At 36.5% G+C, this 70512-nt stretch overlaps 1 protein-coding gene and 1 pseudogene across 2 annotated transcripts; one reads left to right on the top strand and one right to left on the bottom strand.

The window, feature by feature from the left end:
* Window positions 1-40666: 40666 nt before the first annotated feature.
* On the bottom strand, window positions 40667-68698 carry TC2N (tandem C2 domains, nuclear). 2 transcript variants are annotated; one of them, XM_060097937.1, is made up of 11 exons: window positions 68632-68698; window positions 67040-67273; window positions 60168-60335; window positions 58642-58736; window positions 57354-57429; window positions 56481-56581; window positions 55648-55764; window positions 51391-51582; window positions 45847-45961; window positions 43034-43233; window positions 40667-40777 (listed from the first exon to the last, which is right to left on the bottom strand). In XM_060097937.1, exons 1-11 carry the CDS (start codon window positions 68696-68698, stop codon window positions 40667-40669), a joined length of 1476 nt encoding a protein of 491 aa, XP_059953920.1. The 2 variants fall into 2 exon arrangements, with proteins under 2 accessions (XP_059953920.1, XP_059953921.1); XM_060097938.1 differs by lacking the exon at window positions 51391-51582.
* LOC132489018 (ribosomal biogenesis factor-like) lies at window positions 65155-65841 on the top strand (annotated as a pseudogene).
* Window positions 68699-70512: the final 1814 nt, after the last annotated feature.

Raw genomic sequence — 70512 nt, 5'->3', positions numbered from 1 at the left:
AATTCAGCCCATATATATAAATTCATATTTATAGCCTATATACATAATTATATATATGTTTTTTTAAATTTAGAGATGAAATGTACTTTACTTTAGAGTTGACATATGAGACATTAAGTAACATGTCCAAAGTCCGTTACTAGCTAGTTACAGAGTTGGGCTTAGAACCACGGTCTCCTGATTGAATTGATCTAGTCAGCATAAAAAGATGCCACAAAATGAAAATTTAAAAACTTATTCCACACTACATTCTTGAGTAGATTTGACCTATCACCAAAACTGCTAAATTTGTTCACCATAATTCTGCTTCATACATACATTAGTCTCATTCTTCTCCTTCTTCAATTTTATGATTTTCTCAATTTGGTACTACCTTCTTTCAACAATTATCTCATGGTTAAAGAAAAGGCACAGACTTTGGCCTAAGATCAGCTCTGCCCACTGAGATGTTTGATCTTTGAAAAGTTACTTAACTTCTTCAAGTTTACTTTCTATTCAGTAAAATAGGGATAACACTTCACAGGTCTGTTATGAGAATTAGACGAATATTATACTAAAACATCTAACAGCTAGCTACTTTACACAAACTAAGCACTTGATAAATATTAGCTCTGAATCCATATCTTTATACATGGAAGCAACTTCTTTATCTTCATCACACTCTCCTATGCATCCTTAACAGTCAAATTATCCCCACTATTATTCCCATTTAATGCTTATGAGTTTCATGTAACGGTCAGATATAGGTCATATATCTGGGTATTTTCTATTCTCTGGCATCAAATAAATATTGGGAATTGTCCCAAAGGAGGAACCTACCGGTTCATTTGTAGTTACTCTATTATCATGGAAGAGTGATTACACTGAAAATTCATACTATAGTAGGGCCCTTATTTCTTACTGTAATTCCTTCCTAGTGGGATGTCCAACCAGTTGCACTTTTCTTTTTTATATTTTCCCAAGCTTTCTTCCATACAGGCTGAGAAAGAAGACCCAAAACTGGGAGCTGAGTTTTCACAGTTTACTGGTTTAGTAGTCCACTTAACTTTGGTAACAGCCAATCAGCTGCTACCAAGTACGGAAGCATGCTTAGAAAAATCTAAAGGACAGGCAGTTGGAATTTCCAATTAACTGCCTCTTCAAAGAGCACCAAAGATCATTTTCTCTGTTCACATCAGTGTCCTGAAGGAAGAGTGGGACTTAAAAGAATAAAGACCTTATTGATAGGGTAAGCAAGAAAAGTAAATACACAAAGCAAAAAGATAGGAATGAGCTACTTGTGCATGGGAATCAGTAAGACCAAACGATATGCCAATCTGTTCTTCAGGTTCATTCTTGTGTAAATGTCCTTGGTGGGGTTGATTATATCCACTCAGGCTGCCGTTGACCAGTGGGCTGAGACTGAACCTTTCTTACTTAGCACCCTAACTAGTCATGAAGGTCACAGAGGCTAATAATTTTTTAAATGATGATAACAAAACCTGCTTTACATTCATGTTTTCCTTCAGAAGTCCCTTCACATGGCCATGTAGAATCTGCTTATATCCATATCATGAAAGATAGCTGGTATCTGGGTTATCTATTCCTAAAGAGCCCATGTAAGATAAACTTTCTCTCACCTTTTCTGGTGACTTTAACTGAAAGAAAAAAGTTACTCCTCAACCTGCAACAATGTGCAAAACTCAACAAAATATCTCTCCCAATAAAGACTCAGTTCCTCCCCTATTAAGGGTAAGGATCTGCTTTCAGTCAGTTATTGTTGAATTACACTTTGATTTGAAGGAAAGCTCCCATAGCAGAGCTTTTATCTGTAACAGTGGAATGAAAATGTTCTTCTCCCTGGAAAACAAGACAGGCACGGGGCATCTAGTTAGGAAATTTGGGGACAAGGAAAGGGGCTCATTGGAAGGATGACTTGGACTTTTTCTGTAATTTTTCTCTGACTATAAAAGTTCTCATTGTGCAAAACCTAAAAAATACAAACAGGTATAGAGAAATTAATTACCCATAAACCAACAATCAGATATAACCACTATTAACACTTTAATTTATTTCTACAATCTGTTCCCTACATATTTATGTGTTTCATGTAGGATCCTTCTGTATATAGCTTCAGTATATAGCTTTCAGTCATTGTTATTCTGACCATTTTTTCATGTAATTCAACTTTAAAAAATTTTTACAATTATATATCTAAAATAACTACAATTTATTTAAACATAAGTCATTCAGTTGTTTCCAGTGTTTTCCTGTTATGAATAGTATAACTGAATAATCCTGAACAAAAATCTTTCCCTGCATTTAAAAATATTCCTTTAGGATATAAATATATTTAAGATTCTTGATATATGTTAGGAAAATTGCTTTCCAGAAAATGCAGTGTTTGGGGCTTCCCTGGTGGAGAAGCAGTTAAGAATCCACCTGCCAATGCAGGGGACGTGGGTTCAAGCCCTGGTCTGGGAAGATCCCACATGCCTCAAAGCAACTAAGCCCATGCGCCACAACTACCGAGCCTGCACTCTAGAGCCTGCAAGCCACAACTACTGAGCCCGTGAGCTGCAACTACTGAAGCCCACGTGCCCTAGAGCCTGTGCTCCACAACAAGAGAAGCCACCACAATGAGAAGCCCTCACACCCCAACGAAGAGTAGCCCCCCACTCACTGCAACTACAGAAAGCCTTTGCACAGCAATGAAGACCCAACACAGCCAAAAATAAGTAAATTAATTAAAAGAAAAAAAAAAGAAATGCCTGTGGGACATACGGTTAAAAAAATGCAGTGTTGAGAATTAGATATAACCTGTAATAGTTTGATAGGCAAGAAAGTATCTCATTGTTTTACTTTTTAAAATATTGGTGCAATTTAATATTTAAGATATGCTTGTTAGCCATTTTGTCTTCTATAAATTATCTGGACATATTCTTGACCATTTTCTGTTGGAATTTTAGTGTTTTGCTTGTGAAATGGTAAAATAATTTCTTGCAATATTTACAATGAATATTAAACCCAGTTAGTCACTTAATTTTGTTTATAATGGGCTTTGATGCATAGTAATTCAAATCTGATGCAATCAAATTTATCAGTATTTTCCTTTGTTTCTGTTGCCTTATAGTTTCAAAGTCTACCCCCATCCAGAGACATACTTTTGTTATGCTTTTTGTGACCACCAAGATGGGTGGGATAGGGAGGGTGGGAGGGAGATGCAAGAGGGAGGGGATATGGGGATATATGTATACATATAGCTGATTCACTTTGTTGTACAGCAGAAACTATCACAACATTGTAAAGCAATTATACTCCAATAAAGATGTTAAAGAAAAAATTTAAAGACTCAAAAGGTTCAAAGAATAAAATAACAAGGACATTTTGATCATCCCAGATTAACATTACTACCAGTTTAAAAAAAATTATTATGGAATATTCCAACATTAGAAAAAGATTCCAAACAAAAGAAAAAGAAAGACTGTACAATCAGCCTCTTTGCATCCATCATCGAGCTTCAGTCTTGTTTCATCAATACACACACCCATTCATCATCCTTCAGGATAATCTTGAAGATATCCTAGACATTTATACATATTTCAGTATATACGTCTAAGAGAAAATGACATTTTTAATTTATTATTTATTTATTCATTCATTCATTTATGGCTGTGTCAGGTCTTAGCTGCGGCACACGGGATCTTCATTGATGCGTGTGGGATCTTTCGTTGCAGCATGAAGCCTTCTCTCTAGTTGTGGCGTGCTGATTTTCTCTTCTCTACTTGTGGCACACAGGCTCCAGGACATGTGGGTTCTGTAGTTGTGGCGCACGGGTTCCAGAGTGCGTGGGCTCTGTAGTTAGAGGCACAGAGGCTCTCCAGTTGAGGCGTGCAAGCTCAGTAGTTGTGGCACACGGGCTTAGTTGCCCCACGGCATGTGGGATCTTAGTTCCCTGACCAGGGATCAAACCGATGTCCCCAGAATTGTAAGGTGGATACTTTACCACTGGACCACCAGGGAAGTCCAAAAATGACATTATTAAAATAAAACAAAACCACAATACTGGACCTCCCTGGTGGCGCAATGGTTAAGAATCTGCCTGCCAGTGCAGGGGACATGGGTTCAAGCCCTGGTCTGGGAAGATCCCACATGCCGCGGAGCAACTAAGCCTGTGCGCCACAACTACTGAGCCTGCACTCTGGAGCCCATGAACCATAACTACTGAGCCCGTGTGCTACAACTACTGAAGCCCGTGTGCCTAGAGCCCATGCTCTGCAACAAGAGAGGCCATCGCAATGAAAAGGCCATGCACTGCAGTGAAGAGTAGCCCCTGCTCAATGCAACTAGAGAAAGCCTGTGCGCAGCAACGAAGACCCAGCACAGCCAAAAATAAATAAATTAATAAAAAATTAAAAAACCACAATACCATATCATGCCTTAAAATAATAATGATTCCTGGATATCCACCCAGTGACTGTTTTCATTTCTTCAGTATACCATTCTTAAATTTTTTAATAGTTTGTAAGAATCAAGATCCAAGGGTTAATCTCTGCAATTGGTTGGTATATTTTTGAAGTTTTTAAATCCACAGATAACTCACCTTTTTACCCCCATTTTCTCTCTCTTTTTCCTTGCAACTTATTAGTTGAAGAAGTAGTTTGTTTTACTGTTTTCCTCTGGATTTTGCTGATTGCATCATTGTGGTATCTTTTACACTGTAAGTTTATCTCATTTGTCCTATAAATTGTTAAGTAGATTTAAATGCTTGATCAGATTCAGGTTAATTTTTTTGGCAGGGACACTTCACAGGTGGTGTTGAGTACATCTAACAGGAGGTACATAATGACTGGTTTTCTTTTTCCATGATACACCAGCAATCATTTATTGCCTAGATCTGTTAAATTCATTGGAGGTTGCAAGATGGTGATATTTTATCATTCATTCTTTATTCTTTCACTGGAATACTTCTATAAAGATAAAATTTCCTTCACCAACTACTTGGTTACCCAGAGGTATATTTCCTAAGGAAAGACAAAATAAATGCTTCATTCTTTTCCTTCACTTACCAGTTTTGATTCCCTAGCATTGGTTCCCTAGAATTGATTTTCTAGCATCCTCAAAGAAGCAACCAATAAGATTTGTTTTTAAGTATCATTATGAACTCATAGTTTTCTGTTTAAATATATTTCAGTGTTTCTATCTGTTACAGTTACTATCCTTATTGATGCTCAAAGTGTCCAATTTTTGGCAGGTATGGTCTTCTTAAAGTTGGCTCCTGAGTCCTTTTGACATAGCTCTACTTGAGTCTTTGATTGCTTGTTTTCTTCCCTTCTTCTAGGACAAAATATTCCAGGCTCACTTTATACATTTCTGTCCCAAACATGGAATCAGTCATTTCTGTATGGAATTCTGATTCCTTTTACTGGGAAATGGTATTTAGAAACCATAATTTGGAAGCTAGGCCAGTCTTAAATATATATATATATATATATATATATATATATATATATATATATATATATGTAAATTTTATGGAAGATACATTGTGGCTACTCAAAACTGTATTTCTCCACATATTCACCAAAAAAAAATCACATAAATAAAGAGGAGAATTAATAAAACAACCCTAGAGCAACCATTGCATAGAGATTACTAAGAATTTCAATTTACATAAAAGTAGAAAAATAAACATCTAAACCCAGCAGGATCAAATCCAGAGTCCACACCAGAGCAAAGTATGGTAGAGATTGTGTGGAAAAGAACAGAGGTTCACAGGAGTATAGCAGTGGTAGGATACAGGTGAAATCCTCTCTAATAGAGTTCTACCTGAGAAAAGAAATATGGAGAAAAGGTTTGAGAACTGGTAGATTAGAACACTCGCTTGAAAATCTCCTTGCAGTTTTAGGAAGGCACCATTCAGAAGAAGAGGTAGCCTCTGAATGGGGAGGAATTTCTCAGTTGTTTGATGGTGAAGAGGAAAAAGAAAGCAAACAATGGAAATTAAAGATCTTACAGAGACAAAAGAGAACCACAAAATCAGGAAACACACTGACCCCGCCCCCAAAAGTTTCCATCTACTTAAAAATTCAACTTCCCTTTAGTAACAGAAGAGGATGCTTTTGAATTAAGAAACCTAGATAGAACCAATGGCATTTTCCACAGAATTAGAACAAATAATTCTAAAATTTGTATAGAAACACAAAAGACCTCAAATAGTCAAAACGATCTTGAGAAAGAAGAACAAAGCTGGAGATATCATGCTCCCTGATTTTAAACCACACTACAAAGCTATAGTAATCAAAATGGTGTGATACTCGCACAAAAACAGACAGATGGATCAATGGAACAGAACAGAGAGCCCAGAAATAAACCCACACTTATATGGTCAATTTAATCTACAACAAAGGAGGTAAGAATACATAATGGGGAAAAGACAGCTTCTTCATAATTGGTGTTGGAAAAACTGGACAGCTACATGCAAAAGAATGAAACTGGACTACACTCTCAAACCATAAAAAAAAAAAAACCCAAAAAACAAAAAACTCAAAATGGATTAAAGTCTTAAATGTAAGACCTGAAACCATCAATCTCCTAGAAGAAAACATAGGCAGTATGCTCTTTGATATTGGCCTTAGCAATATGTTTTTGGATCTCTCTCCTTATGCAAGGGAAACAAAAACAAAAATAAACAAATTGGACTACATCAAACTAAAAAGTTTTTGCACAACAAAGTAAACTATCAACAAAAGTAAAAGGCTGCCTACTGAATGGAGAAGATATTTGCAAACAATATACCTGATGAGGGGTTATATCAAAAGTATACAAAGAACTTACACAACTCAACATAAAAAAGCAAACAACCCAATTAAAAAATGGGCAGAAGACCTGATCAGACATTTTCCAAAAAAGACATACAGATGGCCAACAGGAATATCAAGAGATGCTCAACATCCCTACTCATCATGGAAATAAAAATCAAAACCACAGTGAGATATTACCTCACACCTGTCAGAATTGCTTATCAGGGACTTCCCTGGCATTCCAGTGGTTAAGACTCCACACTTCCAATGCAGGAGGTGTGGGTTTGATCCCTGGTCAGGGAACTAAGATCTCACATGCTGCATGGCACAGCCAAAAAAAAAAAGAAAGAAAGAATTGCTATTATCAAAACAACAAATAACAAATGTTGGCAAGGGTGTAGAGAAAGGGGGACCCTCGTGCATTGTTGGTGGGAATATATTAAACTGGTGCAACCACTATGGAAAACATTATGGTAGTTCCTTAAAAAATTGAAAATAAAACTATCATACAACCAAACAATTTCACTTCTGGATATTTATATGAAGAAAATGTAAACAACTAATTCAAAAAGATACTTGTACCCCTCTGTTTACTGCAGCACTATTTACAATAGCTAAGATATAGAAGCAACCTAAGTGTCCATCAACAGATGAATGAATAAAGAAGATGTGGTGTGTATATAAATACATACAATGGAATATTACTCAGCCATAAAAAGAATGAAATCTTTCCATGTGCAACAACACGAATGGACCTAGAGGGGATTTTGCTAAGTGAAGTAAGTCAGACAGAGAAAGACAAGTACCATATGACTTCACTTATATGTCAGTGTATATGGAATGTGGAAGCTAAAAAACAAAACAAATGAACAAACATAACAAAAGAGTCTTAGACACAGAGAACAAATCGGTGGTTGCCTGAGGGGAGGGGAGTGGTGGTATGAATAAAATAGGTAAGGGAGATTAAGAGGTACAAACTTCCAGTTACAAAATAAATGAGTCACAGGGATGAAATGTACAGCGCAGGGAAATAGTCAATTATATTGTAATATCTTTGTAGGGTGACAGATGGTAACTGGATATATCATGGTGATCATTTTGTAATGTATAGAAATATTAAACCACTGTGTTATATACCTGAAACTAACATAATATTGTGAGTCAATTACACTTCAATTAAAAAATATGTAGACACTGAAATAATGTATTAAAATGCTAATGATAGTTATCTCTGGGGGGTGGGTTATGGGTGATTGTTGATTTTTACTTTATGCTTTTATGTATTTCTAGTTGTCTGCAATGAATGTGTATTGCTTATAAAATTAGAAAGAAAACCAATAAATGTCACTACAAAAATGTTTTTAAAAATAAAAAAGAATTGAGAAACCAAATTTCATTAAAAGTAAAATTTTCTGCTATGTGAAAGGCACTGTCAAGAGAAAAAAAATCATGGAGTGGGAGAAAGAAAATACTGGGTTGGCTAAAAAGTTCATTTGGAGTTTTCCATAACATCTTACAGAAAAAACCAAATGAATTTTTTGGCCAACCCAATATTTGCAAAAGACACATCTGATAAAGGACTCTTATCTAAAACATACAAAGAACCCTTAAAGCTCAATAAGAAAACAGCCCGATTAAAAAACGGGCCACAAATCCTAACAGACACCTCATGAAAGAAGATATATAGATGGCATATAAGTATATGAAAACATGCTCCACATCAAATGTCATCAGAGAAATGCAAGTCAAAACAATGAGATACCATTTCACACCTATTAGAATGACCAAAATTTGGAGCACTGACAGCACCAATGCTGCGAGTATGCAAATTGGTACAGCCACTTGGAAGACAGTTTGGTGAGGTTTTTTTTTTTTATCTTTTTGTTTTTGGCTGTGTTGGGTCTTCATTGTTATGCACGGGCTTTCTCTAGTTGCAGTGAGTGGGGGTTACTCTTCGTTGCAGTGCGTGCACTTCTCATTGCGGTGGTCTCTCTTGTTGTGGAGCATGGGCTCTAGGTACACAGGTTTCAGTAGTTGTGGCTCGAGGGCTCTAGAGCACAGGCTCAGTAGTTGTGGCACACAGACTTAGTTGCTCTGCAGCATGTGGGATCTTCCCAGACCAGGGCTTGAAGCTGTGTCCCCTGCGCTGGCAGGCAGATTCTTGACAGTGGTGCCACCAGGTAAGTCCCTGGTGAGTTTTTAACAAAACTAAACATACTCTTACCATATGATCCAGCAATTGCACTCCTTGGTATTTACTCCAAGGAGCTGAAAACTTAAGTTCACACAAATACTTGCACACAGATGTTTATAGCAGCTTTATTCATAATTGCCAAAACTTGGAAGTAACCAAGATGTCCTTCAGTTGGTGAATGAATAACTAAACCGTGGTACATCCAGACAGTGAAATGTTATTCAGCACTAAAAAGAAATGAGCTTTTTACACGGAGGAAACTTAAATGCATATTGCTTAGTGAAAAAAGTCAATCTGCAAAGGCTACTTATTTTATGATTCCAACTATATGACATTCTGGAAAAGGCAAAACTATGGAGACAATAAAAATATCAGTAGTTGGGCTTCCCTGGTGGTGCAATGGTTAAGAATCTTCCTGCTCACATATATACAATGGAATATTACTCAGCCATAAAAAGAAACGAAATTGAGTTATTTGTAGTGAGGTGGCTGGACCTAGAGTCTGTCATACAGAGTGAAGTAAGTCAGAAAGAGAAAAACAAATACCATATGCTAACACATATATATGGAATGTAAAAAAAAAAAGATTCTGAAGAAGCTAGGGGCAGGACAGGAATAAAGACACAGGTGTAGAGAATGGAAGTGAGGACACAGGGAGGGGGAAGGGTAAGCTGGGACAAAGTGACAGAGTAGCACTGACATATACACTACCAAATGTAAAACAGACAGCTAGTGGGAAACAGCTGCATGACACAGGGAGATCAGCTCAGTGCTTTGCGACCACCTAGAGGGGTGGGATAAGGAGGGTGGGAGGGAGATGCACAGGGAGGGGATATGGGGATATAAGTATGCATATAGCTGATTCACTTTGTTCTACAGCAGAAACAAACACAAAACTGTAAATCAATTATACTCCAATAAAGATGTTTAAAAAAAAAAAGAATCCGCCTGCCAATGCAGGGGGCACGGGTTCAAGCCCTGGTCCAGGAAGATCCCACATGCCGTGGAGCAACTAAGCTTATGCACCACAACTACTGAGCCAGCACTCTAGAGCCTATGACCCACAACTACTGAGCCTGTGTGCCACAACTACTGAAGCCCACGCACCTAGAGCCTGTGCTCTGCAACAAGAAGCAACTGCAATGAGAAGCCTGTGCACCACCACAAGGAGTAGCCCCCACTAGCTGCAACTAGAGAAAGCCTGTGTGCAGCAACAAAGACCCAATGCAGCCAAAAAAAAAAAAAATCAGTAGTTGACAGGAGTTGGCAGTGGGGAGGAAGATGTCAATAGGCAGAGCACAGAGGATCTTGGCGATAGTGAAAAATACTCTGTATGATATGGTAATCATGGATACATGCCATTTTACATTTGTCCAAACCTACAGAATGTTCAACACCAAGAGTGGGCCCTAAGGTAAACTATGGACTTTGGGTGATTATGATATGTCGATGTAGGTTCATTAGTCGTAACACATGTACCACTCTGGTGGAGGATTTTGAAAATAAGGGAGGCTATGCATGTGTCAGGGCAGAAAGTATACAGGAAATTCCTGTACCTTCCTCTCAATTTTGCTGTAAAACCTAAAACTGCTCTAAAATTTTTTTCTAAAAATTTGAAAAAAAAAAAAAGAATCACATGGGGAAAAAAAGGGACATAGATACTCAAACCTTGCCCCCTACCTGCAGGCTTGTACAAAAAACATATGACATTTCAAAATGAACACAAAATAGCAGGAAATATCCATGCAAAGCTATAAGATAGAAATGTGAAGTGAAATATTTCAGCAGATAAGAATATTCTCTCTGCCCCAAACAAAAAACAAACAGAATAACTATAAAACAGAAAAAACTGTAACACAATACTCTAAACTGAATTAAAATGTTGAAACAAGGATTTGAACATTAAAACAAAAATTACCTTAAGTAATAAGTTCTAAATAAATCAGACTAGAAACAGAGAATATACAGGAAGATGTGAAATGAGAGTTGACCAAACTCAGGAAATAGAAGAAAAAGACAAAATAATCTCAGAAATTAAAGATTAAATTTCAAGGGGCCCAAAGGAAAATAGTTTTGACCAGAAATATAGTAAGGGTCATAGAGAAGAGGAATGAAAACTATGGAGAGCACATATGAAATAAAGAAAATAGTAAAAGTATTGGAGAAAAAGTAAAGAAAATCTAACATTTTCTCAGAGCAAAAGAAAGATGCAAGTATATAGACTGAAAGGAGACACAGAATGCCAACACAAAAGATGAAAACAGGCTCATATCTGGACACATCTCATGAAATTTCAGGACAGAGAAATTCTCACTAAAGAGACAAGAATCAGATTGGCATAAATCCTATCAGAAATACTGGATAATAGAAGAAAATGGAGCAATGCCTTCAAGGTCTTACAGGAAAAATAAATGAGTTTTTAACCTAAGTACCCATTAAACAATAAATGGATAGAACAAAAGCAAGAAAAACTACAGTCCTGCAGCCTGTGGGACAAAAACCATATTCACAGAAAGATAGACAAGATGAAAAGGCAGAGGGCTATGTACTAGATGAAGGAACAAGATAAACCCCCAGAAAAACAACTAAATGAAGTGGAGATAGGCAACCTTCTAGAAAAAGAATTCAGAATAATGATAGTGAAGATGGTCCAGGACCTCAGAAAAAGAATGGAGGTAAAGATCAAGAAGATGCAAGAAATGTTTAACAAAGACCTAGAAGAATTAAAGAACAAACAAACAGAGATGAACAATACAATAACTGACACGAAAAATACACTAGAGGGAATCAATAGCAGAATAACTGAGGCAGAAGAACAGAAGAGTGACCTGGAAGACAGAATGGTGGAATTCACTGCTGCAGAACAGAATAAAGAAAAAAGAATGAAAAGAAATGAAGACAGACTAAGAGACCTCTGGGACAACATTAAACGCAACAACATTCACATTATGGGGTCTCAGAAGGAGAAGAGAGAGAGAAAGGACCTGAGAAAATATTTGAAGAGATTATAGTCAAAAAATTCCCTAATATGGGAAAGGAAATAGCCACCCAAGTCCAGGAAGCGCAGAGTCCCATACAGGATAAACCCAAGGAGAAACACGCCGAGACACATAGTAATCAAATTGGCAAAAATTAAACACAAAGAAAAATTATTGAAAGCAGCAAAGGAAAAATGACAAATAATATACAAGGGAACTCCCATAAGGTTAACAGGTGATTTCTCAGCAGAAACTCTACAAGCCAGAAGGGAGTAGCATGATAGACTTAAAGTGATGAAAGCAAAGAAACTAAAACCAAGATTACTCTACTCGGCAAGGATCTCATTCAGATTCAATGGAGAAATCAAAAGCTTTACAGACAAGCAAAAGCTAAGAGAATTCAGCACCACCAAACCAGCTCTACAACAAATTTTAAAGGAACTTCTCTAAGTGGGAAACACAAGAGAAGAAAAGGACCTACAAAAAAAAAAAAAAAACCCAAAACAATTAAGAAAACAGTCATAGGAACATACATCTCAATAATTACCTTAAACATGCATGGATTAAATGCTCCAACCAAAAGACACAGGCTTGCTGAATGGATAGAAAAACTAGACCCATATACATGCTGTCTACAAGAGACTCACTTCAGACCTAGGGACGCATACAGACTGAAAGTGAGGGGATGGAAAAAGATATTTCATGCAAATGGAAATCAAAAGAAAGCTGGAGTAGCAATACTCATATCAGATAATACAGACTTTAAAATAAAGAACGTTATAAGAGACAAGGAAGGACACTACATAATGATCAAGGGATCAATCCAAGAAGAAGATATAACAATTATAAATATATATACACCCAACACAGGAGCACCTCAATATATAAGGCAACTGCTAACAGCTATAAAAGAGGAAATTGACAGTAACACAATAATTGTGGGGCACTTCAACACCTCACTTACACCAATGGACAGATCATCCAAACAGAAAATTACTAAGGAAACACAAGCTTTAAATGACACAATAGACCAGATAGATTTAATCGATATTTATAGGACATTCCACCCCAAACCAGCAGATTACACTTTCTTCTCAAGTGCACACGGGACATTCTCCAGGATAGATCACATCTTGGGTCACAAATCAAGCCTCAGTAAATTTAAGAAAATTGAAGTCATATCAAGCATCTTTTCTGACCACAACGCTATGAGATTAGAAATCAATTACAGGGAAAACAACGGAAAATAAACAACACATGGAGGCTAAACAATACGTTACTAAACAACCAAGAGATCACTGAAAAAATCAGAGGAAATAAAAAAATACCTAGAGACAAATGACAATGAAAACATGACATTCCTATGGGATGTGGGAACAGCAGTTCTAAGAGGGAAGTTTATAGCTCTACAAGCCTACCTCAAGAAACAAGAAAAATCTCAAATAAACAATCTAACCTTACAGCTAAAGGAACTAGAGAAAGAAGAACAAACAAAACCCAAAGTTAGCAGAAGAAATCATAAAGATCAGAGCAGAAATAAATGAAATAGAAACAAAGAAAAAAATAGCAAAGATCAGCAAAACTAAAGCTGCTTCTGTGAGAAGATAAACAAAATTGATAAACCATTAGCCAGACTCATCAACAAAAAGAGGGAGAGGACTCAAATCAATAAAATTAGAAATGAAAAAGGAGAAGTTACAATGGACACCAAAGAAATACAAAGCATCCTAAGAGACTACTACAAGCAACTCTATGCCAATATAATGGACAACCTGGAAGAAATGGACAAATTCTTAGAGAGGTATAACCTTCCAAGACTAAACCAGGAAGAAATAGAAAATATGAACAGACCAATCACAAGTAATGAAATTGAAACTGTGATTAAAAATCTTCCAACAAACAAAAGTCCAGGACCAGATGGCTTCACAGGTGAATTCTATCAAACATTTAGAGAAGAGCTAACACCCATCCTTCTCAAACTCTTCCAAAAGTTAGCAGAGGAAGGAACACTCCCAAACTCATTCTATGAGGCCACCATCACCCTGATACCAAAACCAGACAAAGATACTACAAAAAAAGAAAATTACAGACCAATATCACTGATGAATATAGATGCAAAAATCCTCAACAAAATACTATGAAACAGAATCCAACAACACACTGAAAGGATCATAAACCATGATCAAGTGGGATTTATTCCACGGATGCAAGGATTCTTCAATATATGCAAATCAATCAATGTGATAAACCATATTAACAAGAATAAAAACCATATAATCATCTCAATAGATGCAGAAGAAGCTTTTGACAAAATTTAGCACCAATTTATGATAAAAACTCTCCATAAAGTGGGCAGAGGGAACCTACTTCAACATAATCAAGGCCATATACGACAAACGCACAGCAAACATCATTCTCAGTGGTGAAAAACTTAAAGCATTTCCTCTAAGATCAGGAACAAGACAAGGATGTCCACTCTCACCACTGTTATTCAACATAGTTTTGGAAGTCCTAGCCATGGCAATCAGAGAAGAAAAAGAAATGAAAGGAATACAAATTGGAAAAGAAGAAGTAAAGCTGTCACTGTTTGCAGATGTACATAGAGAATCCTAAAGATGCCACCAGAAGACTACTAGAGCTAATCAATGAATTTGGTAAAGTTGAAGGATACAAAATTAATGCACAGAAATCTCTTGCACTCCTATACACTAATGATGAAAAATCTGAAAGAGAAATTAAGGAAACACTCCCATTTACCATTGCAACAAAAAGAATAAAATACCTAGGAATAAACCTACCTAGGGAGACAAAAGACCTGTATGCAGAAAACTATAAGACACTGTTGAAAGAAATTAAAGATGATACCAACAGATGGAGAGATATACCATGTTCTTGGATTGGAAGAATCAGTATTGTGAAAATGAGTATACTACCCAAAGCAATATACAGATTCAATGCAATCCCTATCAAATTACCAATGGCATTTTTTACAGAACTAAAAAAAAAAAAGTCTTAAAATTTGTATGGAGACACAAAAGACCCCGAATAGCCAAAGCAGTCTTGAGGGAACAAAACGGAGTTGGAGGAATCAGAGTCCCTGAATTCAGACTGTACTACAAAGCTACAGTAATCAAGACGATATGGTACTGGCACAAACACAGAAATACAGATCAATGGAACAGGATAGAAAGCCCAGAGATAAACCCACGCACCTATGGTCAACTAATCTATGACAAAAGAGACAAGGATATACAATGGAGAAAAGACAGTCTCTTCAATAAGTGGTGCTGGGAAAACTGGACAGCTACATGTAAAAGAATGAAATTAGAACACTCCCTAACACCATACACAAAAATAAACTCGAAATTGATTAGAGACCTAAATGTAAGACTGGACACTATAAAACTCTTAGAGGAAAACATAGGAAGAAAACTCTCTGACATAAATCACAGCAAGATCTTTTTTGACCCACCTCCTAGAGTAATGGAAATAAAACCAAAAATAAACAAATGGGATCTAATGAAACTTAAAAGCTTTTGCACAGCAAACTACAAACAAGATGAAAAGACAACCCTCAGAATGGGAGAAAATATTTGCAAAGGAATCAACAGACAAAGGATTAATCTCATGCAGCTCAATATTAAAAAAAAAAAAACAAAGAACCCAATCCAAAAATGGGCAGAAGACCTAAATAGACATTTCTCCAAAGAGGACAAACAGATGGCCAAGAAGCACATGAAAAGCTGCTCGACGTCACTATTAGAGAAATGCGAATCAAAACTACAATGAGGGGGCTTCCCTGGTGGTGCAGTGGTTGAGAGTCCGCATGCCAATGCAGGGGACACGGGTTCGTGCCCCGGTCTGGGAAGATCCCACATGCCGTGGAGCTGCTGGGCCCGTGAGCCATGGCCGTTAAGCCTGCGCGTCCGGAGCCTGTGCTCCACAATGGGAGAGGCCACAACAGTGAGAGGCCCGCGTACCACAAAAAAAAAAAAAAAAAAAAAAAAAATACTACAATGAGGTATCACTTCACACCAGTTAGAATGGGCATTATCAGAAAATCTACGAACAACTTATGCTGGAGAGGGTGTGGAGAAAAGGGAACCCTCTTGCACTGTTGGTGGGAATGTAAATTGATACAGCCACTATGGAGAACAGTATGGAGGTTCCTTAGAAAACTAAAAATAGAATTACCATATGACCCAGCAATCCCACTACTGGGCATATACCCTGAGAAAACCTTAATTCAAAAAGACACATGCACCCCAATGTTCATTGCAGCACTCTTTACAATATCCAGGTCATGGAAGCAACCTAAATTCCCGTCGTCAGACGAATGGATAAAGAAGATGTGGCACATATATACAATGGAATATTACTCAGACATAAAAAGAAACAAAATTGAGTTATTTGTAGTGAGGTGGATGGACCTGGAGTTTGTCATATAGAGTGAAGTAAGTCAGAAAGAGAAAAACAAATACCGTAGGCTAATGCATATATATGGAGTCTAAAATAGCTTTTTTACTTTGGGGAATTTACCCTATCTCTATAGTCTGGTGGGACTGCTAAGCAAGATTCCCTGCCTTGACATAGAAAACAAACTTACGGTTACCAAAGGGAAAAGGTCGGGGGAGGGATAAATTAGGAGTTTGGGATTAACATATACACACTACTAAATATTAAAGAGACAACCAACGGGACCTACTGTATAGCACAGGGAACTATACTCAATATTATGTAAAACCTAGAAGGGAAAAGAATCTGAAAAAGAAAAAAATTTATATATATATATATATATATATATATATATATATATATATATATAACCAAATTACTTTGCTGTACACCTGAAACTAACACAACATTGTAAAGCAACTATACTTTAATTTTCTAAAAAAATAAAAAAAAGAACCCCTGCGTTCGGCTGGAATAATTAAGATCTAGCCTCTTAGCAAACACGAGCACGTGCCTCAAGCCAGGACAAACAGGTGCTCCTTTCCTGGACCAGGACTCATGAGCAGATGACAGAAAGACTGGTGATGGTGGGAGTCCATTCTTGAAGCAGGTTCCAAACCAGATTGATAAGCACTTTTTGTATAATCCTCTCTGAAGCTGCCTAATCTTTATCTTTTCTAATCCTGGTTCATCAGCCTTTGAATCAGTGAGCACCCTCTTATCCTTCAAATAAATTCCTTTTTGATTAAGTTACAAGTCTTTTTATACTGTAGGATCTAATTGATACAACTAGGACTCAGAAAGAAAACTTGAAGATATTAAAGGCACATTATTTTCTTGTTAATAACAACAAAATGAAAGGGAATAAGAAAGTCTAGAAAAATCCAAATGCTCTACAATAAAGCAATGTTCCAAATCATAATAAAAGATGACACTTCTTAAAGCTAGGGTGCTTTTCTGTTTTTTAAAAATCAGTTATATATGCATATATACATACATATATATATATGTATATATGCACAAATAGTTCTACAAGGCTTATTGCAAAAATACAGTAGTTCCTTGTATCCTCCACTCCATTTTCTCCAGCGAGACAATCACTTTCAATCTTTTGTTGTTTTCCTTTGTTTTGTGTTCATTTTAGGCATTATCTACTGGCTTTCCACTCTGCAAGAGGACGATTTGGCTCTCTTCTCCTCCACTCTCCCAACACATATGAACTCTTTCCATTCCTCCATTATCCAACTATCTTTTGATCTGTTCATTTAATTTTCTTTCCACTCCTATTTCCTATCTTTTTGTTTAATTTTATGAGTTTTCTCAATTTTGTCTTCCAAAGCCTTTATATTATTTTTTTTACAATTCCTATAGTACTTTTATTTTCTAATAACTGTTTTACTCTCAGAATTTTCCTTTCCATAGATTCTATTCTTATTTCATTCATGTAACATTCTCTCTTTTCTGAGGCTATTAATGATAGGGTGTGTGTTTGTTGTATAATCTCTTTGCATAGCTAGATTCCTCCAAGTCATTTTTTTTTCTTTTTTCTGGTCTAAGTCTTTCAATTTTGAGACTTTCCCAGCATCCTTCATGATCGTTGGTTGTTTTCTCAGATTTAAAAGCCGGTACTAAGAAGTTTACTTGAAGTTCTGGATCCAAGAGAATGGCCTATCGACCGTGAAAATAGTTAAGAAAGAGTAGCATGTTCTGGAGAAGTTGTTTCATTTGGGAACAATCTCAATATTTTTAGCTCTTTTCTCTTTGGCTTCTCAAATTTTCCCTGGTCTTCCCATCTTCTTTCTAAAGAGTACAAGCCTGGCTGCTAGCACTCTGGGGTGTCAGTATTTAGTATTTAAGCATTCATCTCCCCCTTTCTCAAATTGATTTCGATCAGTCCAGCAACCCTCTGCTTTACCCTCTCCCAAGAATAAACCTCCAGCCACTGGCTGGGTGGGCAAGGGCAGCTGCTAGGGTACAGAATACTAAGGATCTAAAAACTCCTTCCATGGGTATTTAAACAATCCTACTTTTAGCCCCACTTTCATCTCCAGTTCAAGAGGTACTTGTTGCTACAAGTCCTGAGCCCTTTGGGGGTTCTGCAGTACAAACCCCATTGCTTCCAATCTTGCCTCCATGCCAGTTTAGGATTTAGCTTTCCTAGGTCTGCTAATTCAGTTACCATTTATTTATCTGCTTTGCAGCTTTCTAAATTTTGTTCCTACAGTCATTTCTCCAGTTCTCTCTGTTCCTATGGGTTTATGCCACTTTGGAAATCCCTTTAGTGTTCAGTTTGGTAGGAGTGAGAGTAAATATGTGTGTTCAAAACCAATAAACAGCAATCTAAATGTGCCATGAAGTTAAAAGAATTGAAGGGGGGCAGTAAAAAAGAAATCCACTTGATTTTGATGATAGGCACATTCTTTTTTAAAATTTAGTTTCAGGTGTACAACATGATAATTTGATTTGTGTATACTGTATTGTGAAATGATCACAATAAGTTTAGTTAACATCAATCTAGGAACATTCTCTTTGATGGGCTAGAGGTTATGACTTTGGACCCACTGGACCCAGGACTGGAAATGAACAGTATTTACACAGTCAGTGTGGCTGACATAACCTAAGGTGACCCACAAAGATTCATGTTTTTGTATAATCCCCTCTCCCTGAGTGTAGGCAGGACCCATCTCTTGCTTCTAACCCATAGGATATGGCAAAGATGATGTCACTCCTCTGATTAGGTTACATTATATGACAAAGGTGATGGTATGTCACTCCCAGGATGATGGCTCATTATATAAGAAGACTGAGCAGGCTGGAGGGATCTTCCTGCTGGCTTTGAAGAGGTGAATAGCCATGCTGGGAGTTGCTTATGGAGAGGGCCATGCAGCAGGGAACTGTAGGCAGCCATTAGGAACTGAGGGTGGCCCAAGGTAGTGAGAAGCAAGGGCCCTCAACTATACAACCACAAGGAAAGACATTCTGCCAACAGTCTGAGCTAAGATGAAAATTCTTCCCCAGTTGAGCCTCCAGATGAAAAATCAGCCCAGCCAATACCTTGATTGCAGCCCTATGATATTCTAAACAGAGAACCAGCTAACTTGTGTCTGGACTCCTCACCCATGGAAACTGTGAGGTAATAAATGTGTGTTGTTTTAGGCCACTAAGTCTGTGGTGCTTTGTTACACAGCAGTGGAGAATTAGTACAGGTCACAACAAGGATTTCATTGACCTGCAAGTAGAGACTGCTACCCAGCCACTCCAGTTTCTTCTGTCTCCAAATCAACAGATGAAGAAGGAGGTTAGTCTACTGGCTGGGGTGATTGATCTTGACTACCAAGCAGAAATCAGGTTGGTCCTACAAAAGGCGAGTAAGCAGGGGTATGTATGGCTTACAGGAGAATCCCCCAGAGCATCTTTTAGCACTTTCATGTCCTGTGATTAGAATCAGTGGAAAACTACAACAACCCAATTCAGGCAGGATGGCTAATAGGCCAGACCCTTCAGGAATGAAAGTAGGGTCACACCACCAGGCAAAAAAGTACAGTCAGCTGAGATGCTTGCTGAGGGCAAAGGAGATATGGAATGAGTGAAGAAGGTAGTTATACATACCAACAACGACCACATGACCAGTTATAGAAACAAAGATGATAATAGTCATAAGTATTTCCTCCTAATTTTAATATGAATGTTTGTATATATATGTGTAAATATATATTTACATATATAAATATATATCCAAGTATTATATATATATCCAAATATTTTTGTGCTTTCCCTCTCTCATCCCCTTATCATCTAGCATGTGTTAATCATAGTTAATTTTACATCTCAGTACTTAAGTTACAGGATAGCAAAGGAGAAGAGTGCAGTCACTGAAGGACTCTGTCCTCTTCTGGGGGAAAGATTAGCCTGTTTCAGTTGTGCTGGGCAGAACTGCATTATGTGAGGCAGAAATATGACTCTGTTATGTCTTTATTTGGACATTAGTATGATTTAAGCAAAAGTGTATGAGAGCCAAGTGGGCAAGGGGTAGACTGTGATGGCTTTGTGATGTGTCAGCTTGGCTACATTCCTTGGAATTCTCTATGACGTTTGTAGTTAGGCTGGGCTACAAGGGATATTTTCTCACGAGCTGGAGGACAAACAGAAAGCCACAGCCATTTTGTAGAGTCCATGTACCTTCTCCCAGTTATTCAACCACTAATCTAGGTACTGCTGTGAAGGGATTTTGCAGGTGCAAAGACCCTAACCGAAACGGGAGATTATCCTCGATTGACCTAACTTAATCAATTCAGAGGCTTCAAGCTTCAGCTCTTGCTCCTAGGCTCCAGGCTGCCTGCGATCTTCCCTTTCTGACTGCCTGCCCTACAGACACCAGGCTTGCTTGGCCAGCCCCCCACATTTGCATAAGCCACTTGCTCATAATAAACAAACTACTGTGTGTGTGCGCACATTCACATATATGTCTCTATTTATACAAAGACACATGGTAGATAGATGATAGACAGACAGACAGAGAGGTAATCTCCTGGTTCTGCTTCTCTGGCTGAACTCCAATACAATCATAATAAATGCTACTGACTGGTTTCTGACGTTTAAACTGAACTTTTTGAAAAAGCATGGTTGGCAAATCAAAAAATAGAGGAATCATATTTTATAAAGTTATAGGGGATAATCATTGGACGAACACAGGAACTATGAGAAAAGATGTCTCTGGAGAGGGGGACTAAGGCAAGAACTGACTGGAGCCTGAAACTATTGCTTTTCATCATTATTTCTTTGGTGCTACTTTGTTACCACATATTTGTATATCTTTAAATAAAAGAAAGCAACATTTGGACAGCTTTTTTAAAATATATGAAAAAAAAGAAAAAGTAGAAAAAAAAAAGAAAAAAGGACTCCTTTGGTGGTCCAGTGGTTAAGACTCTGTGCTTCCACTGCAGGGGCACGGGTTTGATCCCTGGTCAGGGAACTAAGATCCCACATGCTGTGCGGTATGGCAAAAAAAAAAAAAAAAATCTGTGTGTGTGTGTGTATAAAATTTTCCTCCCCAGTGGAGACAATATAGATTAGTAAAGAGAAGGGACTCTGCAGTTAGATTTCTTGGACTCTTATTCCTATGGTCTTTGCTAACTGTGCTACTTTGAAAAGGTTACTTACCCCTCTAACCCTCAGGTTCCATCTCTGAAAAACAGGGATAATACTACTACTTATCTCACATAGTATGTGAGTGTGTGTTCATATATACTTTTGCTTTTCCTTGTAAAGTAGCTTCCTATACACCGTTATGTTCTATACTTTTGAACCTAACGATGCATCTTGAAGCTCTTTCCTTATAGCTGCCCCATTCCTTGTTAATGGCTGTTTCTTATTTTGTCGTGTGGATGTACCATAATTTATATAACCAGCTACCTATGATAGACATTGCAGTTGTTTCCAATCTTTTTCTATTGTAAAGAATATTCTCATCCACATGTCATTTCACACATGTGTAAATATGGCTATAAGTTTCTGGGAATGAAATTGTTGGCTTAAAGAAAAGGTGCTTTTAAAATTATACTATTATCAAATCGTCCATCACTGCTGATGTGGAAATTAATATTCACTCTTACCAACAACACGTGAGGGCCAGTTCTCCACACCCTCACTGACCACAAGCTATTATGTCCCAGAAAATACCGTGTTGTCACGGTATTTGCATTTCTCATAGTACATACTTTCTTTTTTCTGAGGTTTTGCCCATTTATCTGGAATGTTGATCTCTTTCTTACTGATTTGTAAGCATTCTTATATGTTAAGCAAATTAGCCCTTTGTCTATGAGGTGAATTACAAAGAATTTCCTCCATCTGTCCTTTGTCTTTTGACTTTTTTATGGTGACATGATTTTTTTGTAGTTAAATAAATGGATTTTCTCTTTTATCTTGCGGTAATTTATGGTTTCATTTTTTAACATGGCTTCTTTGATTCATCTGGAAATCATTTTGGTATAATCTGTGAAGTAGAGATCCAACTTTTTTTTTTTTTCAGATGGCTACTCAGTTGTCCCAACACCATTTACTGAATAATCCTCTTTTCCTCCACCATTTTGAAATAAAACCTTCATATAATTGCTGTATATATTTTGGGTCTGTTTCTGGGTTTTCTAGTGTTTTTGAATTGTTGATTCACAAATGTACCAGTATCTCATTGTTTTTATTATTGCAGAATAAGTTTTTATATTTAGTACAGTTAGTGCCCTTTCATTAATCTTCTCTTTTCAGAACTTTCCTGGTACAGTAAGGCCCCTACATATGAACGAGTTCCATTCCGATAGCGCATCTGTAAGTCCAATTTGTTCGTAAGTCCAACAAAGTTAGCCTAGGTACCCAACTAACACAATCGGCTATACAGTACTGTACTGTAATAGGTTTACAGTACTTTTCATACAAATAATACACAAAAAACAAACACAAAAAATAAAGAAAACATTTTTAACCTTACAGTATAGTACCTTGAAAAGTACAGTAGTACAGTACAACAGCTGGCATACAGGGGCTGGCATTGAGTGGCAAGAAGAGTTACTGACTGGAGGAGGGAGAGGAGGTGGGAGATGGTAGAGCTGAAGGATCATCAGCAATAGGAGATGGAGGGCAAGCTGCAACTTCACTCACTCACATCCTGGGCTTGAAATAAAGATACTGTACTACTGTACTCTATACAGTACCATACAGTAAAGTACACAAAAGCACAACCACTTGTAGAGGATGCACACACATAACAATGTTTGCCAGACATGTGAACTAACTTACGAGACTGGACATGCGAACGCACGTTCGCATCTTTGAATGTTCACAACTTGAAGGTTTGTATGTAGGGGACTTACTGTGATTGTTACTTCTTAATTTTTCCACATGATTTTTAGAATAAGCTTGTCCAGTTCCAAATAAAACAACAACAACAAAAACACCCTCCTGGGGTTAGTCAGATTAACTTATGGAGAATCGATATGATGATGATATTGAATTTTCCTATCTAAATGTGGCGATACTTTTACATTTCCTGCACGCTGGCTCCTGGGGGGGCTTTCACTTTCCACAGCCAGCACCTGTGTCTCTGAGGGCTGCTCTCAGGCTGCCAAAGACCACTTTGCCTGATAGCCTGAGGTTCCTGGGAATTCATACCTCAGGGGCAACACTTAAACCAATGGTCCTCAGTTGGGGGCAATTCTGACCTCCAGGGGTCAAACTGTCTAGAGGCAGTTTTTGTTGTCACTACCGGGTAGGGAAGGGGGTGTCACTACTGGCACGTAGCAAGTAGAAGCCAGGGATGCTGCTGGACACCTACGCTGCATAGCACAGACCGTTGCAACAAAGAACAAAGAACTATCAGAAACTCCACCTTAAACAATGACTGATTGGCGGGGAAGTATAAACACTCCAGTTCACTTGGACCTGATTTGGATACTTCTGAGATATGACCTATGCTGTCTCCAGAGCACTCCTGTGAGACTGAACTAGAATTACCTCCTTGGACTTATTCATATCAAAAACAAACTTATGGTTACCAAAGGGGAAACGTGGACAGGACGGATAAATCAGGAGCTTGGGATGAACACACACACACTACTAAATATAAGATAGATAACCAACAAGGACCTACCATACAGCACAGGGAAATCTACCCAATATTCTGTGATAACCTATATGAGAAAAGAATTTTTAAAAAGAATGAATATATATATGTATAACTGAATTACTTTGCTGTAACCTGAAACTAACACAAGAATCAACTAAACTCCAATAAATCAACTATACTCCAATAAAATAAAAAAATATTTTAAAAATTACCTCCTTGGAAGTTTGCCTGCTATTGTATCCTTGTTTGGTTTCCTTCTCTTCCCTGACCACTCCCCCACTGCCCTACCGACCTTTCCACAGAATATTTCCTGATAAACCATTTACACAAGTCTTCATCTCAGGGTTACTTTGGGAAAACAACCCAAAACAATATGTACAAGTTGTAAGGATAACTACAGATTTTATGTACACACTATGGGGTAGGTTACTAAATGGTTGGCTCTGGCCTAACAGAACCCATGTAGTTGGACAGGCCCATAAGTAGAGAGTTAGAGTATGTTAAAGCCAAACCAGGAAAGCATGGTATGGGGTATGGTAGGAAAAGACACTGAGAAGTTAGGAAGCTTAAGGCATTCCTGATTGTTAAGACTTTATTAGACGAGGCAATATGTTACTGAAGGAAACTATAACATAGTCTCTAAATACATCCCTAAAAATAGCATAGACTATAGCTGCTCTTCTGTTTAAGATTTGGATGGGCTTATTCAAAACAGATCTTGAAATGTTATGTGGCAGAACTAAGCACCTATCCAAGAAGCTAGACAGAGGAGAGCTGGGGCCTGAATCTCAGAGAGCTGGACATTATTCTGAAGAATCAACTCTCGGTCACATATTGGGATTTAAATATTCTGTGATTATGCATCCCTCTCCCCTGAAACCATCAAAGAAACCTCCCTCAAGTGTCCATTAACCTGTGGATACAACCTTGGGGGCTGAATTTTCTCCTCTAAACATTTTCCTAGAGCGAAAAAGTTTCCCCAAATCATACATAGGTAAGAGTTAGAGAAAACTAATTATTCTATAGCTGGTTTATCTGAGTTGATAAAAATTTAAGTGTACAACATATTTGCTTACGAATCCGGGTCTATTCATGTGACAGGTGGTACGATGACTCCATACTTAACTTTAACTTGACATTCCTGTTGGCCCAAACCTCTCACGCCCTTTTTAAACAAAGAGCTGGCAGTAAAATCCAACATATTGTATAACTAGCCAATGTTACATATTGCTCAGAAAACTCTACACTCCCAACAGGAAGTTCCAGGAATGAAAGGGTTTCTCAGTTTCATTATTAGTTAGGTGCCCTATTCCAGTCACCACAATAGGTAGGCTACAATGAACACATTCATTTCTGGGTTGTTTATTTCTTTGAAAGTGATTTAAGGAATAAACTTAAAATTTTTGAAGTAGGTCTGACATAATGAATTCTTTCTCATATTTGAAATAATATACTGAAATATGCATCAGAAAAGCTTCTAAGGTGCTTAAATTTTTGAAAGACTAGCTGCTGTCAATTGCAAGGTAGGGTGACAGTTGAGAAGGAGCCCAAAGTTTTCACTTGGCTCCGAAGGTGGATGTCCTGCACCCTGCACTTCACCTAAGTCTTGCCCATCAGGAGTCAGGCAAGGAGAGGCATATTGATCCCATTAGAAGGGCCTAGATTCCATCTACCACAATAACACCACAAGGCACTTTGACCACCTGCTGTCAATGGCCGAACCAATACATGTTTAACAGAAAGGCAGAGTTTTGACTTTTCAGATCTAAGGTCTTAAAGCTGAGACTTTATTCTCAATAATACAACTGCCCATGTTTTAGCCAGAAGCAAAGCAAACATTTAAAGCTGTGATTTACACTGCTTACAGTTACTAAATGCAAAATTTTAAAAACGAAATAGCAATGATTTTTTAACCCAAATTACCATAACCTTTCATCTCATGGGGACACTATATATCATCAGAGAGAATGGAATGAACATCTGAGATTCGACTCTAAATTTTCCAATATGTTTTACAAAATGCACTTATTCTTAAAGGCAGGGAGGCAACTGAGGGTACTAATTCAAATGAAGGCTATTTTACTACCACTTGGGGTATTTAAGAAATAATAATAAACGTAAAAACTAGATTTCATTTCTTCACAGTTTGACTTGTCAATATTTGGTGTAAAAACAAGAAGGCAAAGGACAAGCTTATAGTAAGTTATGTTTCCTTTCCAGTCATGCCAAAATAATTCCATTTCATCACTCAAAAAGAAGAGACAGGGCCTCCCTGGTGGCGCAAGTGGTTGAGAGTCCGCCTGCCGATGCAGGGGATACGGGTTCGTGCCCCGGTCTGGGAGGATCCCATATGCCGCGGAGCGGCTGGGCCCGTGAGCCATGGCCGCTGAGCCTGCGCGTCCGGAGCCTGCGCGTCCGGAGCCTGTGCTCCGCAACGGGGGAGGCCACAACAGTGAGAGGCCCGCATACCGCAAAAAAAAAAAAAGAAGAGACAGAGCTTCCCTGGTGGTGCAGTGGTTAAGAATCCGCCTCCCAGTGCAGGGGACACGGGGTTCGAGCCCTGGTCCGGGAAGATGCCACATGCCACGGAGCAACTAAGCCCATGCACCACATCTACTGAGCCCACGTGCCACGACTACTGAAGCCCGTGAGCCTAGAGCCTGTACTCCACAACAAGAGAAGCCAGCGCAATGAAAAGCCCACGCAGGGCTTCCCTGGTGGCGCAGTGGTTGAGAGTCCGCCTGCCGATGCAGGGGACACAGGTTTGTGCCCCGGTCCGGGAAGATCCCACATGCCGCGGAGCGGCTTGGCCTGTGAGCCATGGCCGCTGAACCTGCGTGTCCAGAGCCTGTGCTCCGCAACGGGAGAGGCCACAACAGTGAGAGGCCCGCGTAACGCAAAAAAAAAAAAAAAAAAAAAAAAGCCCACGCACTGCAATGAAGAGTAGCCCCCGCTTGCCGCAACTAGAGAAAGCCTGTGCGCAGCAACAAAGACCCAACCCAGCCAAAAAATAAATAAAATTTTTAAAAAAAGAAGGGAATGAATGTAATTCAACTAGGTAGCTAATTGGTTAAATAATGGTTAAATCAGTGATATTTAAAACATGCACATTAGAGGAACAGCTCCTAGTGGCAAACATTCGAGCAACATCTCTACCTTGGCCACTTTAAAAACTTTATCAATAACTAAGGCACAAAGATATAACAAAATGATTATTAAATTTTGAATTATACAAAGACACAGGCTTATTACCTGGATACTATTTGATATCTCAATATTTCTTCTTCTACAACTAAAATGGGCAGTAACTTATGTTATAAAGTTATTAAATATTCTAAAATGATTTTAGCCAGAATATGGCATTTAACACATTACCTGGGGATGTAACAAGTACTTGATGTTTGTTGAGTCAAAGATCACTAGACTAGACATCAGGAAACATGAATACTTGATTCAGCTCTGTCACAAATTAGCTGATAAATCTGTGCAACATTTACTTTAGATCCCAGTCTTTTTTTAATAAAACGTTCACTTTGTCTCTAAGGTTCTATGATTCTAAGATCAATCAGATGGGCTAAGTAGCTATTAATATATTAAAATAGGAATAATAATTTGAAAATACATACCTCATGTTAAATGTCATCAATTAGTATAAAATAGGATTGGAAGAGGAGGAAGGAAATTGGCCTAAGACTTAGTGGTTTTATTGCAAATCCAAAGAGTGATAAAATTGGGTAAAATGAATGAAATCCTGGGTCACACTAATAGAAGTATAGCAGCTAGACCACAGAAGGGAATAATCTTTTTGCAAGTGCTATGAGCTGGTCAGATCATATCTAGAACATTTAGTATAACTGCAAACCAGAAATGCTGCAATTTCTTAATTTTATAAAATAAATTATTTCTAATGTTTCTTCAAAAGCAAAAGTTGCATAGCACTGATAATTATTAATTCAGGCATCCAGGGCCCTAAGGCCAAACTTGGGTTAGGGTGAGAAGAGGCAAGGTGTGATGGTGAATTTTATGTGTCAACTTGGAAGGTGTTTGTGGATTAGATTAACATTTAAATTGGTGCACTTTGGGTAAAGCAGATTGCCCTCCTTAATGTGGGTGGGCTTCACCAATCTGTTGAAGGCCTGAATAGAATGAAAAGACCAAGCTCTCTGAGCAAGAGGGAATTCTCCAGCAGAGTGACTTTCAGACCTCATCTGGGTCCTTGCCTACTGGCCTTTGGACTGGAACTGCACCATCTGCTCTCCTGGGGCTCGAGCCTGCCTGCCCACACTGCAGGTTTTGGATTTCTCAGCCTCCAAAATTGTGTGAGCCAATGCCTTACAATTTATGTTTGTGTGTGTGTATGTATGTGTGTGTACATATTTTAAAATTATTAAATATATTAATTACATTAAATATATTTTATTATAAATTATATTTATTTATAATGATAAATTATTATGAATATATATTTCTATATCTCCATATCCTACTGGTTCTTTTTCTCTAGAGAACCCTAAAGCAGAAGGTTTCCTGAGAAAATGATTCTGAGACACTCACAATATATAGAAATTAGGTAGGTGAAGTGGGAAAGAAAGCAGAAGGCACTGACTAAAGTGTTTTAGGCAAAGGAAAACAACATGAGCATAGCTCCAAAGGGCAAGAATGTATATGAGATACCGACACAGAAAGCCCTAGACCTAAGCTAACGATACCAGGTATTGAGATTTTATCAGAGTCTGTCTCTTATTCTGTATCCCGAGAAAAGGAGAAATAAGTATTCCCAAGGACCATAGATTTACATATCATCAAATTACTTCTCTTTTTCTCAGGACTATTTCAAGAGACTTCTGGCATGTAATTTATCTCTGTTAGTTAATATTAACGATTGCTATTTAACTTGAGTCAGATTCAATTTGGAAGACATCCAACCATTAATGGTCATTCAGTTACACAAAAATCAGTTGAGCACTTCTTCCCACCACTTTCTCATAGACATACATGTGAGGCAGTATATAAACACACACTGAAAAAATTAAAAGTTAAAAATTTAAAAGACTGGCACACACTTTTATTTATAAAAAAGAAAAAAATACAAAAATACAGTTTTCTCTGGAACCCACATATAATCGATACCCTGTACACATAGTTGATTTGAAAGCTACATTTACTTAGTTTTAAGTCATTTATCTGCATAAGATAAAGCATTTCTCATGTGCTTATAGTTTTCTTTGCATATGAATATGAACTTCTTCAAATGGACATGATTACACTTATGACCAATTGGCTTGGTGATGGTAAGTGATGTTTTATTCCTGTTTTTTCCTCCATGCTTGGAAACTAGAACTTTGTTTCTACGTATTTGTTTCTTCATTATCACTCCATCTCTATGACGAAATTATTTGGAATCAGCAGATAGAGTCTTTTCCATAAATGTAAGCTTCCAGATGTTTTTTATAAGTACGCTATAGTAACCCTCCTCCCTTCAAAAAATTTTATTGATGGTTTCTGTAACTGTGACCATATCCTAGAGACAGTAAGCAGAAAGGTTAATCTCAGATTAAGTAAATTCCTCAGTAGCTTAGCTCTAAGGACTTGTAATTTCTCTAGTAAATAATGCTGTGTATACTAAACTGGTGATGACTATTCTGCCATGTTGGTTAATGCTATGGATGATAAATTGCTTTCCAGTAACTTTCATCCCACAAAACGGGTAAAGACAGCACTGAGTGAAAGAATCTCTTTCCTTAAAATTCTACAATAGGTATAACAAATTCACCTAGAGGTTTTTTTTTCCCCTGCCAAGATTCACAACCTGGATGCAAATTATTGCCACTGTGACTCACTGTTACTGATGAAGTGTGTTAAACCCCTCAGGTATGCTGGGGAAGAAAAAAAGTGAAAAACTATTATCTTGTTTCATATATCCAGGTAATATCATTAGGAAAAAAAATTTTTAATTCTGTCAGCTTTCAAGAAAGTACCAGGAATAGGAACCCCCAGAGCATTTATTATCTCCACAGCAGAGACAGAATGCTAGACACACGGAGCAACTCATGCCTCTTAGAACTGTACACTCTGAGCCAAAAAACAATGACATCATTCTTAACATTTTCCTGTTTTGTTGTTTCTGCAACTTACTTTCTCCTGGACTAGGAAAAGGAAAACTTTTCCCCTTTGTTTTTTCTCAAGCTTAGTGTTTTCTGGACTGGGAAAAGAAACAAACCTGACTGTGATCAAATCTGTCATAATGTTTCCATCACTCTTCCAGCCCTGTTGTACTCATTTATTCCCCTCACTTTCAAGAAAACAGATGTCATTTTTCTAATTCTACAAGAGAAACGACATGTGTGTTGCGTGCATGGACACACACACACTTTAAGGCAAATCCTACCACTTAATGTTACTTTCTTGACTCTTGATAACACTATTTCCCTGAAAAAGCCCCCTGTCTTTAGCCCACTTTTCCTTTTGCCTTGTCCATATGTTTCAAAAAATTAAAAATATCTTTAAGAAAAAAAAAGAAATAAAATGTTTTTAGAAAAGACTACTTTTTCAATGTCCCAGAGAAGAAACTGTGCTTAATTAATAAACAATCTAGTTTTAACATTTTAAGAAAATGTTTCTGAGGCCTTTTGCCTCTCCTTCCTTTGTTTTCCAGTCTTAAAAGACAGAAAATAATTAACATATGTGACTACATTGGGGAGTATAAGTATGAATACACACACACATACACACACGGAGAAAGTAAATGCAGAAAACTGAGCATACTTTCTCTTTGGCTTTCCCAGATACTCTAAAAATAATCTCTTATAATACAAAGACGTCCATTGTCTTCTTTGGTTAAAGTCAATTAAAAAAAAATCACATTTAGAAAATCAACCTCAAGGCTTCCCTGGTGGTGCAGTGGTTAAGAATTCGCCTGCCAATGCAGGGGACATGGGTTTGAGCCCTGGTCTGGGAGGATCCCACATGCCACGGAGCAACTAAGCCCGTGCGCCACCACTACTGAGCCAGCGCTTTGGAGCCCGTGTGCCACAACTGCTGAAGCCCACGCACCTAGAGCCTATGCTCCGCAACAAGAGAAGCCACTGCAATGAGAAGCCCACGCACCGCAATGAAGAGTAGCCCCCGCTCGCCACAACTAGAGAAAGCCCGTGTGCAGCAACAAAGACCCAACACAGCCATAAATAAATAAATAAATAAATAAATTTATTTTAGAAAGAAAGAAAATCAACCTCATCTCTACTATCTTTTAAAGCCAGGAAAACCCAAATATACAAGTAACCCAGATAAAAATTGATTTGCAAGTGGTATTGTTCTTACAATAACCACAGTACTTCCCTAGGTTAAGAATTCTGAGGTAATTCTTTTCAAATGGCCACTTGATATATACGTACATCCTGTTTTAGCTCAGAGTAGCTCAAGGAAAATACCTCCGACTGTACTTCTTTTGAAAAAAAACCCCAGATAACTCATCAATATATTACGAACATGAGCATTTGAAGTAACCTAAGACAGAAGGAAATTAAATGATGACAATTAGTATATGAAAGAGTCATACGGAAGGAAGACCAGGAACAGATTTTCTGATCTTGTATTTGCTCATTCATTGACTGAAATCCATCAAATTTTACTCAGAAATATTCTGTGTGTTCTGATATATTCACTATAAGCTTTATGAGGGCAGTTTTTGTTTATTAGGTGTATTCCCAGCATCTAAAAATGAGTGACACAAGGTAGTTATCCAACAAATATTTGTTGAATAAACATCCCTATGTTCTAGGTAGGTGGGAATTTACACTAGAGGACCCTTCAGATCTTGTCCAGACACAAGAGTCAATGATTTTATTATCATTGACCAAATTAGTTTTCAGATTTTCTATGAAGAGAGCAAAAATTGAGCATGAGTTTTGGTAAACAGCGGAGATGGGGGAGAGAAGGAGGAAGGAGGGGAGTGAGGAAAGGAGGAAAGGGAAGGATAGTATAAGAATTTTGTATACATTTCTCTGAAGGAAATCTAAATTATGACAAGGTGTCTTATGTAAAAAGAAAAAGCGTACAGTATTAGGAAGTGTACAGTATTAGGCACCTTGCTGAGAGATCACTATACGACTACATCATTATGAGTAAGAAAATATTACCCACCTTCCTTATCCCCAGACTTACTATCTGTGAGGACATGTCCTTAATACTGAGCTGTATATAGGGTTAGGTTTACTTCTCTGAACAGCCTCTTCTCTGAATCCCTTTCTTAAATTCTATCAGAAAAGGTCTTCAAAATTCTCATTCTGTCCTTCGAGGATTAGAACTGTGACCTAACCAATCTTTTACTCAGGTTCTTTTCTACAGAAGACTTATGAATGCTGTTTAGGCTGGTAAATAACTTAAATAGGTTATTTACATCCTACAGGAAAATTTCAAAGCTGGACACAATCTAAGTATCCTTCCACTTTATACAGGAACCAAACTTAATTGGTTCCCTGCAAAAAAAAAAAAAAAAAAAGTTTAAAATAAACGAATACAATTTTTGTGCTTGGTAATGATACATAGTAAGCTGTTAACATGCAACAATAACATAAAATCTGATGAATACTCAGCAACTCATGAAATTTAGCATCAATTATGTTATAAATACTGCTCAGAATTTCAGAAATTATTTTCTTTCTAGGTCTATTTTTCCTAGGCTGTAACTCATAGTGTGAGGTTATCATATTTCTCTTTTCTATAATTAAGAAATACATCAATGAATTTTAAAAGTAAATGTACTAATAGTGTATAACCCAGCATTATCTCTCTCCACAGGAAGATACTGGCCTTTAGCTATCACTTCACTGAGCAATATAACATGACTCAGTATGCTCACTCATTTTTTTCTATTTATGCACTGCTATATCCCTAACACCCAAAATACTGCCTATCAGTTAAATGAATGAATGAACAAATATTTACTATGTATCCATTATGTGCCAGGAACTGTGCTAGCCTCAGGAATGCAACAGTAAACAGGACTCTGCTTTTGTGGAAACTGCAGTGTAGAAGAGACAATAAACAAAAATTATGCAATTATTTAATCACAACTATGATAAAAGCTATAAAGGAAAATTATATATGAAAATAGGACCTAACATTGCCTAAGATGTAAAAAAAGGCTTTTCTGAGGGACAGACATTTAAGTTAGCACCCAAAAAAACAATGGGATCTGGCAAAGGGAAGACCAAAGAAGAAAACTATGCCATATGGATGAAAAAACATGTGCAAAGATCCTGAAGAAACTAGGTGAATACTGCCTTCCAAGAACGTAAAATAGATCAGTGGGAATAGTTCAAGATGAGGCTGGAACGGAAGGCAGATCTCAGACTATGCAGGGCCTTATAAACTGTGTGAAGGATTTTGGACTTCACACCAAGAGCAATGGGAATGAAGGAGCGACAATCATATCTGCGTTTTAAAAATACCACTCTGGCTGCTGGGTGGAGAATATATTAGAGGGAAACAAGAGGGAGACCGATTATGGGGAAAGTACAATACTACAGGTGGAAGATGACTAGGTAAGTTACAGTAGAGATGGAGAAGTGGGTGCATTCAAGATCTACTTATGATGTACATTTCTGAATAGGGTGATTGACTGACTATGGAAGATGAGAGGGGAGTTCCAAGTTGATTTCTAGGTTTCTGGGATAACCAACCAGGTGGATGATAGTTCATTTTACTTAGATGGGGAGCAATGGAGGCCAGATTTGTGGTAGGAATGGGAAATCAAAAGCTGTGCTTGGGATAATGTTCAGGAAAAGATGTCCACATTAGTCAAATGATAGTGAAGCTTGTTAGCAAGATTTGTACACAAGCATAAATTTGGCAGCCTTCAGCAAGTAGACAGCATTTGCAGCCATGGGAATAGATAAGATTGCCCTGAGACATAATGTAGAAGGAGAAGAGAGGAGGGTCTAGGACTGAGTACTAAAGAATTCCCAATTTTTAAACTGCATGAAGATGAGCCAACAGAGAACAAAGAAAAGGATAGTCTAGAAAGGTAGTAAGACAACACACAAAGCTTGAAAGCTAAGGGAAGAAATGGTTTCAAGGAGGAAGAGCTCTACTGTTAAGAAAACTGAGTAATAAAAAATAGCTGAAAAGCACTTAAAGCTTCAGCATGAGGTTCAGTGGCATGGCAAGGATGGAAGAATGAAGAAAACAGGCTAAGAACAGAGCAGTTAGAAATTACCTATGAAGAGGAGACCAAATAAACCAGAATCTAGAATAGGGTGGGAGGTCTAGGAATTTCTTAAAAGAAGGAAGTAGGCCACAGAGAGGCCTGAAGTGTAGGTGACCTAACATACTATGCTGAGAAACTAATGCTCCTACTCATTAATTACACCTAAGTTCTTAATAATTACTCAGGAATTTGTTGGGATTGTTTTCTACCGGTTACAATACTTGTTATGCAAGCAGAAATGAAGGTTTTAGCTGGGAATGAATAGCCTGGTGAGAGAAGGAAAGTGAAGAAAGAATAAAATTTCCTGCGATAATGAAAACAGAACTTCTGGGAATCTCCACAGGCCACATGTAGACTCATTCATAGTAGTGTGGCCCAGGGGGATCCCAGGGGATCTGGGAAGACAGATCCACACCAGGAGCATGCCGCATTGTCCTTGCTTTATATAATGTTTCCATAGGTTCCTTCATCAGTACAGAAACTTGACCTCCACAATGATGTCTGTTGGGTTCTTTACACTGAACTTATCACCAACTTATTTTGAGATAGTCATGCATGCACCAAGGAGCTTTGAATGATGATAGGAAGACTCCAGTAGAGGAGAGGCTCAAGGAATGAGAGAATAGGCGTATTAAAAGGAATGAGATTACTGAAAAAGCAGAATATTGGATTCAGAATTGACAAGAAAGAACTGACTTTCTAATATAACAGAGGATAGATACAAGTAAAAATAAGTTTGTGGATATGACAATGGGATGGTGAAGGAATGCCTGACACTGTTTTTTTTGTGTGAAGCATGAAATAAGATATTCTATTACTAAGAGTAAAGACAGGAGTAGGTGGGTTGAAGACTAAAAGAGGGTGGAAGGAAGTACAAACTTTTTCACGGTAAGTCAGCTGATAAAAGAAATGAACTAAGATTGCTAGTTTGGCAGAGTCAGGATTACGAATTCACAGTGCTGCCAATCTGCCTGGTTTCATGTGTTTCAGATCAGAGATTTAAACCTTTCCTAATTCCTTTGGCTGTATTTAATTATTTCTTTAGTTGAGACTCTAAAGCATTCTGTCCATACCTCAAATCCTGCTTCTTATTGCAATCCTGCTTTATATTGTTTTATTTCCCTAAATTAAACCCCAGAGTAAAGAGCATCTTTGTGTCCCGGAAAGCACCTAGAACAGTTCTTTGCGTGAAGTACTATAGATATTTTTGTATTTATTAAATATATAAAAATGACTCATTTTAAAATTTGTTTTTAAGTTAGTCCATACATTGTATAATCAAGAAAGATTAACGATCTAGAATTAAACTAAAAGATAACTCGGAGCCACAGTCAACCAAATTTCTCTCTGTTAAAATATATCTAGTTCTACGATTAAGGAAAAATCTATTTTATTCTCCTGCCTCAGAAACTAAAGAATGGTGACCTAGAAAACAAATTCCACATCATGAGAAAACGAAAACCATCATATTCTAAAAGACATATCTCATTCAGTGATTTATCCCAGCATGGAATCAGATACCCTTTAGCCATTTGAGAATACATTCAGACCTTTCTTTCTAGACATCTACTGCTATTATCAGAGTCCTATGGTTTAATATAGTTATACAGTTGCTATAGTTATATGATTTAGTTATTGATTTTAATACTGTTATTTTAGAGATCAGACATTTTATACATGAAAAGGTTTAAAAATCTGTAACTACTAAGTTAAAAAATGTTTCCACGAGGAAATTACTAAAAATGTAGGCAGCATTCATCTTCCAAAAATTCATCACCCATAAATATAATCTAATTTTATAGAGCTACATTAATTCTTGTAAACAAATAAACAAAAACCTCAATAAAATAGAGTTGGAAGACCAGAAGGGGGAGCTCTCATGCCCTGCAATGCTAGCAGAGCCCAACAAGAAGAAGGAAGACTCCTCTTCTTTCCTGGAAAGGACACAGCCAATGAAAAGCCATGGACTCTTTGTTTATGGTAGCCCTCCCAACTTCCTTTTCCTCCCTGTAACAGTGTTCTCCTTTGCTGGCAGGCGGGGACTTGCACGTGACTCACCATGTAGCCAACCCCAAGTTACAATCTTCTGCTGATCCCAAATAAATCCATCTTTCCTAGAGAAATATCTGGCAGTTTTGAATAAAAAATGTTGTTTGTCGTATCAGTAAACAAAGGACACTGCCATCAAGCTGCCCCAGACAGTGAGCCCTGAGGAAACTCAGGACAGAGACAAACGGGCTGCACCTGCAATGGTGCACCCGGAGAGAACTCAGGATGGGAAAGCACAGGATACTGGACCCAGAGAGCTGAGGTGCACATCAGAGGAATGAATTCAATGAGCCTTGCGTCTTCCCACACACAGAAAAGTACTAAACTCCTTGAGATGCCTGGTTTTCTTTGGTTAACGGTAGACTTTTGATGTCCTGACTACCTGGTCTTCGCTGCAACAACCCCTATATACCCTGGCTCCTCCCTTACCTCTTCGGGGCAGTCCCTCAGAACTATCTGACAGGCTGTCTTCTGGGCTTGAAATCTTTAGAAAACCACTGAATAAAGCATAATCCTCAACTTTTATGTTGTGTATTTTTTTTTCAGTCAACACAGTCTATTTATTTCAGGTCAACACTCTTTAATACCTTTTTAAGTCTTAAATCTGTATTTCAAAATGGACAGGTACTTCATATATATCCACTTTTCATAACTCTCTTCTCAGTGTTTCGGCCAGAACGTCAAGCCTTTGAAATTTATTGTTGAACAAGAATTACAACTAACATACCAGAAGAACACTAGGAGGTATCTGCCACAGTTAATTTTATGTGTCAGCTTGATTGGCCAGGGTGCCCAGATTAAACATTATTTCCGGGTGTGTCTGTGAGGGTATTTCCGGATGAGATTAGCACTTGCATCAATGTGGGTGGGCATCTTTTAATCTGTTGAGGCCTGAAAAGAACAAAAGGCAGAGGAAAGAGGATTTGCCCTTTTTTTTTTTTTTTTCCTGCCTCACTGTTTGAGTTGGGACTTCTCATCTCATCTACTCCTGACCTCAGACTGGGATTTATACTATTGGTTCCTCTGGTTCTCAAGCCTGTGGACTTGGACTGAATTATACCACTGGCTTTCCTGGGTCTCCAGCTTGCATGGCAGATTGTGGGATTTCTCGGCTTCCACTAAACATAAGCCAATTCCTCATAATTAAAAGAAAACTTATTATCACCCTCCCTACCTATCTTCTATTGGTGCCATTTCTCTGGAAACCCTAATACAGTTGACCCCTGAACAGCACAGGTTTGAACTGCACAGGTCGACTTACGTGCAGATTTTTTTCAGTGAGTACATTCTCCAGTACCACATAATGCAAGGTTAGTTGAATCTGTGAATTCAGAACCACAGGGGGCCAAATGTAAAGTTATACTCAAGTTTCAACGGCGTGGGGGGTGGTATCCCTAAGCCCCGTGTTTTTCAAGGGTCATCTGTGAACATTCTCACAACTACTGTAGATACAGACGTTTTATCTGGAACTTCCTTCAATACACCCTACCAAACAACAAAAGTAAACATACAGCTTTGAAATATCCATTACTGCCATAACATAAAGAGTTGAAATTTATTGCAAATTTCTGAAATCCTTCATAAAGAAACAATTATTTGATTAAACAAACAGTGGAAATTTTTGTGGGGAAATATAGTTTCTGTACATTAGTATCAGAGAAATTCACATAACTGTATTCAAACAGAAGATCAGTTTAGGTTATTTTCAGACCACAATTATGTAACTTACGTCAAAATCCCACTGGTTCCCTCTGAACAGTCTGATAAGAGCTTACCTGATACACTTCAGTGGTAAGTTCTCTAGTTCTGCTAAAAAATCATACAAAACCAAACAAAAGCCAAACAGAGATATTATGTTTTGATATGGACTGCAGCTATTTAACTGTATTAATCTGAAGACTTATAAATAAATACACTGCTAGGGATCAGCACTGTGCAAACTATCAGCTATCAGTGTGAGCTCTCCATGGCTTTCTCTGGTTACCAAGTATCATTTTGGTTCTCTCTCATTGTTATAAGTGGGTAAAGGTCAAGAAATGCCAAGTAAGTACAAAGAGAAGTTATTTTCTTGCATAGTATCTCATTTTTTTATTACCAGTTTCTAACGTTTTTCTCACAACATGAGTAGCTATTAAGGAAACAATAAGAGTATCACCTGTATTCAGTACCTCTTCATCTGAAAAAGGCTTAAGTAAACATTAATTAAAATATCTGGGATCTTAGTTGTCAACACAACTGAAGTCTTTTAAATAAAAAGGTTTTCTTTTAATTTTTTTATTTACCTAGGATTCTAAGGCATACAAGAAACCAAGAAGTCATACCTTTCCTTCAAATTATACATTACACACATATTGTAAAAATACTGAAAATTAAATAATTAGAAATTGCATTAATACATGACTACTTATAATAAATTTAGGAATTGAAAGCATTACTAGAACACAAAAAACTGCTCAAATAAAATTCTAGATTTTTTAAAACAATAAAGTCTGTTACTTGTCTAAAAGCCAGTACACTTCCTTCTTTGGCAGCTATTAAAATGGTTGTGTTTGCAGAGGATTTGTAGGGCAGTGAAACTACTCTGTATGATATGAGTGGTGGATACAGGTCATTTATGTATTTTTCAAAACTCACAGAATGTACAACATAAAAAGTGAACCCTAATACAAACTATGGACTTTGGGTGACGATGTGTCAATGAAGTGATTTTAACAAATGCACTACTATGGTGCAAGGTGTTGATAGTGGGGGAGACTGTATAAATGCGGGGGTAGAGGGTATATGGGAACTCTCTGTACCTTCCTCTCAATTTTGCTGTGAACCTAAAACTGCTCGAAAAAACAAAGTCTATTTTTAAAAAATCTTTTAAAATAGTTGCCATTTGTCTCAAAGATTCAAAATACCACCACAAAAGGTGATTTTTCTCTTGAAAGTCCATGTGAGTATTCACTAATAAGCCATTTTTCACAAATCTAAAAAAAAATTATTTCAAAATGCAGTGTCAGAGAGTACCTGTCAACATCCCCGGTATACCATAAGCTCTAGGCACCAGAAGCAAAGGGCATGTAAAGTATGTACATTTTGTAGCTTGAGGAGGTGGTACCTAGGAAAAGGGGAATTAGTGTTTATTTGGGAAAATCTTAATGAGATACACAGAACAAGAAACGAAAAAGGCATGCTTAAGTTACAGCAAAGTATACTTGTGGCCTAAAATATCACTATCTATCTCTTGGCATGTGGGGTACAAAGTAAAAGAGAAAGAAAAATGGAAGATGAAGCACTTAGTCTACCCATTAGCAAAAATAAAGTCACTACTTTCCAAGATCAGGGATGGTGTTATTGGTTTCTCCAAACAACTGTGCTTTTTGGTCATAGCTTGTCTGACCAACTAAACTGAAATTATCCCTACATACTGAGTTGTAATGAGTACCCGAGAGAAACTGCAACAGAAAGTATTTATTTGCTACATAATGTTATCATGTATGGCAAGTTTTACAATACAGGAACATATTCTAATGTTGTGGATTACAGAACAAGCAATTTATATTTGAAAAACTAAAAACAAGGAAGTGATTATCATAAAATATTAAATTGGCTGTTTAAGCTCATTTAATTCTGCTAATTAGCATGGGCCATATGGATGATAACCTTATTTCAACTCCAATTAAAACAAAGAGGATGTGAAGGAGGAAACATAGCAAAATGTGTGTACACTGGGTTTCCAATTAAACTTCAACCTTCTGGTGTTTTCATTTATTCTTGCCAAAATGTAGTTTTCTATATCTGAAGTTTCTTAGAGATAAATAGCTTACTAAGTGGCAATGTGATGACTTAAGGGTAAGTAATGATAAACACAGGCCACAAACTTTCCCCAAATGAGAAGAGTTGAAGTGGTCCAATTCACTTGTGCTTTCTGAGGGAAAATATGTAGCGAGGGGATAAACAGTGGAGTTAAGATCTAATCAATCTTGACTAGCAATGAAATAGTGGTAAAGTCTAGTACTAACAGAGACTTGATATAGTGGATTTTGAATATCTATGTAAAGCTTTAAAAAGCCTATAAACATAATATAGCAGCAACTATCTATGACTGATATTCCCATTGACTATAATTTATTTAGTTGCCCTAGTAATACTACCCATTTATTTTATTGTCGATTTCGGCCAATTTTAAAGCATTTCCTTTACTTTGGATATCTGGTAAAATTCATCCCATTTTTTACCAAGTTTGATTTTCTATTAGATCCATTATATACTATAATTATGGCCTCCATAAATAAATTGATAAATGTACTGATCTGTCTCTTCAAATTGGTAGCAAATTGAAATCGTAAGTCTTCTAAAATAATGTCAAGTTTGTCACCAAATTAATGTGCAGGGTCTTCAAGACGGATTTAATTTGTGCCACTTGATAACAACCTTTTCTGGATTTGTAACTGTCTCTTTCCACTGGTTCGCTGCTTCAATGTTATTACTGTCTTCACTTATCCAAATCTGTAAAGGAACAGTACACTCATTTAACTTAACACAATAACGGTAACTGAGTTCAAACCATTAATTACTCTTACTAATGAAAGACAGCTGGACGTTTGGTTTACATATTTTCAACTAAACATCTTTCCATTTTTCCAAAAGTTTGATTTCTCTTTGAAACTTGATGTTAAAACACTTAACCTATTTAGTTATTGAAGACTATTTTATATGACCCAATTCAATTTGAAAATTCAATGTGAGATATTACAAAATCACTTCCTCCAACACAGTTATTAGTATCCTTTCTTTCTCAATAAATCTAGGAGCTCAACTTAAAATTGATCCCAACCACTCAAAAACATTTTTGTAAAGATTAATTGAGACTAATCATGATTTAAACTGATTGGTAAGGAATGTGCATTTTAAGTATCTTTTACATTAAATAAAACTGTAATTTTAATTGAAATCTAATAGTCATTCTTCATAGCAAACAATTTCATTGAACCTATCACTTATGTAACTTTAGATAACAGATGTGAATGAACTTGGGAAAACTGTAAAGCATTTTGCAAATATAAGATATCATATTGTATGTTATGTATCACGGAGACAAGGTGAACAAGGAAACAAAACAACCTGAATCCTCAACTTAGCTACAGCACTAACAAATGCTGTTACTTTGGAGTTAACTTCTTTGAGACTCAGTTTCTAATTCTTTTAAATAAAGAAATTGGAGCAGGGCACTCCAAAAAGGTTTGGTTTTCAAACTTTTTTCTCTAAATTTCTTGGTCTGAAGAACTTTTCCTTCAAATAAGATCTTACAAAACATCCCAACATATGAAACAGATAACATAAGAGTGCTTTGGCGGATAGAGGAGTGGGAGACCTTGATTCCGCATGTGCATGCCCCACCATGGTGGCTCCTGAGGCTACCAGAGGAGCCAGAGGGAACAGATGGCCAACAGGAACCTTCCAGAATTATTATTCTTAACTAAAATCCCAACCAAGAAAGTGGAATCACCAAAAAAGTTATCCTGAAAATCTCCTGTCAGGTAAATCTATTCCATTCATACATGGTAGTTGAGGCTTGACAATATGCGAAAACTTTAAGTGAATTCATTTCATAGGCCTCAAGACTTTGAAAAGTATGCTAGTTATACTAGGTCTTGAGTTCAAACTCTTTTCCAAATAAGAATAGATGAAGAACAACAAAACTATAGTATTTTTGACAAATATTTTAGGTAAAATATATGAAGTGAGTGAGAGTATCAATCTTTGAAAATTCACATATAATTTGAAGATTTCAGGTAGACTGCTAATAACATCTTGTTGTCAAGTAGAAGCCTTTAGACTAATAATACAGATTTTGGAATTTAAATGTGAGTCAAACAATTGTAATTAAGATAAAAGATACCGGGCCTCCCTGGTGGCGCAGTGGTTAAGAGTCCGCCTGCCGATGCAGGGGATACGGGTTCGTGCCCCGGTCTGGGAGGATCCCATATGCCGCGGAGCGGCTGGGCCCGTGAGCCATGGCCGCTGGGCCTGCGCATCCGGAGCCTGTGCTCCGCAATGGGAGAGGCCACAACAGTGAGAGGCCCGCATACCGCAAAAAGAAAAGAAAAAAAAAAAAAAAAAAGATAAAAGATACCGGACAGTTACCAGTAACTCATTTAGAGTAAAGAAAGAACTACAAAAGGGAACAAGTTCCTATAGGACTGGCAAGTAAGCAAGTGTTATGTTGTCCTATATAAATTACTATGAATTTTTCAGTAGATTAATCCAGATGACAATACTGACTAAATAATATCACAACCACTGTTAAAATCAATGTTTTCTAGGAATTCAAATCTAACACAATTCAGCTAATAGTATACAGAGTTAAACATTAAATTGAACATGACACAGAATAAAGTAAGTTGGATACCTTAAGTAAGCCTTAAGAAATTTGATTGAAATACTTAGTGTTCCCTCCTTCACAAGAAATGAGTCAGGAGTACTGAAAAACTGATCTTTCTTACTGATTTTAAAGTTGAAAAGCTCAGGAGAAAATTTATTTTAAGATAAGAAGCCTGACTGCTCAGAAGTTCCAACTATTTTTGTATTAAAGCAGAAAGTCTGACAAGATTTGATTTTTGTGGTGACACTGAATTTTAATTTATGATGAACAATTTTACTCTATTCAAACTCAAATTTATCCTGTATTCCCTTTGTTAACCAACTGTTTAAATGCATAGAAAAGTGCAAGGAAAGAACATGAGATAAAAACTCCCTACTAACCTGCCCCACAAAGTGTCTTCTTCCTACAGAGCTTCGACTATAAAGCTTAATGAGAAAAATAATTTCTTTTTCATTTTGTATAAGTGGAAAAATCATAGTCTCTCCCCACTTTACTCTTCCATTGGAGGCCTTCAATAAGCGTGTCTTCTTCTTATAAATCAACTCTCCCGAGCTAAACATTGCCACCTTCACAAAAAAACCTAAAGAATAAGAAATTTTGATAAATAAAAAATTTTAAATGTCATATAAAGAAATATATCCATATATTATCATAAAAATATCAATAAGCTACTTTTAAAGATCTGATGAGCTACTGCCATAACAGAAAATATCTCTAGTAAATTTTATTATTATTCTCGTAAGTTATAAGTAACTACTCTAACCTTAAATGAATTTAATCTTCCTCTAACCTGGATGCCCTTAAAGACTGGAACTGCAGACATAAATAACAATCAGCAGCAAAGGAGTACACATTGAAAAGGATTATACAAAAGAGAGGTGCCAACTCTTTGGAGAGTTGGAGGAATTTATTTCACAAATTTATATAGGTAAAATTCTTTGCTTGAGACTCCAGAAGTTAAACATATGCCCACTAGAGAAAACCTATTCTTTAAATAAATTTGAGATGTAGAGATTCCAGTAATGGTAGAATAGCTTTTACAGACTAACCTCTCATAGATGACAATTATAAACTCTGGGGAAAATATTAAAAACAACTGTTCAAGATGCTAAACATTGACCAAAGAAACTAGCAGAAAGAAACTAGAGGAGAGTCAACTCTTAAAAGATGAGAACTGCTGCACTAGAAAATTCAGGTTTATACAGTTTTTCACCTAAGCCCGCTCCCCAGTCTGATGTACAGTGCTTACAACTAGAGCAAAAAGTGCAGTCTGACTAATTTGAGAAGTGATGGTATAGAGCTGGGGCTGCCAGACAGCAAGAGTTTCCAGAAAGAAGGGAGCCACAAAGTAAGAACTGAGGCTGACCATTACTTATAAAATGGAGATCACTGGTAATCCTGAATAGCAGTTTTGATTAAAGGAAGATACCTGTTAATGTAATAAATTGCACTGTTTTGTCCTTGTTTCCTAGAATTAACCCTATATAGTCTTGGTAATTTAACTTATTCTTTTAATGCCAACTTGGACTTTACTTGCTTTTGATTTTATGATTTTTCCATCTATCTACATAAGTGACGGTAGTCTATAGCTATTTTTTGTGTATGTTGTCCTTTCTGTTTTGATAGCAAGAATATGCTAACCTCATAAAGTTACTTTTTCCATCTTTTTTTCATGCTGTGGAACAGCTTATATAGAATAGGAATTATATGTTCCTTAAAAGTTTGTTAGGATCTGCCAGTAAAATCATCTTGGCCTCTGCTTTTATTAGAGGCAGTTCTTTAACTACTTTTACATGGTTATTGTTCTATTGATTCCTCCCTCTTCTGGAGTGAATTTCAACAGTTTTTTTCCTTGGAAAATCATTTATTTTATATAGTTGTTCAAATGAATTGGCATAGTTATAATTGGTATTGTCTTATGTATTTATTTTTATAAATTTATTTATTTGTTTACTTTTGGCTGTGTTGGGTCTTCATTGCTGTGCGTGGGCTTTCTCTAGATGCGGCGAGCAGGGGCTACTCTTCGTTGCAGTGCGTGGGCTTCTCATTGTGGTGGCTTCTCTTGTTGCAGAGCATGTGCTCTAGGCGCGCAGGCTTCAGTAGTTGTGGCACATGAGCTCAGTAGTTGTGGCTTGCAGGCTCTAGAGAGCAGGCTCAGTAGTTGTGGTGCACGAGCTTAGCTGCTCCACGGCATGTGGGATCTTCCTGTACCAGGGCTCGAACCCGGGTCCCCTGCATTGGCAGGTGGATTCTTAACCACTGCGCCACCAGGGAAGCCCTCTTATTTATTTTTGAATATTTTCTGAGATTCAAAATTGAAATTATATCCTCTTCCTTGTCTATGTTTTCTTTATTTTTTGCTTGATCCAGGCTACTATAGGTTTGTCTATTTTAATATTATTTTCAAAGAAAAATCTTTTGGTTTTATTGATTTTGTGGGGGTTTATTTGTTGTCCCCATATTTATCAACTTCAACTTTAGCTTTAATTTCTACTTCTACTTTCCTTTGTGTTTGCTGTTGTTTTTCTAGCTTCTTGGACTGTGCTCAATTGTATTTATTTTCAGTCTTTGTAGTTACAGTGGACATCCATTGCTTCTACCTACCTCCTGATATTTTCTCTTCTTCTAGTAGGAAAGAGGAACACTCTTAGTCCTACTCTTAGCCCTTTAAGTAGGACTGACCTCAAACCTCCCACTCCAGTGGCAGCCATGTGAACCAGCCCTAGACAACCAAAATATCAAAATCCCTGGCTGTGCTCAAAGGCACAGGTGAGAAAGTATTTTGAGGTTTGTGTCTGATATTTTCAGTTTTTTAAAAAATTAAGTTTCTAGTTAGCAGAGTATCCAAAAAAGGGTACAGACCTAGAGAGAGGATAAATTATCTAGGCTGGTGAAATATAGCTGACAGTCTTCTGGACACTCAGCCTATATTAACTAATGAGCTAAATAAAGAATAGCATCAAATGCAAGAAGGTCACAATTGGGTAAGAATCAAGAGACCAGTGGATTAAGGTAGACACAGTGGCTAGTAATTTGAAATCCAATAAAGTAATTTTAAGTTAAAAAGTAAGAACGTAAGTTAACTAACAAAAGTAACTAAGAATTTAATCTTCACTGTAAGAAACACAGGAAAAAACTACCTTTTACAAATATTTTCTGAAGATTCCACTTTGAACCACTTTGACATACTTACTCCAAGTCAGGGGTGTTGATGAACTTGGAAGGTATTGAGCCTCAAGAATTTGTAACTGAATTCTGCTATTTACCGCTTGAAAACAAGTCCCCAGTTCAAGTTCTGCATGGCAAACCTGCATATTAAAAGAGTGTCATTTGCTAATCAAGAAAAAAGTTTTGGCATATTTCAAAAAATTCAATAATAAAGAGCTAAGGTTAGAAATTTTGAAAGCACTGCTTTTTACTGACACACAAAGCTAAGTGTTATAAGAGGTTAAGATAAATGTCATGGATTCTGTCAATATGAGGTACTTACTGACTTTCATAAATTCTGAAAATTTAAGTTTCACATACATACTGATCCTTCAAAATCAGGGAGACCAAAAGACAATTCAAATTAAAAAAAGAAAAAAAAAATTAGGGCTTCCCTGGTGGCGCAGTGGTTAAGAAAGAATCCACCTGCCAATGCAGGGGACACGGATTTGAGCCCTGGTCCAGGAAGACCCCACATGCCGCAGAGCAACTAAACCCATGCACCACAACTACTGAGCCTGCGCTCTAAAGCCCTCGTGCCACAACTACTGAAGCCCGTGTGCCTAGAGCGCATGCTGTGCAGCAAGAGAAGCCACCGCAATGAGAAGCCCACGCACCGCAATGAAGAGTAGCCCCCTCTCACCGCAACTAGAGAAAGCCCACGCGCAGCAACGAAGACCCAACACAGCCAAAAATAAATAAATTTATTAAAAAAAATTAAATTCCTAAACAGCTTTACTAGAGAAAATGTCAAACACCAAAAGAGCATATTTTCAAAAGACTTAAATGTAGTCATTTGAATTTTTTCAGAATGTATGAAATCTGATAAAAATGTTATATATGAAACGCATCATTATTTCTTCATTTGTAGAAATCAGAGGTAGTGTTACCAAAATCAGAAGACAAAGGATTACTACAATGAACAGATTTGTGGATTAAGAGCTGAATTACTATGCTAAATGAAAGCAAGCCAAAGATGAAAGTTGGCAAGAAGGAAGCTAGCGAGTGATGAGGCAGTAAATAATAAGGAAAAGGTCAAAGAAAACCTGAGGCAAACAATATAATGAAGGAGATTTAGCAAGGGGGAAAAGCTAAAATGTGCTCTTCAGTATTGCTAAGAAGAGAAGAAAGTAATTTGTCTTACACAAGCCAACCTATTTACATGGATTCCAGCGTCCTTGGAGTGAAAAATAAAAGAGAGAAACATAAAGTCGGCCAAATACAAAAACACTATTGTTCACATGATGAAAAGAGTAAGTATGGGATTAAAGAAAGAACATAATGTTAACAGATCTCACTAGGGCGCAGCACAGACTGACACAAAAGTCTTTACTAGTATTGATTCCAACAAAGCTATAAAACAGCTGACGGATACTTCATCAAGCGGTTTGTATTTGATAATCACGCAGTATTCCCCAGTAATTGACGCATGGATCATAAAAAAGAACCTTTTTATGTACATACCATTGACTGAATCTTGGATATTTTCTTAATACAATATTCTGTAATGGTCAAAATGGCCAAAATTGGGCATGCCATAAGAAATCAAAAGATACAAAGTGAAAAGTGAATCACTGAAAAGTATAAAATCATCTGTTGAGGTTACACTCCCTCTTGAAAAATCGAAAATGATGATAAAAATTGTCTATTTTAGCAATAAATGCTGAATTCTAATAAATAAGTGAATGTACTGCTTTTGCTTTTAATCAGAATAAGGATGGATTAATAAACCTTTTTACATGAACTAATTTTGGTATCCATATATAACACCTTTGCTGATAAAAAAACAAATGTTGCAGTCCTTGGCATTTAAAAAAATACATTTAAAAAATACAGTTACTTATTGTTTACAAAACACAAAGGAAACCATGGATAACGTTTTTTCATTAATTATTTTCATTATGGTTTTGTACCCACGATATAATAACACTTATGAAAACATCTAAAGGTGGCAAAACTTCTCTTAGTGTTACACACTTGTAAGAGTTCACTCATAAAACAGAGCAGCATTTGGCAGTGGATTTACCATTTCTTACTTGCCAAGGTTATTTCATAAATTCAATTTATATTCCAAGATGTTAATTCGGATCATGAAAAACTATTCAAAGTGGTTTTCAATCTCATAATAACCAAAAAAATTAAAATTCTAATCAATTAGTAGGTATACATGAAGAGCATTTTTAATGAGCACGAAACTGTGGAAGATAAAACATATGACCTCTGTTCCTGAATAATGTATCATTTTTGAAAGAAAAGAGAACTTTTTGAGCTTCCTGGATGAAATGTTAAGCATAATTAAAGAAATCCCTTATCTGGTGATTTTTGAGAATATCTTCTTAGGGGGACAATACATAGCTGATAAAAGATATTTTCACATATTAAGGTATGGGGAAGTCATTCTGGCTTATACATGAGTTAACTTGAATTTTATGCTAACTAAAACAGCCTGTTTGTGGCCTATCAAGCATACATTGTATATCTGTTTTAATTACTAAAGAAAAGAGCACGCTGACCAGAAGTAAAGAATGTCCATGTTAAAAATAAAGATTAAATGCCTCCCTTCCTGGGATGTCACTGCTGGTCCCCCATCCAGGATAAGACTCCCTTCCCACAGCCGCAGAGCACAGGGAGATCAGCTCGGTGCTTTGTGACCGCCTGGAGGGGTGGGATGGGGAGGGTGGGAGGGAGGGAGATGCATGAGGGAAGGGATGTGGGAAAAGATGTATATGTATGACTGATTCACTTTGTTATAAAGCAGAAACTAATAAAAAAAAATTTATCCAAAAAAAAAAAAAAGACTCCCTTCCCAGGTGCCAAGGCCATACTGACTTGCTGTGCACATGCTGATCTATTTTTTTTTTTTTTTTTGGAAACCTTGAAGGAATGTATCCCTGACTTGTTTGATGTTCTTTTTCTGACAAGATATAAAACTGTGCTGAAAACCATGCTTCTCCAGAGCAGTTCCTCAGTTATCCGAGAGGCTGTTTTCCAGGCTATAGTCCTCAGTTTGGCTCAAATAAAACTCTTTTCGATTCCTATTATAGACTGTTAATTGATCATTTTCTTCGACACGGTAAAGAGAGCTGGCTGTGGAATTAGAATGCCTCGGCTCAAATCCTGATTCCCCAACAACAGGCTGTATCAACTCAGGCAAGTGCTTCAAGTTCTTGGTCTCCACAATAGGGATGACAAGAGCAGCAAGCTCATAAGTTCGGTGTGAGCGTTAAATCACTTAGGACCAAGTCAGTCATATGCTAAGTTTCTTCAAATGTCAGCTATTTCTTCAGGGAAACCTTATGTCTTCTACATTATTCAACACAGAAATCTGAGTTGTCAGCTAGTTGTTAAGGTCAAAAACTCTGTACTCAGGAAATTATTAGCTCTATATGAAAATTCTGCTGTTCATGATAAAACAGTTGTCAGTGTGAAGGATGGGTATGTAAGTCTGGCTCTTTCAATGTCACAATTAGAATATCAATATTCCTCCTCAACACAGGAAACAAAGCATACTATTCTTGCTTTTAGCCAATAATAAGAAACATTCAGTAATATAAATTCACCGGTCCAATATAGCCTGGAAGCCCTTCTTTCAAGCCATCAATCTTTGTATCCCTAGCACGTGGCATACAACAGATAGACAAATGTTTATAAAACATCTGATATGCAAAATATAATTTTGTAGAAACTGTGCCATAATCATTCATTCAGATTCTCCAAGGCAGATTAAGATTATAATGTCTCAATTCCCCAGAAAATACATTTGCTGAGTTATCTTCTACTATACTCTACTAATTTTTAAAGATTTAATCTATTAAAAAAAACAAAAAACCCATGAGGCAGATTACTGCCCTAGAAAATCTCAAGGCTATTGGAGGAGTCAGATATGCAATCATAATAAAATGCTGTGTTATAATAATATTAAAAAAAGATTTAATCTATGAATTATCCATTTATATAGTAATATGTGCCTTTTGTAAAATATGGTTGCAGATTACTGTCTATAAGCTAGTAGTAGATGTAAATGATAAACAAAGATGTAAGTGATAAACTGTCACAGAAAACAAATTCACTATACTTTAACAGAAAATAACAATCTAATTTAGCATGCTTTCATTCATCATTTATTCTTTCATATCAACCTACATACAAATATTCAATGCCAAGAATATGACGGGCCCTTACTACGGGCACAATAAAATATGAAGAAAAAGATGGAGGCTCAAGCCTTGCTTTTTTTTTAAAACAAGTAACTTAAATAATTCTAAGTTATAATAAATGCTATAAAGAAAACACATTTGGTATGGAGACAGAAAATAAGAGACAAGAAATAACACGATTTTTCAATGCTTCTTGATTAATCTTTTGTTCTTTATTTTTTTAATCCCTAATTTCCCCTCACTTCAGTGGTTCTCAAGCCAGGCTACACATTAGAATCACCTGAGTAGCTTCTGAAAATTACAGATGCCTCTGGCTCACTCCTCCCCAAATTCTGATTTAATGGTTTAAGTGTGGGCTACTTTTTTTTAAAGCTCCCCAGGTGATTCTAATGCATAGCCAGGTTAAGAACCACTTCAAACACCTTAAATATCTTTGAAAGTAGGTAAAATATAAATCCTATGTAAATTTAAAATCACATATAAGTTCAACCTTATAAAGCGTTATGACTGATTTCTATATATATTATCCTGACACAGAAACTACATAATTAAATCATTAGGAATTTCTAAACAACTTAAACAGTGTTCAGCTGGCTAGTTGAAAGAAGCAACTACTGGGTCTCAAAAATCAATTAGCACTATAGATAATGAAGCTTTTTACAAAAAAACACCAGCTGGGGCTTCCCTAGTGGCGCAGTGGTTGAGAGTCCGCCTGCCGATGCAGGGGACACAGGTTCGTGCCCCATTCCGGGAAGATCCCCCACGCCGCGGAGCAGCTTGCACCCGTGAGCCATGGCTGATGAGCCCGCGCATCCGGAGCCTGTGCTCCACAACGGGAGAGGCCACACACAGTGAGAGGCCCGCGTACAGCAAAAAAAACCACCAGCTGTAAGATCCTCCATTCTACCCAATTTATGGACATGGTGCTTACTCATGATTAAAACTTTCCTAATCTATTTCAAGGCAATCTCTTATTGAGTTTGGAGTTTATTGATTCTGTCTTGCTTTTCCTAAGTTATCAGCTACTAAAAAAAAAAAAAAACCTAAAAAATTAAAAAATTATTCATACTTAGGGTTATTACATTGAAGTATGAAACATTAATTAAACATGTACTAGGAGAAAGTAACCCTAAGGCTATTTTCCAATGGAGAAAGAAAACGAGCTCTGTTAACATTTTATGAACTTTTAAAAAAATTATTAAATAATGACATAATTACAACTTTTTTACATTACATTTATGTTACTATTGCTTCTTGAGAGCCTTCCTGATCCTTTAATATATTCTAGTTTTCAAATTATACTCGAACAAACAAAAATTCATCCACTAAATAATTCTAAAAGTGTGAAATACTTTACATATTATATCACTTACAGAAATTTTTGAAGGTGGTGATATATCCAAAGAGTAATCCATTTCCTGTGTGCTAAGAGTTCTGAGTGATAGTGAGCATTCTCCAATAGTTTTCTTCCTAGGAGTTTGGGTTTGAATCTTAAATACAAGTCTTACAGTTTGTAGACTGTGGAGTTTAATAGCAAATACAAACGTTTCCATAAATTCAATAGTCTAAAATAAAAATCAAGAAAATATAAAATACGTTAATAGAATGACTGAAAAAAAGGGTCATAAACCAATACAAAATAAACAAAAATAACATTTATAATCTAGGAAAGGCAAATTTAATTTTTTTACAATGACAAAAAATATTTTTTAATGAAAATGAAAATGAGAATGGCCATGACTTGCTTTTCCAAAATTTATTCTGGATACTGCCCTTCTTAATTTCACAAATCCTTTTAATTACTTAGTCAGGAATTTAGTCAACATCAACACCAAGTTCACCAGAATACAGCTTTTTCCCTTTTTAAAAATTAGGTTGCTCTCCATCTTTGGTTCTGGAGTATCATTCCTGCTATTCACCACACTTCTTCAATAGTTAATGAGAGTACTTCAAGAATCTCATGCAAGCTCTCACAGTACGCAAAATCTAACTTGTTCACGTTAACAAGAGACTTGAATTATTTCTTTAAAGGAGCTATTCTTTGTCTAATGTTCTTCCCATCTAATTTGGGGTTCATTTTATCTTTTAGTGATGTTTGTTCCACTCTTTCCTATCTGAAAATCGATCTCCTTGATAAGAGAAGACAAAGGGAAATGTGAGTTCCAAGTTCTACCTTCTCTCATAATCTTCCACTCTAGGCAGCAAGTCAGTGTTTTCCATGCCCAGACTATTTTCAAATGTTCTTTTTATTACTTTTAATATTTTTAAAACCTTGGCTTACTGTGACCTAACATCTTTTTGACACTAGACTGTTTTTTGCTTATAAACTTCCTAATATCAATATTTTAGATACTGTGCCCAAATGTTCACTTTTACAGTAATCACTTATGTCTGTGTAGTCAGAATTGTGTTTCTGAGAGCCTCCCAACCACCTGAGCTTTCTTTTTCTTTCAATCTCAAGCCATAGATCACATCAATAACACAGTATGCATAAAATGCTAAATTTTTAAACTCAGATGCAGTGAGCTTACAAATGCAGTAAGTGTGCTGGTTTACTTTACACTTTGCCATAACAGGGGACTCCTAAACAACTTGATAAATAATAAATTTTAAAAGACTCCAAGCAAATTTTAATATGAGAACATTTTCCCCTAACTTTTCCTAAGTTAGCTTAGTTTTATTTGAAAATCAAAAAGTGAAAGTGTTTAATTCAGTAAGTATTCATCTGTGAGTATCAGGATTAAGACCAGAGTTAAGATTTATTTCCATCTAGACTTTCTACAATGCATATTTTTGTAAAGTGAGATCCTAATATTTACACATAAATTTTGATTACTGCTTTTTCACTTATTAAGAACATTTTCCCATGTCCTTAAAAACTCTTCCTAAACATTATTTTTCATGGCTGCCCAGTATTCTATCACATGGTGTATGGTTTGAATTGTGTCTCCCCCCAAAAAAGATGTATTGAAGTCCTAACCCCCAGTAACTCAGAATGTGGCCTTATTTGGAAATAGGGTCATTGAAGATGCAATTTGTGAAGTTAAGATAAGGTTATACTGGAGTAGGCAGACCCCTAATCCAATATAACTGGCGTCCTTACAAGAAGATAGCCATGTGAAGACACAGAGACACATGGAGATGAAAGACACGTGGCCATGTGAAGATGAAAGCCAATGATTAGAGTGAAGCCAAGGAATGACAGGGATTGCTGGCCATCACCAGAAGCTAGGACAGAGGCATGGAAGAGATGGAACAGATTCTCCTTCAGAGAAGGAACCAACACTGCTGACACCTTGATTTCAGACTTCCTCTGAAACAGTGACAGAAATATTTGTTGTTCTAAGCTACCCAGTTTGTGTTACTTTGTTAACAGCATCCATAGGAAACAAATACACAAATATATGGTATACCAAGAGTTTTCTCAACCATTCCCCTATGGGAAACATTTAGATAGTTTCCAACTTTTCCTCTATGAACAAAACTGCCAAGAATACTTTATATATATTTTGTTTGCATCTTAGATTATTGCCATGAAGTAGATTCCAAGTAGAAACACTATGTTAAAAAGTATAAATTTTTTTTTTTTTTTTGCAGTACGTGGGCCTCTCCTGTTGTGGAGCACAGGCTCCGGATGCACAGGCTCAGCGGCCATGGCTCACGGGCCTAGCCGCTCCGCGGCATGTGGGATCTTCCCGGACTGGGGCACGAACCCGCGTCCCCTGCATCGGCAGGCGGACTCTCAACCACTGCGCCACCAGGGAAGCCCAAAAAGTATAAATATTTTAAGGTTTTTTCTTTTTTAAAAAAAATCATTTATTTAAGTATAGTTGATTCACAATGTTGTATTAGTTTCTGATGTACAGCAAAGTGATTCAGTTATACATATATATATTCTTTTTCATATTCTTTTCCATTATGGTTTATTACAGGATATTGAATATAGTTCCCTGTGCTATACAACAGTACGAACTTGTTGTTCATCTATTTTATATATAGTGTTTGTATCTGCTAATCCCAAACTCCTAATTTATCCCTCCCACAACCCCTTTCCCCTTTGGTAACCATAAGTTTGTTTTCTGTGAGTCCATTTCTGTTCTGTAAATAATTTCATTTGTATCATATTTTAGATTCCACATATAAGTGATACCATATGATATTTGTCTTTCTCCTTCTGACTTACTTCACTTAGTATAATCTTATTTTAAGGTTTTAATGTATATTGTCAAAATAATTTCCAGGAAGTGTTATGGTCTAGAGTGCTTGTAAAATTTTCCTAATTTTAATAAGCAAAAGAAGAAAGAAAAGAGAAAGCAATATGTAATTTAAATTTGTATATCTATGAATACTAGTGAGAGTAAATTTTTTTCATGTTTATTAGTCATTTGAATTACCTTATTTTTAAATGATATGCTCTTGTAGAAGTTTCATTTGTATGGAAAAACACTAACCATTCAACCCATATCAGAAGACAAAAATGAAGATATATTAAAAGTGAAATCTAGAATCTATAAAACAAATTCAGGATCACAAAAGTCTTCCAGTTACGATCACTGAAAGTATTTAAAGGAAATTAATCACAATCATGCAATTATTTCTCAAAGCAAAAGTGGAGTGGGGGGAGAGAGGATGAAAATATAGACACATTTATTTATACAGGAAAAGTAAATACAAGAAAATTAAAGTTTCATTAGATATTACTCATCTTCTATATATTTTAGTGATTAAGGTTTTCTTTTTATATACAATGGAATATTACTCAGTCATAAAAAGAAATGAAATTGAGTTATTTGTAGTGAGGTGGATGGACCTAAAGTCTGTCATACAGAGTGAAGTAAGTCAGAAAGAGAAAAACAAATACCGTATGCTAACACATATATATGGAATCTGAGAAAAAAAAATGGTCATGAAGAACCTAGGGGCAAGACGGGAATAAACACACAGACCTACTAGAGAATGGACTTGAGGATAGGGGGAGGAGGAAGGGTAAGCTGTGACAAAGTGAGAGAGTGGCATGGACATATATACACTACCAAATGTAAAATAGATAGCTAGTGGGAAGCAGCCGCATAGCACAGGGAGATCAGCTCCGTGCTTTGTGACCACCTAGAGGGGTGGGATAGGGAGGGTGGGAGGGAGGGAGACGCAAGAGGGAAGAGATATGGGAACATATGTATAACTGATTCACTTTGTTATAAAGCAGAAACTAACACACCATTGTAAAGCAATTATACTCCAATAAAGATGTTAAAAAAATAAATAAAAAATAAATGCATCTTAATATTGGGCAATGAAATATCAAGTATTTCTGAGGCTCAAAACGGTCTTTAAAAAAGCAAAGGGTACATCGATGCTTCTCCGCCTTCTGTGAATATATGTGTGTTGTGTGTGTGTCTTTAGACATTCACAGAGGGGGAATACTGTAGAGTTTCTGAAACTTTGTCTTTGGGTGGGGGGGAACACAATAAAAGCAATGATGCTCAAGGAATAAAAAAAAAAAAAAAAAAAGCAAGGGGTACATAATTTGTAGTTTCCCAAAAATAAAACACTTTCTTATTCCAATTCTTTACACGGATTAAAGTGACAAATAGGAGAAAAACATAAAAAGATAGTCAAACACAAACACTTACATTAGAGCCTTCCTTGACTGAAGATTTGAAATGTACTGGTTTGGGCAATGTTAGTATTCCTTTTATAGAAATAGTAGGATTATCTCCATAACTAGAGGGCCAACTTAAATCTCTGCACTAGAAAGATAAAATAAAAATACAGTTTGAGTTTTACAAAGGACTCTGACAATACAAATATTTGATACATTTCTTGAGTTAATGACTTAAATAAAAACTATAGGGCTTCCCTGGTGGCACAGTGGTTGAGAATACGCCTGCCAATACAGGGGACATGGGTTCAAGCCCTGGTCAGGAAGATCCCACATGCCGCGGAGCAACTAAGCCCGTGAGCCACAACTACTGAGCCCGTGTGCTGCAACTACTGAAGTCAGCATGCTTAGAGCCCGTGCTCCGCAACAAGAGAAACCACCACAAAGAGAAGCCCACACACCACAATGAAGAGTGGCCCCCACTCGCTCCAACTAGAGAAAGCTTGTGCGTAGCAACGAAGACCCAACACAGCCAAAAATAATAAATAAATTTATAAAAAAACTATAAAAGTAAACTTTAGTTTACTGAGATCTTCTGTTTCATCGACATTAAAATAATCTGACAGTGTTTTAGACATCATAACAATTTCCTTCTTGAGGTTAAAAGCAAACAAATTTCCATCACACCTATATTTTTCTTTAGATTCTTTATTAAATACTATTTTCTGTAAAATACTATAGAACCTTAAATTCCAAAGAAGGTACTGACCCATTCCCTAGAAGAGAGCAACAGTAGATGCATATAATTTATAGTCTAAATATTCAATTATGTAAGAAAAGTTTGTATTAACTGTATTAACTTACCTGTAAAACTGTGATCCAGATCTGCTCTACTGAAGAATTATAAAACATTTTCACATTTAATCTCCCCAAATCTCTTTCATCTCCTGATAGAGTAATTGTATCTGCATTGTAAAAGAACAAAGATGGCTGAATTACTACGCAACCCTTCCAATCCAACTGAGCTTTGATACAACCCAATTTTAAGAGCACAACTGAAAACTGCTATAATTACTTTTTAAAGTTGTCAATTTATTAAGACAAAAATCATACTTCAATGCTTTTACTGAAGTGCTGGGGGAAGATATACTATAAAAAGTACCTGGCTTAAAAACTTAATCCAATTATAACCTGAAGAATTTAAGTTAAAACTAAGAAAAACTTTCCCAAATAACACTGATATGGCCTTAATATAGTATGCTTCTGGAAATTCCCTCACTAACATACTTTAAAACAAATGAAAGATATTTAATTTTAAAGATGCCTTTATGCCTGAACACTAAAAAATAGACCATCTGATCTGATGATCTGCATATTCATATGCAGATAACACTGACAACATACATATAATCATCTAGACTTTTTTTTAACCTTATCATAACTACATTCAAAATACTATTGGGTAGAAATAATTCCCTTAAGAATATAAAAGTAACTGGGCTTCCCTGGTGGTGCAGTGGTTGAGAGTCCGCCTGCTGATGCAGGGGACACGGGTTCGTGCCCCGGTCCAGGAAGATCCCACATGCCGCGGAGCGGCTGGGCCCGGGAGCCATGGCCGCTGAGCCTGTGCATCCGGAGCCTGTGCTCCGCAACAGGAGAAGCCACAACAGTGAGAGGCCCGCGTACAGCAAAAAAAAAAAAAAAAAGAATATAAAAGTAGAATACTTTATTCCTTACCCAGGCTTCTGTTACTCCCCTGAGAATTTTTCCTTGAAGAAGAACTACTGGGCATACTGGACAATGAATCATGTCTCTACAAATAAAATTCTTCTTTAGTCAGATGTTGCATATCAGACTTTAAGGATTCTGAAACTGATGCCCCAATACCCACCCTAGTATCAAACTGAGTGCTAATCATTCTGACAGTGTTACTGGTCAGAATTTTTCACTTTTAGATAGTAAAGGGGGAAAAGGTTTTCTGTGTGTGTGTTACCAGGAAAATAGTAAATATCTTACTAGGTAATATATGGGAAAGCCTTTGCTGTTTTTGGTTTGGTTTTGTAATAAGGAGGAAGAGATTACTGTTTATATGTCATACTTGCAAATACTAATGAAAATCAGAATATATTTGGAAGTGCCCTGTTACCTAAAAACCTATAAAACAGCAGTTATCAAAGCATAGTCCCCTGGGCCGGCAGTATCAGCATCACCTGGGAACTTGCTAGAAATACAAACTCAGGCCCTGATGCAGAGCTACTGAATCAAAAGTTCTGGGGGTGAGGCCTGGCAATCTGTATTTTAACAAGCTCTTCAAACAATTCTGATGCACAGTAAAAAAAAACTGGTGCTATAAAGAATTAATTCTGCAAAAAATTAACTCAACTGAGGATTATTAAGAATACATTTCCATTTAAATGTATGCATATACATTCACATGGAAAAATGTCCACAGGTACATATAACAATATTTTCATAGCACTTTTATTCTCAGTTATAGGAACATAGGTGATTTGTCTTTTTACCTTGTTTAATTCTGGTTTCTACTTTTTAAGTAATAATCACAGTTTACTTTATTTAAAAAAAATTTTTTAAACATCAAAAAACTCAATTCAAAAAAAGGAGAACACTGTGTTAATATTAATGAATAATTAAAGTTCTGCATCTCAATGGGAATACTAATTTTTACTAACTATGTAGTTATGTTCAATAAGGAAAGTCAAATAAATAAGCACTTTTAAGTATAACATTTTAAATTCCAACTGCCTCAAGACTGCCTCATTACATACCATGAGAAAAGTAAGATTCATAAAAGAACAAGAGAAAAACTATTGCCTTTTAGTATTCAACTGAGACCTTCCTGAAATAACGCACATGGGAAATGCCAAGCGTTTATTCTTTAGCTATTAGGACAGATACATCTACAAAAGATACATAACATGTTGTTCCTAATGTAATTCACACATTTCTGAATTTTTAGCTTGAAAATAAATTACTGCATATAATTAAATTCAAATAAATAATTTACCTGAATGAACTGCTGAGATGAACTTGTAAGATCAAACATAGACTTGCTTAGTCCAGGGGCATTGAATGGAAGTCTACTGGTCCTTAAGTCACAAACTACAAAGGGACATGAGAAAATTATTTATTTTTATAGTAAAGAAGAAGAGGGACTTCCCTGGAGGCGCAGTGGTTAAGAATCCGCCTGTCAACGCAGGGAACACAGGTTCGAGCCCTGGTCCAGGAGGATCCCACATGCCACGGAGCAACTAAGCCCATGCGCCATAACTACTGAGCCTGCACTCTAGAGCCCACAAGCCACAACTACTGAGCCTGTATGCCACAACTACTGAAGCCCACGTGCCTAGAGCCCATGCTCCACAACAAAAAGAAGACACCATAATGAGAAGCCTGAGCACCGCAATGAAGAGGAGTCCCCACTCGCCGAAACCAGAGAAAGCCCGTGCACAGCAACGAAGACCCAACACAGCCAAAAATAAACAATAAATGAATAAATTAAAAGAAAATCACACACACATTAAAAAAAAAGGAGAAACACTAAATTCTACTTAATTACCATGAACTAAATCTCTATAGGAAATAAGAGACAAAGCCTTCTAATCAAGTTTAAAAATTGCTTTTCAATTATCTTACTTTTGTTTGAAACAGAAACCAACACAAATCAAACAACACATTTTCACATCCACATCAAATATCAAGCAGGAAAAGTTCATTCTTTTTGCTTACATTATCCAATTCTTCATCTCAGAAGAATAATCTAAGAGGATGTTAAGTCCTCTGTACTAAATGCAATTCAACTATTTAATGAGCACTTATTACGATATTGAATTCCATGTACTGTTTATATTTCTAGTCTGTATATGTAGTTTCCTTCCTAAACTATAAGATCATTGAAGAATGGAATTCTGTATAATAATTGTATAGTCTAGCACAGTCCTGAAATACATATTTAAATAAGTATTTCTACTTTATTTCTAGTACCTCACCCTGAATTCAGTGGTTGAGATAGCTATATATTTTTCCTTAATATCAGTGACAATTTTGTGAATCAAATATGTACAGATAGTCTATAATTGATACAGTGTCAAATATTAAACTAACGAAGATTGGTAATCATTTAGGCATTTTCTATTTTCTTTGTTTACATTTCTAATCATCATTAGTTTCTAAATTCATCATTGTCACTGAATAGAGCAGAAAATAGAGCTAGTAAATACTTGTTGTAGAATATGAATGGATAGATGTTATATAAAATATGTGCAAAATCTAAAAATAAAATTTCTTTCAAAAAAGGACAAACAAAATGGAACTTGGAACTACCAATATATATAACTCATTAATCTTTCATTTTTACATTAGATATAAACCACAGAGAAGTTACGATGTTTATCATATCACTTCTGAAGCCTGCTTTTCTCTTTATTTTTAAATTGTTTTTCATAAGATGAATCATTTCTTCCAGAATTTAGATTTAATTTGATTTCTACATTTGTTAAAGAGAAAAGACAAAGAGGAAAATTTTTTTCATACCTGATCCATATCGTTTCGCTGTTTCTGAATGAGGAGGAAAGCGCCGACTCAAATCAGGTGACACGTGCTGATACATATAGAATGGGTTATATACATCATAGCTGTGTCCATGCTGAGATGAACTGGAAAGTTCTACCTTTCTAGCTCCAAAAGATGCTCTGGCAGATCCTGAAAGCAAGTGTTTCTAAAGTTTTACAACACCCTTTTCTTGGAGTTATTAGCCAACAACTGGTGTACCCAAGGCAAAGGGAAAAAAATGTCTCAAGTAATACTAAATCATATGCATTTGATATCTAAAAAAATGAGCAGATGTTTATTCAGGTCTAACTGTGTGGAGTATTCTCCCAGGAATCAGTCATGAACCTTGCTCTCAAGACAGTCTGATAAAGGTCTGGCATTCCTCTTTGCCCTACAGATAATTCTACATTTTGTGACCGGAGTTTCCTTTATTTTTCTACTGCAGAAAGAACATCTTTTAAGTAAAAAGATAATCATTTTTTTTTGGAGATGCACTCTTTTCACAAAGACAGAACATTTATAAAAACTGACCACATGCTGAGATACACAGAGCAAGTCTCAATAAATTTGAAAGGACTGAAATCAGAGTATGTTCTATAACCACAATGCAATAAAGTTAGAAATCAAATAACAAAAGAAGAATAAAAAATATTTATGTGGGGGCTTCCCTGGTGGTGCAGTGGTTGAGAGTCCACCTGCCGATGCAGGGGACATGGGTTCGTGCCCCGGTCCGGGAAGGTCCCACATGCCACAGAGCGGCTGGGCCCGTGAGCCATGGCCGCTAAGCCTGCGCGTCCGGAGCCTGTGCTCCACAACGGGAGAGGCCACAACAGTGAGAGGCCCACGTACCGCAAAAAAAAAAAAAAAAAAAAATATATATATATATATATATATATATATATGTAATCCATAAAGAACCAAGAAACACCAAAAAATAATCTTTAAGAAGAAAAACAAGATTGAAAGATTTGCTCTACTCAGTATTAAGAATAGAATATTTGAACAATAATAAGATCAATGGAACAGAGTAGAAGGCTCAGAAAGAGAAACCCGTTTTATGGACACTTGCTTTATAATCAATGTGGCACTGCATAACAGTGGGAAAGAATGGTCTTTTCATTAAAAAGTGATGAGTTCCCTGGGGGCCTAGTGGTTAGGATTATTGGCTTTCACTGCCATGGCACGGGTTCAATCCCTTGTGGGGGAAGTTCCCACAAGCCACACAGTGCGGCCAAAAAAAAAAAAGTAATAAAAGGTGATAAGACAATTGGATACTGATATAGAAAAAAAGAACCCTTCATCCCAACAAAACATATTCACAAAATATAAATTACATGTGGATTGTAGATCTAAATTAAATGTTACAGGCAAACCAATAAAACTTCTATATTTAATTAAATTTATAAGAAAGTTCTCACGGCCTTAGACCAAGGAAGCACTTCTTAAATGGAACATAGTATTAACCATAAAAACAATTTTAATAAGCCTAACTACATTACAATTGAAAATTCCCATTGGTCAAAATACTATCTAAAGAGAGTGAAAAGGTAACCCACAGAGTGGGAAAAGATATGTGTAACATATATAACTGACAAAGGGCTCATATCCATAATATATGAGGAACTCCCACAAATCAGTAAGAAAAAGACAGGCAACCCCAAATATAAACTGGCTACGACTGAGCAGGTACTTCAGAAGAGAGGCTATCCAAATAGCCAGTAAACATGACCTGGTGTTCAATCTCATTAATCATGAGGGAAATGCAAGTTAAAACTCCAATGAGACACCACTCATTCATAATGTTGAATGAAAGAACTCATAACAAAAGAATATATACTGAACATGTAATTTCATTTATATAAAGAACCCATAACAGGGCTTCCCTGGTGGCGCAGTGGTTGAGAGTCCGCCTGCCGATGCAGGGGACACGGGTTCGTGCCCCCGTCCGGGAAGATCTTGCCGCAAAGCGGCTGGGCCCGTGAGCCATGGCCGCTGAGCCTGCGCGTTTGGAGCCTGTGCTCCGCAACGGGAGAGGCCACAACAGTGAGAGGCCGGCGTATCGAGAGAAGAAGAAAAAAAAAAAAAAGAACCCATAACAAAAGGATATATATTGAATATATAATCTCATTTATAGGTCAGAAAACAGAAAAAAACTAAACCACAACATTTAGGGATATGTGCTTGGTAAAAAGTAAAAATAGCAAGAAAGTGATGATTATTACAACTGGGATTCTGATTACTCTAGAGTGACTGAAAAGGGGGAAGATGGAAGCTTTTGTTTTACTAGTAACACTCTTTATTTAGGTTGTGACCATACACGCATTTTGCTTTGTAGTAAATCACTAGGCTGTAAATTTCTGTTTTGTTCCTTTTTTCTATGTGTATTATATCTCACAATTTTTAAAGGGTAAAACAATAGATCAAATTCCTTTCAAAGTTAAGACTCACATTAGAAATAACAAAGTTTTTTAAATGTTTAAATCATCACCATCTTTTAATTCTTTTTATCCCATTTAAAATAGAAACCACAGTATGAACTAATATTTTCTGAAAAAGCTAAACAATAAAACAGGTGGCTTCACACTGAGTTCAGAAAAGAAAAAGAAAATATGTGGTTATGAAGTGAGATCTTATCCTCACACTCTGGTTCAAATAACTATGTGTACAATCCAAGCCCTGTACAAAGGCAGAGGGATGCCAAGAGGGAGGTATGATGCCAGAGAGCCTTATAAGGAGCCTGTACACCTTATAAGCTAACTCTTAAATTTTTCAGCACATAAACACTGCTATAAAAGTCTGTTTATGGTAATAAGAGTAGCACTGTCAAGAGCAGTAGCACCAAAGATGACTCTCTACCTTTATAGGCTAGCCCTAAAAATGAATATTCTTATTCCATTTTTCCTTTATAAGTCAGTCAGTAAAGAATTCCAATTTTCCCCTTAAAAAGATATCATTTTAAAGTTCAAGAGGCATTTCTCTCAATCTACAGAATCATAGTGCTATAAAACTAAACGTAAAGTAGCACAATTGCTTATACCTCTCAAAAGCCCAATTAAAAATTTCAATATTTATTCAAAATGCATTCTCTTAATGGATAGGTAGATAGATATGGGATGAAGCAAACAGAGTAAAATGTTAATAGTACAATCTGTTATCAAAGCAGTAAGCTGCAGCTATAATCAGATCCATCAGCAAGTAAGCAATGCAACTTAACAAATTTAAAATATCTGAAACATAATTTTAGTCATTATTGATAGTGGTCTGCCCTACCTTCTCAAAATCTCCATATCAGCCCATCACTCACAAATTCATGTAAACATGCAAGATACACATGTTTGACTTCCATAATTAGGCACCAAGAATACTTTCCTGACTCTAAATAATTTTCTCTCCAATATGCTAAAAATCAGATGGCTTTACCAGATCTTTATTGAGCCTATAATTTAAGTGTAAACCCATTTCTCACTCATTCAACTCAAAACATAATCTGTTTTCTAGTGATACAATGAAAAAAAAAGACAAAAGAAAAACTATAACATATTGCCAAGTAGGTATTTATCTTCTGATAATGAAAATAATACATAAAATACCCTACATGTCTAAAAATAGAGAGTTTATTAACTAAATTATAGTACATCCATATGATTTAGTACTATGGAGCCATTAAAAAGCTTCACAATGTATGATATGAATAAAACAGATTACAAGACCATTTATATGGTTTCACCCCAATGTTGTTAACAAGTGCGAGAGAAAGAGAAAGATCAATCGATCAGGGCATCCTGTGAGCCAGAACTTTAAAAAACTGTTTTGGAGAGACACTGCTGATATGTGCAAAACAGGGTGGTAGACCAGGCTCAGGGTTCATCCTTCCTTGCTTCTTAAAAAAAAAAATATCACTCCTACCAGACCCAACTCTCCTGTAGATAACTACAATAAACTCTAAACCAAAACCAAACCAAAACAAACAAAATACCCTGAAGGTACTAGAGAGTGAACAAAAGTAGTGAGGATTCTGAACAGCACTTGACTTTGGGACAAAGGGGAATGGCCACCTGTTTTTAATGACTTTTAGCCTGTGGGCAGGCCAAAATTGGCACTGTGCAGGGTGGATAGAATTCCAGTAGAAATCCCAGTCTTTCTGGCCTGAAGAACAGAGCACAGAGTTCAGAGCAACCACAGCTGCTAGAAAGTAAGGTGGGAATCTTGGAAAGGAGAAAACCTCAAATTCTATGACTAAAAGTCTGCTCAAATATCTGGCTGATCCCTGAACCACACATGTGTGGGACAGACTCCAACTAAGGATAAAAAAACTAAGCTCAGATAGCAGCTGCCACCAAAGACACAGAATCTGCAGCACAGTACAACCAAGTTAATTGCCTGCTGAAGTTAGGGAGGGAGGGAGGAAGGGAGGGAAGGGAGGAGGGAGGGAGGAAAGGAAGGAAGGAGGTAGGGAACGGAGGGAGGGAGTGAAGGAAGGAAAAAAAAAAAAAAACCCATCGGAGTAATGTAACAGGTTCCAGAGTCTCCACAACATAACATCCAACATCCAGAACACAATCCAAAATTACTCCACACAAAGAAACAGGAAAATGTGACTCATTCTCAAAAAAAGACAATCCAGAGAATCCAAACCTAGATGACCCAGATGTTAGAATAGGAGACAAAGATGTTAAAACTCAAAGACCTAAAAGAAAATAGGTTCACAATAATGGGGGTGGTGGGGGGAAGAAATCACAGAAAAGAAATAGAAACTATAAACAAAGAACCAAATGTAAATATTACAACTAAAAATACATCTCAAATTAAAAACTCACTGGATGGACTTAATAGCTGAATGGAAATAATGGAGGAAAGAGACAGTGAACTTGAAAATAGGTCATTATTATCCAGCCTTAAGAACAGAAAGGAGAGGCATGCAGATGGCATCACCTGGAACTTGAGCAGCTGCATGAGGGTATCAGAGACAATGGCCAAGAACAAACTAAGAGGGCAGAAGTCCAGGAATGTATTCCACATAGCCAGCCAAAAAAGCTTAAAAGGTTGAAACTAAAGCAAAACCAGTTACCACTAATCTTAAGAAGATAAACATTGTGAGTGATGAAAAAGTTAACAGGACTTCCCTGGTGGCACCGTGGTTAAGAATCCACCTGCCAATGCAGGGGACATGGGTTCGAGCCCTGGTCTGGGAAGATGCCACATGCCACGAAGCAACTAAGCCTGTGAGCCACAACTACTGAGCCTGTGCTCTAGAGCCCACAAGCCACAACTACTGAGCCCGCATGCCACAACTATTGAAGCCCGTGCACCTAGAGCCCGTGCTCCGCAACAAGAGAAGCCACCACAGTGAGAGGCCCGCACACCACAGTGAAGAGTAGCCCCCGCTCGCCACAACTAGAGAAAGCCCACGCATGGCAATGAAGACCCAACGTAGCAAAAATTTAGAAGTATAAAATGAATAAATAAATAAATCTTTAAAAAAAAAATGAAAAAGTTAACAGAGTGAATAAAGCTTCTGTAGATATACAAAAGAACTTGCAGCTTCTCAAAAGGCCTTTCCCTTGAACCTCTGCAGAAACAGCTGACTCCTCAGCAGTACCATGAAAATGAACCAGTTAATGTTGATGAACCTACAAGATTAATGGCTCAGTTGTAATACACTGATGATGCATCAAATTTCCCAAAAAGACCAATAAATTAAATGTCTTATACAAAAAAATAAAAATAAGAATAGAGAGGAGCAAAAAAGGTGGAAAAAAAAAGAAGCCTCACAGACACATAAGACAATATCAAAAGGTCCAACATATGTGTAATTGGTATCCCAGAAGGAGAAGAAAGGATGGGGCAGGAAAAATATTTAGAGAAGTACTGTAGATCTTGATAGGACTTTGGATTACATTGGTATATCCCTTTGTCAAAGCTCAACAAATACATGCTTAAAATTTGGGCAGTTCATTGTGTTTAAAGTTTATGTCAAAAGAAGAAAACTGTAAACAATTGAAATTTAGTAAATGCTATATATGCTTAAGTATTTAGAGGGAAGTGTACTGATGTCTGCAATTTACTGTGAAATGCATTCTCCCCTTACCCCCAAAAAGGATTAAAAATGGTTAGAGAAATGGATAGATAGGTATGTGATAAAGTATAATAGTAAAATGTCAATGATAGAATCTATGTGGTGGATATACAGGCATTCACCATTAAGTTCTTTCAACTATCCTGTATGTTTGAAATTTTTCGGGGAATAAACCATTGTGAATGACAGTGTTTCAATGAACTAAAACGAACTATTTCTAAAATACAAGAGTTACATGTTGTTCCCTTTTATCTTCCTTAGTCCATTGGCCTCTACAACATCAGCCAAAATTCAGCCAATGAATACCTCATTCAAGTGGCTGTTTAGGCTGGGAAGTGTATTTAGACTGAGAAGTATAATAATAAAGAAAGAAGGGAAGGAAGAAAGAATAATTCACTGCTTCCTTATTTCTCTTTACAATAAATTTTAGAAAATAATACGACTATTTCCTGTATTTACTGATCTAAAACAGAATAATTCCTCTATTTTTTTCTTTCTAGATGTGTGAAGAATAACTGACATATTACAATTATATTATTCCTTTAAAAAGGCCAAATCTACACACAAATGTATTGACTGTGATCAGATTTCATAATGGACTTCAAAAACACTGTACAGTAAGTTCCTCTACAGAAAGAGAACATATAAAAAATGAAATGTAAAATTTGTACATAAAAGATATTTTGTATCTTTACATATGTAAAAGAGCAAAATAACAGCAATAACAGCATTTAAATGCTGCATGTTGATTTTTAAATCCTGCCATTTTACTGTTTACCTTCAAGTTCTTCCAAATGTGAAGGCGTTCCTTGCATCCTGGGCTGAATATAAGATAACTTAATCCTGGGCACCACAAATGGTACTTCTTTGCCATCAGATGGTAATTTGGAAAGTAAATAATCCTCAGTACAGCCAACCTGAGGCTTTACAGAAACGGAAGTCAATGGAGGTATACAGATAGCAGTATTTTGACTATTTGATACTGCTTCTTTGAAGTCTCTTTCCACAGATACTGTGTAGAAAAGAAGAGAAAAGAGAAAAAAAATCACAAATATGTATGTAGATTTATATATAATAATCTAAGCCTAACATGCTTTGGTACTTATTTAATCATTTTAAAAGAAACTGCTGATACATAAACTACTCTTGGGTCCTATCAAGCACTCTGGAATCTACATTAATTTTATCTAGCCAATATCTGAGAAGTTAACATACTATTGCCAAAGTATATTAACTTATCATAATGGTAAAAGCAGTTTTTAAAGAGTCTCATTTCCACAAAAGAGCTCATAGATGGAAAACAAGTTTATATTGTAGTTAATTCCACAATGCTTTCAAATAAGTAATAATCTAGTCATTTAAATAAAAATACTGTCAACAAAACAATTCTTGTTGTCAATACTAGCAGTTAATTTCAGTCTTAAATACCAAAAGTTACTTTGAAAAGAAGCTAAAGGTCTCGAAGTCTACAAAAATCTTTACCAAACCACAAAATAAAATGTACTTTGACCCTAGAATAATATCGACTTTCCCTGTACTAGCTTCTATGACCTATTTTGTCCATTATCTTGAAAGATACGTGATTCCTAAGCTGTGTGACTTAGGATGGGGAGGTAAGGGACACCTAGAGCTAATCTTCATGTACAGTTAGTACCATCTATAGACTGAATGGAAGTACAATTACTATTGTGTTGGGATTTATGAAATGTTTTATTGCAAAAAAGAAGCCTTCATACTCAAAAACATACTAAGAAGCTATGCTTTAGACAAAGAAATATAAGAAAGAGCCAGAGAAAAATAAAGTTCCAGTCATAACCTTGAAGAGCTGAGGAAACCATGCAATAGAAAGCAAAATCTCCAGGAGTCCTTGATAAATGTGGGTCTTGATAAAGTTACAGGTCTCTTCTCTATTGGTCGTTCATTCATTCATGAAAGGCACTTTTTAATGCATTGTTCGTAAATTGGAAATTCTCTGTATTTAAGTTAAAACATTTGCCAGAGTATGTTATCCCCCAAATACTTCTCTCCCTACTTCTGCCCATACTATTTCATCCACCTGTAATACTCATGTCTAATTCTCACCTTCTCTTACTCCCTTCTTCCCACTCAGCTTGCTAAAATCCTCTTCAGACTTCCATACCATGGATCATCTTCTTTGTGGTGATGTCCTAGAGTGTCTCCTGAGTTGAATTCATCTCTCTCTCCCCTATGCTCCAAGGTACTTTCATACTGAGCTAGTGTGCCTTATATTTATGTTTCTGCCTCCCCCGTGAAGTTAGGAAACATGTCTCATTTACATTTATATCACAAAATGTCACAAATAAAGAAAACATTAAATAAATGTTGAAATCAAAACAAAGCAAAACTCACAGTTGTGCTTTTCTGTTCCACCATAGAAACATCCTCTGCAGCAACTCTTTATAAATTCTGTTGCCATTACGTTCAATCTCCAATATCCAGCAAAAGATACAAATTTCCAATTTTAATATTAATCTGTTGGTAGAATAGAAAACAAGTTAACATGATCATGCTTAATATCATTAGGTATTATTAAATAAATCACATTATCTGTCTTTCTAAGACATAATGAGGGCTTCAAAGCAAAAATGTCTAGAGCAAAATAGATTTTTGTTCCTTTATGCAATTTTATATAACCTAGACTCCTTATAAGCTATTAAAATGACATGCTTAAAAATTACTAAATGAACAATCTTAACGTTAAATCTGAAAAAAATTCCACTCTTCATTTTCTCTTTCGACTGATATATCTAAATCAATGTCCAAATAAAATTTGCAAGAAAATGTGACACTCATAGAATGTGTGAGAAAATGTTCACTTCCTCCAAATTGATTCTTTTGGTAATCCAAAGGCCCTATAATGAATGAGCGCCAATAAACAAACAACTTCATATTTTATGAGTTAGTTTAATACTGAGAATTACACTAACAGAAAAATCTAAAACTCTCTTTCTCTGTCTCTGTCTCTCTCTAAACTCTCTCTGTCTCTGTCTCTCTCTGTCTCTGTCTCTCTCTCTCTCTCTCTCTCTCTCTCTCTCTCTCTCTCGCACACACACGCGCACGCACACACACACATACCAGCTAACTAAACCACAAATAAGATATAGTGGAAATGAAGAGTCTGTTTTAAATTTACCAGGAACATAAAATTGCATAAGAAGCCAATTGCCTACCTTGGTTTCAATGACTTTGTTCCAAATGCACTCTTTTCATTTATGCCTACTACCTGTACATTTTTCATGGGAAATTTCAAATGCATACAAAAGAAGATACAATAGTATAACAAAACCCCTACCACCTAAACAATGATCAACTCAAGGCAAATCTTAATTCGTCTTTCTCTCTCTACTAACCCTGTCCTTCAGATTATCTTGAAAAATATTCCAATCATATAATCTCGCTCATAAATATTTAAGTAATTATCTCTGAAAGATGTGGCTGAAGGACTCAAGAGTTAACTCCAAGGGGTTCTACTGGCTAAACAATTTGAGCACCAAAATAAACAGTAACTGTAATGGGTTGTAACATGTCAAGTATTTCTAAAAGGTACTCTCTTTTAACATAACCATAATAACATCATCACATCTAAAAAGTTTAAGATAATCAACTACCCAATGTTCAAATTTCCCCTATGGTGAAATATTTTTTTATAGTTGTTTTCTTCAAATCAAGATCAACATTTTGACTGTTTCCAGTCTTTTGCTGTTAGAAATAGTGACACAGTAACTTTGTACACACATATTTTCAGATATTTCCCAGTATATATCTGTAAGACAGATTCTTAGAGATAGGACTACTAGGTCAAAAGGTAAATATATGTGTAATTTTGTTTAATACTGCTAAATTTCTCTCTAAAGTTGTACCATTCTGCATTCCCAGTAGCAATGTATGAGAGTACCTGTATCTATCACCAAGAGAATATTTGTCAAATGCTGGACTTTTGCCAATATGATAGGAAAGGAATTATATCTTGTGCTGTTTTAATTTGCACCTCTTATTATAAATCAGGTTGGGCACCTTTTCATATAAAGGCTAATATGTATTTGTCTCTATGAACTCACTGTTCATTATATCGCTTATCCATCTTTCTATAAAGTTATTGGTACTTTTCTTCCTCAGTTTTAGAGGATTTTCATAAATTTGAGAGATTAATGCAATGTCCATAATGGAAGCGGCAAACATTATTCCAGTTTGTCATCCTCTTTCCACTTTGATTTACTAGTGAAATTGATT

Source organism: Mesoplodon densirostris, chromosome 4 (assembly GCF_025265405.1).
Source record: "Mesoplodon densirostris isolate mMesDen1 chromosome 4, mMesDen1 primary haplotype, whole genome shotgun sequence".
Lineage (NCBI taxonomy): Eukaryota > Metazoa > Chordata > Mammalia > Artiodactyla > Ziphiidae > Mesoplodon > Mesoplodon densirostris.
The sequence above is the reverse complement of the archived record's forward strand: the minus strand, read 5'-3'. Positions and strand labels throughout refer to the sequence as shown.

What these genes read in the sequence shown, in the direction of transcription:
- TC2N (XM_060097937.1), bottom strand. Translation starts at nt 68,698, where the DNA reads ATGGCAACAGAATTTATAAAGAGTTGCTGCAGAGGATGTTTCTATGGT. An exon ending in TCTGGATCACAGTTTTACAG is followed by an intron (nt 55,765 to 56,480) that starts GTAAGTTAATAC and finishes TTATCTTTCTAG; the next exon opens with TGCAGAGATTTAAGTTGGCC. An exon ending in GAAGACACTTTGTGGGGCAG is followed by an intron (nt 40,778 to 43,033) that starts GTTAGTAGGGAG and finishes GTTCCTTTACAG; the next exon opens with ATTTGGATAAGTGAAGACAG.